General features: G+C 44.1%; 1 protein-coding gene across 3 annotated transcripts; it reads left to right on the forward strand.

Annotated features, from left to right (window-relative positions):
• Nucleotides 1-11485: 11485 nt before the first annotated feature.
• LOC129051045 (protein FAM27L-like) lies at nucleotides 11486-50817 on the forward strand. 3 transcript variants are annotated; one of them, XM_054535565.2, is made up of 4 exons: nucleotides 11486-11839; nucleotides 32535-32655; nucleotides 45116-45230; nucleotides 50353-50817. In XM_054535565.2, exons 3-4 carry the CDS (start codon nucleotides 45157-45159, stop codon nucleotides 50612-50614), a joined length of 336 nt encoding a protein of 111 aa, XP_054391540.1. In that variant the 5' UTR covers nucleotides 11486-11839; nucleotides 32535-32655; nucleotides 45116-45156; the 3' UTR covers nucleotides 50615-50817. The 3 variants fall into 3 exon arrangements, 2 of the variants coding, with proteins under 2 accessions (XP_054391540.1, XP_063574599.1); XR_008515006.2 differs by lacking the exon at nucleotides 50353-50817 and adding an exon at nucleotides 45752-46134 and having other exon boundaries at nucleotides 11598-11839; XM_063718529.1 differs by lacking the exons at nucleotides 11486-11839; nucleotides 32535-32655; nucleotides 50353-50817 and adding an exon at nucleotides 47325-48245 and having other exon boundaries at nucleotides 45022-45230.
• The last annotated feature ends 21272 nt before the right edge of the window (nucleotides 50818-72089 follow it).

The following is a 72089-nucleotide window of genomic DNA, read 5'->3' on the forward strand; positions in this document are numbered from 1 at the left end:
TGAATCAAAAACAAAAAAGGGCTTACCTCTGTGGAATAAGTCCAAACATTTCAAAGATAATTCACAGGCAGCTTGTTTCTAGACTTTATCATGGCATATTGGTTTTTCACTATAGGCCTCAACAGGCTCAGAAATATTTTTTGGTTGATTTTACAAAAAAAGTGTTTCCAACCTTTTGAATCAAAACAAAGTTTAAACTCTGTGAGATGAATTCACACATCTCAGTGTGTTTTCACAGATAGCTTGTTTGTAGTTTTTGTCAAGGGATATTCATTTATTTATTGTCGCACTCACTGGGCTCTGAAATATCACCTCATAGATTCTACAAGAAAAGCATTTACAAACTGCCGAATCAGAAGAAAAATTTAACTCTGTGAGATGAAATCACACATCATAAAGCATTTTCAGAGATAGCTTCTTTATAGTTTTTATCAAGATATATTCAGTTTTTCAGAATTGGCCTCAAGGGGCTCCAAAATGTCCTCTCATACAGTCCACAAAATTAGTGTTTCCTGACTATGGAATCAGAATGAGGGCTTAACTCGGTAAGAAAAATCCACACATTGCAAAGCATTTTCACAGATAGCTTGATTCTAGTTTTTATCAGGGAATATTTGGTTATTTACCATAGGACTCAATGGGCTTTGAAATGTCTCTTCTTAGATTCTACAAAAAAAGTGTTTCCAACCTTCTGAATTAAAAGTAAGGTTTAACTCTATGAGATGAATTTGCACATCACAAAGCATTTTCAAAGATAGCTTGTTTCTAGTTTTTATCATGGGATATCCAGTTTTTACTATAGGCCTCAATGGGCTTCAAAATGATCCTTCATAGATTCTACTAAAAGAGTGTTTCCAACCTGTTTAATAGAAACAAAGGTTTAATTATGTGAGATGATTCCACACATCATGAAGCATTTTACCACACAGCTTGTTTCTAGTTTTTATTGGTATTTTACTATAGGCCTTCATGGGCTCTGAAATGTCCCTTGGTGGATTCTACAAAAAAAGCATTTACCACCTGCTGAATCAAAACAAGGCTTTAACTCTGCGAGATGAATCCACACATGGCAAAGTGTTTTTACAGATAGTTTTTTTCAGTTTTTATTGGGAAATATTTGATTTTTCTTTACAGGCCTCAAAGGGCTCAGAAATGTCTTTTTTCTGATTCTACTAAAAGAGTGTTTCCAACCTCTGTATATAAACATAGGTTTAACTCTGTGAGATAAATCCACACATTGCAAAGCTAATTCACAGATAGCTTATTTCTAATTTTTATCACCAGATATTGGTTTTTCAATATAAGCCTTGAGATCAACTCACACCTTGCAAAGCATTTTCACAGATAGCTTTTTTAAGTTTTTATCAAGGGATATTCACTTTTTTATTGTATGACTCAATAGGCTCTGAAATGCCCTTTCATAGATTCTACAAAAAAAAGTGTTTCCAACCTGCTGAATCAAGAAAAGTTAAACTCTGTGAGATGAAATCACACATCAGAAAGCATTTTCAGAGATAGTTTTATTATAGTTTATACCACAAAGTATTTGGTTTTTCAGGATTGGCCTCAACAAAATTTTAACTCTTTGAGATGAATCCACACATCACAGAGCATTTTTCACAAATGGCTTGTTTCTGGTTTTTATCGTGGGATAACTGGTTTTTCAATATAAGCATCAATGGGCTTCGAAATGTTCCTTCTTAGATTTTACTAAGAGACTATTATCAACTTCCTGAATACAAACAATGGTTAAGTCAGTAAGATGAATCCACACATTACAAAGCATTTTCACAGATAAACTTTTTTTAGTTTTTCTCACGGAATATTACATTTTTCACTATAGGCCTCAATGGACTCTAAATTACCCTCTCTTACAATTTACAAAAACAGTGTTTCCAACCTACTATATATAAAGAAAGGTTTACCTGTCTGAGTAGAATCTGCACATGCGAAGCGTTTTCATAGATAACATGTTTTCAGTTTTCATTGCAAAATATTCAGTGTTTCACTATAGGTCTCAATGGGTTCCAAAATGTCCCTTCGTAGAGTCTACAAATAAAGTGTTTCCAACTTGCTGAAACAAAACTAAGGCTTAACACTGAGAGATGAATCCACACATTGCAAAGCATCTTCACAGATAGCTTATTTCTAGTTTTTATGATGGAATATTTGGTTTTACACTACAAGACTCAAAGGCCTCAGAAATTTATTCTTTTAGATTCAAGTAAAAGAGTTTTTCATACCTGCAGTATGAAAACAAAGGTATACTTCTGTGGGATAAACTCACACATCACCAAGCATATTCACAGATAGCTTGTTTCTAGTTTTTATCACAGGATGTTTAGTTTTTCACTAAGGCTCAATGGGCTTTGAAACATCCCTCTATAGATTGTACAGATTTGACCTGCTGAATCAAAACAACGTTTAAATTTTTGAGATGAATCCACACGTCTCAAAGCATTTTCACAGAGGCTTGTTTCTACTTTTTATGGCAGGATATTGGTTTTTCTCTACAGGTCAATATTGTCTTTGAATTGTCCCCTCATAGATTCTACAAACACCAAGCTTCCAAGCTAATGAAGCAAAAGAAAATTTAACTTTGTAAGATGAATCTACATTTGCAAAGCATTTTTAAAAGATAGCTTGTTTTTAGCTTTTATTGCTGGATATTCAGTTTATCACTGTAGGCCTCAATTTGCTCTGAAATGTTTTATTGAATATTCTACACAAAGAATGTTTCCAACCGCTGAATCAAAAGAAAGATTTAACTCTGTGAGATTAAATCACACATTGCAAAGCATTTTCAGGACAGCTTCATATAGATTTATCACAGGATATTTGGTTTTTCACTGTAAGCTCAATCAGCTTTAAAATGTCTCTTCATAGATTGCACAAAAAAAGAGTTTCCAACCTGCTGAATAAAAAAAAAGTTTTAATGTTGTGAGGTGAATCCACCTATTGCAAAGCATTTTCACAAATATCATTTTTTCTAGTTTTTATCATGGAATATTCAGTTTTTAAGTGTAAGCCTCAGTGGGCTCAGAAATGCCCCTCAAAGATTCTACAAAAAGAATTTTTCTAATCTGCTGAATCAAAGCAATAGTTCAACTCTTTGAGTTGAATCCACACATCACAAAGCAATTTCACAGATAGCTTGTTTCAAGTTTTTATCACGAGATATTCGTTTTTTTACCATAGGCCTCACTAGCTCAGAATTGTTCCCTCTTAGATTCTACTAAAACAGTGTTTCCAAAATGCCATATAAAAATAAAGTTTTAACTCTGTATGATGAACCTACACATTGCAAACCATTTTCAGACATAGATTATTTCTTGTTTTTATCATGACATATTCTGTTTTTCACTATAGGCCTCAAAGGTCTCCAAAATGTCCCTTTGTAGATTCCACAAAATGAGGGTTTTCAACCTGCTGAATACAAACAGAGGTTTAACTCTGTGAGGTAAATCCACACATCACAAAACATTTTCACTGATAGTTTTTTTTCTAGTTTTTATCGTGCAATATTTGATTATTCACTATAGGCCCAATGGGATCCAAAATTTCCCTTTGTAGGTTCTACAAAAATGTATTTCCAACCTGCTGAATCAAAACAAGGTTTTAACTGTATGAGATAGATCTACACATCATAAAGCACTTTCACAGATTGTTCTAGTTTTTATAGGGGGATATTTTGTTTTTTACTATAGGCCACAGAGAGCTCAGAAATGTCTTCTTTTAGATTCTGCAAAAAGAATGTTTTCCACCTGCTGTATATAAATATAGGCTTAACTCTGGGAGAAATATCTGCACATCACAAACATTTTCACAGATGGCTTGTTTCTAGTTTTTATCACGGGATATTTGGTTTTCCACTAGAGGCCTCAATAGGCCCCTAAGTGTTCCTTTGTAGATTCTAAAAAAAGTATCCAATTTGCTGTATAAAAACAAAGGTTTAACTCTGTGAGATGTGTGCACACATCATAAAGCATTTTCACAGAAGGATTATTTTTAGTTTTTTCATAGGATACTCTGTTTTTCATTTGAGGTCCCATTGAGATCTGAAAAATCCCTATGTAGATTCTACAAAAAGAGTGTTTCCAGCCTGCAGAATCAAACCAAAGGTTTAATTCTGAGAGATCATTCCAAACTTTGCAAGACACTTTTACAGATAGGTTGTTTCTAGGTTTAATTGTGGGATATTTGGTTTTTTAATACAGGCCTCAAAGGGCTCTGAAATATCCCTTCATAGATTCTATGAAAATAGTGTTTCCAACTGGCTGAATCAAAACAAATATATAACTCTGAGAGAGAAATCCACACATCACAAAGCATTTTCGCTGAGAGCTTGTTTCAAGTTTTTATTGCAGGATAATCAGTTTTTTACTATAGGCCTCAATGGGCTTTAAAATGTACCTTCATGGTTTCTACAAGAAGAGTGCTTCAAACCTGCTTACTCAAAGCAAAGGTTTAATTTTGTGAGATGAGTCCACACATCACAAAGCATTTTCACAGATAGCTTGTTTCTAGTTTTTATTGCAGGATATTTGTTCTTTCACTGTAGGCCCAAATGGGCTCCAAAATGGCCTTTAGTTGATTCTACAAAAAGAGTGTTTCCAACCTGCTGAATCAAAAAATATTTAACTCTGTGAGATGAATCCACACAATGCAAAGCATTTTCAGAGGTAGCTTGTTTTTAGTTTTTATTGCAGGATATTATATTCAGTGTTTCAGTATACTCATTTATAGGTTCTGAAATGTCCCTTCGTATATTCTGCAAAAAGTGTTTCCAACCTGCTGAATAAAAGCAACTGTTTAACTCTGAGAGATGATTCCACACATCACAATATCTTTTGATTGATAGCCTGTTTCTAGTTTCAGCAGGGGATATTCAGCTTTTCACCATAGGCCTAAATAAGCTTTGTAATGTCTTTTCATAGAATCTACAAGTAGAGTGTTTCCAGTCTGCTGAATCAAAACAAACATTTAACTCTTTGAGATGGATTCACAAATCCCAAAGCATTTTCATAGATAGCTTGTTCCTACTTTTTATCAAAGAATATTCACTTTTTCCATTTATTTCTCTATGGGCTCTGAAATGTCCCTTTATAGATTCTACAGAAAGAGTGTTTCCTATTGGCTAAATCAAAACAAAGTTTTACCTCTATGAGTTGAATCCACACATCACAAAGGATTTTCACAGATAAGTTGTTTCTCGTTTTTGATATGGGATATTCAGCTTTTACTATAGGCCTCAATGTGTACCAAAATGTCCTGTAGATTCTACAAACAGACTGTTTACAACTTGCTTAATCAAAACAAAGTTTTAATTCTGTGATATGAATCTATACATTGCAAAGCATTTTGACAGCTTATTTCTAGTTTTTATCTCCACATATTTTGTTTTTCATTACAGGCTTCAATACGTTTTTAAATATTTTTCATATATTATACAAAAAGAGTTTTTTTAACCTGCTGACTGAAAAACAGGTTTAACTCTGTGAGATGAATCCACACAATGCAAAGCATTTTCATAGATAGCTTGTTTCTAGTTTTCATGGCAGGGTATTCGGTCTTTCACTGTAGGCCTCAATGGGCTCTGACATGGCCCTTAGCACATTCTACAAAAAGAGTGTTTCCAACCTGCTGAATCAAAATGAGTGTTTAACTCTGTAAGATGAATCCACACAATAAAAAGCATTTTTACAGATAGCTTCTTTGTAGTTTTTATTGCAAGATATTCAATGTTTCAATATACTCATCCATGGGCTCCAAGATGTTTCTTGGTATATTCTACAAAAAGAATGTTTCCAACCTGCTGAATAAAAACAAAGATTTAACTATAAGAGATTATTCCACACATCATGAGACCTTTTGACAGATAGCTTGTTTCTAGTTTTCATCGTGGGATAGTCAACTTTTCACTATAGGTCTCAATTAGCTTTGGAATATCCTTTCATAGAATCTACAAAAAGAGTGTTTCAAGCCTGCTGAATCAAAACAAGGGTTTAACTCTGCGAGATGGATCCACACATCCCAAACCATTTTCACAAATAGCTTCTTTCTCCTTTTCATCAAAGGATATTTACTTTTTCCATGTACTTCTCCATGGGCTCCGAAATATCACTTCATAGATTCTACAAAAAGAGTTTCCAACCTGCTGGATCAAAACAAAGGTTTAACTCTGTAAAATGAATGCACACATTTCAAAGCGTTTTCACAGATAGCTTTTCTCTATTTTACGTTGGGGGATATTTGATTTTTTGCTATACTCGTCCACGGGCTCCGAAATGTCCTTTTGTAGATACTAGAAAAACAGTCTTTTTATTCTGCTCAATCAAAACAAATGTTTAACTCTGAGAGATGAATCCCTGCATGGCAAAGCATTTTTACAGATAGCTTGTTTCTAGTTTTTATTGTGGGATATTCAGTTTTTCACTGTAGGCCTCAATGGGTTCTGAAATGTACCTCTGTAGACAAAGGGACAAAAAGAGTGATTCCGTCCTGCTGAATCAAAACAAAGGTTTATCTTTTTGAGATGAATTCACACATCACAAAGCATTTTCACAGTTTCTTTCTAGTTTTTATCGTGGGATATTCAGTGTTTGACTCTTGGCCTTAATGGACTCTGACATGTCCCTTCATAGATTCTATAAAAAGAGTGTTTCCAACCTGCTAAATCAAAACAAATGTTTAACTCTGTGAGAAGTATTGACACATCGCAAAGCAATTTCAAAGATAGCTTGTTTCTAGTTTTTATTGCGGGATATTTGGTTTTTCACTATAGACCAAAATTGGCTCCAAAATGTACCCTTGCAGATTCTACAAGAAGAGTGTTTCCAACCTGCTGAATCAAGACAAAGGATTAACTCTGTGAGATAAATATACACATAGCAAAGAATTTTTACTGATAGGTTGTTTCTAGTTTCTTTAGTGGGATATTCGGTTTTTCACTGTAGGCCTCAATGGCCTCTGAAATGTCCCACGGAGATGGTACAAAAAGACTGTTTCCAATGTGCTGAATAAATACAAAGGTTTAACTCTATCAGATGAATCCAAACATCACAAAGCATTTTCACAGGTAGATTTTTTCTGGTTTTTAATTGTGGGATATTTGGTTTTTCAATATTGGCCCTAATGGGCTCTAAAATGTCTTTTCTTAGATTCTACAAAGAGATTGTTTCCAACCTGCTTAATTAAAACAAAGATTTAACTCTGTGAGATGAATCCACACATTGTAAAGCATTTTCAGAGATAGAATTTTTATTATTTTTATTGCAAAATATTCAGTTTTTTACTATAGGCATCAATGGGTATGAAACGTCCTTTGTATATTCTATTTTAAAAAGTATTTTTTAACCTGTTGAATAAATACAAAGGTTTAACTCTGTGAGATGAATCCACATATTGCAAAGCATTTTCAAAGATAGATTGTTTCTACTTTTTATTGCAGGATAATCAGTGTTTCACTATGGGCCTCAATGGGCTTCAAAACATCCCTTCATAGATTTTACAAAAAGATATTTTCCAATCTGCTGAATCAAGACAAAGGATTCAATCTATGAGATGAATCCACACATTGCAAAAAATTTTTACTTAGAGCCTGTTTCTAGTTTTTATCATGGGATAATGGGTTGTTCATCAACGTGCTGAATCACAAAAAGGTGTAACTCTGTGAGATGGAATCACACATGGCAAATAATTTTCAGACATAGTTATTTGTTATTGTTGTAGTGGGCCATTCAGCTTTTCTCTGTAGGCTTCAACAGGCTTCTAAAACTCTTTTCATAGATTGTACAAAAAGAGTGTATCCAAAGAGCTGAATCAAAACAAAGGTTTAATTCTGTGAGATAAATCCACACACCGCAAGGTATTTTCACAGATAGCTTGTTTTTAGTTTTTATTGTGTGATGTTTGGTTTGTCAATGGGCTCTGAAATGTTTCTTTCTTGAATCTACAAAAGGAAATTTTTCAATCTGCTGAATCAGAAAAAAGGTTTAACTCTGTGAGATGAATCCACACAATGTAAAACATTTTCACAGATGGCTTGTTTCTAGTTTTTACCACGGGATATTCAGTTTTTCACTACAGGTCTCAATGACCTCCAAAATGTCCCTTCTTAGATTCTCCAAAAAAAATTGTTTCCAACCTGCTGAATAATAACAAAGGTTTAACTCTGCGAGATGAATCCACACATGGCAAAGCATATTCAGAGATAGATTTTTTATTGTTTCTATCAAAAAATATTTGGTTTATTACTATAGGCATCAATGGGTGTGAAATGTCCCTTTGTATATTCTATAAAACAAGTGTTCACAATCAGCTTAATAAAAGAGAGGTTTAGCTCTGTGAGATGAAATCACACATTGCAAAGCATTTTCAGACATAGTTTCTTTTTAGTTTTTGTTGATGAATGTTTGTTTTTTCACTATACTTCTCAAGGGGTCTATGTACCTTCGTAGACTGTACAAAGAGTGTATCCAACTTGCAGAATCACAGCAAAGGTTTAACTCTATCAGATAAATCCAAATATCACAAAGTGTTCTCACAGATCACTTGCTTCTAGTTTTTATCATGAGACATTTTGTTTTTCACTATAGGCCTCAATGGGCTCCGAAACGTGTTTTCCTAGATTCTACAAAAAAAAGTGTTAACAATCTGCTGAATCAGAAGAAAGGTTTAACACTGTGAGATGAAACCACAGATTGCAAAGCATTTTCACAAAAAGCTTCCTTTTAGTTTTTTATTGCAAATATTCAGTTTTTCACTATAGGCCTCAATGGGCTTCCAAATAACTTTTCTGAAATTCTACGAAAAACGAGTTTCCAACCTGCTGAGTGAAAACAAAAGTTTAACTCTGTGAGATGAATCCACACATTGCAAAGCATTTTTACAAATAGGGTTTCTAGTTTTTATGGTGGGATAATCAATTTTTCACTATAGGCCTTAATGAGCTACAAAAAGGCTCTTCATAGTTTCCACAATTAAAGTGTTTGAAACCTGTTGAAACAAAACAAAGGTTTAACTCTGTGAGACAGATCCACACATTGCAAAACATTTTCACTGATAGCTTGTTTCTAGTTTCTATCACAGGATATACAGTTTTTCACTATACGCCTCAATGGGCTTTAAAATGTCCCTTTGCAGATTCTACAGAAAGAGTTTTTCCAACCTACTAAAAAAAAAAAAAAAAAGTTTAACTCTGTGAGATGAATTCACACACAGGAAAGTGGTTTCACTGATTGCTTGTTTCTACTTTATATCGTGAAATATTTGGTTTTTTAGTATAGGCTTCAATGGGCTCTGAAACTTTCCTTTGCAGATTCTACAAAATGAGTGTTTTTAACTTATTCAATCAAAAGGAAGTTTTACCTTTGTAAGATGAATCCAAACATCACAAAGCATATTCACAGATAGCAAGCTTTTAGTTTTCATTGCAGAATATTTTGTTTTTCACTATATGCCTCAATGGGTTCCACAAAGTTTATTCATAGATTCTACAAAAGGAGTGTTTCCAACCTGCTGAATCAAAACAAAGGTTTAACTCTTTGAGATGAGCCCACAAATCCTAAAGCATTTCCACAGATAGCTTGTTTCTAGTTTTTACCATGGGATATTTGTTATTTCACTATAGGACTGCATGGGCTCTGAAATGTCCCCTCGTAGATCCTACAAAAAGAGTGTTTCCAAACTACTGAATTAAAACAAATCTTTAAATGTGTGACATAATTTCACACATCACAAAGCATTTTCACAGATAGCTTGTTTGTAGTTTTTATCACGGGATTTTCGGTTTTTCACTATAGGCCTCAATGTGCTTTGAAATGTCTCTTCTTAGGTTCTGCAAAAAACGTGCTTCCAACCTGCTGAATCAAGACAAAGGTTAACTCTGTGAGATAAATGCACACATTCTAAAGCCTTTTGACAGATAGCTTGCATGAAGTTTTTATCAGGGGATATTGTTTTTCTCAATGGGTATCAAAGGGCGGCCAAATGTCCCTTCACAAATTCTACAAAAAAAGTCTTAAAAACTGCTGAATCAAAACAAAGATTTAGCTTCATAAGATGAATCCAGAAATCGCAAATCATTTCGCTGAAGGCTTATTTCTAGTTTTTATCACAAGATAATCAGTTTTTTACTATAGGCCTCAATTTGCTCAAAAATGTCCCCTCATAGATTCTAGAAAGAAAGTGTTTCTGACCTGCTGAATCTCAGGAAAGGTTTAACTCTGTGAGATGAGATCAGACATCAGAAAGCATTTTCATACATAGCTTCTTTGTAGTTTTTATCCCAGGATATTCAGTTTTTCACTATATGCCTCAAAAAATTTTGAAATGTTCCCTCATAGATAGTACAAAATTATGAGGGGACATTTCAAAAGATTGTACAAATCTATGAGGGGACATTCCAAATGAGGGGACATTTCAAAAGAGTGTATCCAACCTTCTGAATCAAAACAAAGGTTTAACTCTATATAATCAATCCACACATCACAAAGCATTTTCACCATATCCCCCAAAAAGGAAACTCTTGTTCTCCTTCTCCTATTGGAGGGCTGCATGATTCCTATAGGATGAAAAGCAGGCAGCCGTGGCTGGCTTTTGCCTGGTAATCTAGGCTCTGTTTCATTTCGTCTGCACGTCCTTTCTCATAGCGGAGAGGCTCTTTCATTGGGCTGTTGCTGGGTGGGACTGCCTCTCGCCACAGTTCTATTGGCTGCCGGGGATTTCAGGGAGCAAAAGGGACTTCGGGTAGGCAGGCTGTGCTCCAGGTTGTGTATTATGATCTCGTTGTGGTGCCTGAGGTTGTTTCCACTTTGCAGGAGACTTTTGGGTCCTCTGACAGGAATCCTTGAACGTTGCTTGGATTCCAGCACAGGTCAGCTCGTTCTCTCATTCGAACCTTGATTTTCCCTTGTTTTCCCTTGTTGAGGGGCAACAGTGCCCCTCAACAGCACTGCTGGACACCCTTTCCCTGCTTGCAATCGCCACAGACAGCCTCTGAGACAATGTCTCAACCTCCTCTGCACCCGTGAGAGGCCAGTTCAAGGTGTGAGAACACTGCTATACCTTGGACTTGCCTTTGCCATAGTTCCTGCCTTTCCCAGGGAGCCCCTGCGAGGCCCAGGATGAAGGGAGGCAATGAGGTCAAAGGCCCGGCCATCTTTCGCTGACACCCGCCTCTGGGGTCTCAGGTATGAGTTCATCACCCAAAGACCCCTCAACAGCTCACTAGACTATATTCCAATCCCCATGGGACCCAGTTCCTGAACGCAGCCTCTTTCGGGAAGGGAGTCAGAAGAGCAGTTTCCAGAGACCAACTCACACTCTCCAAATGCCTCCTTCTTCCATGGGACTCGACCACGGAGACGGCCCGAGGGGGCCTTACGGCCGAGACTTGTACGGTCCTGCAGTGGGTTATCATAGGCAGCCTTTTTCCTGATACCAGGCCAGCTCTGCCTGTACCATTTTCCTCCGCTTAAGCAGGCTGACAGCTCTGACATCTGGGCGCCGGAGACTGCCTCGCTAATGCGCATGCGCTAGTCTCAGGGCACCAGGCCTGAGCTGTAAATTCTGGCTAGCGTCACAATGAATGCCACCGTCACCTAGCGACAAATCCCTGCGGCTTGGCGGAGACAGAGACCTTTGTGGAGGTGCCTAGGCGGTGGACTCTCCCCTGTCTTCTCTGTGGGATCCACGGGATAGTCCCATGATCCTAGGAGAGGGCAGACGTGAGCCAGCCTGAAGAAACGTCAAGCAGAGCCCCAGGAATAAACCGTGAAATCCCTAAGGATCCAAAAGGATCTGCAGGATGCCTCAGGCCTGCCTAGTCATTGTAGGGGTGAGTCTTTTTGAAACTTGCCCCACTGTGATTTTTAGATACAGCCCACCTGTGTTCCTCAGGGTTGCTCTCTTAGGTGGGGCTTCCTTCATAAACATGCAGCCTCAGAAGCTGCCGGTCTGTGTGTTCTGTGGGAGTGTTACGAGTGTTGGAAGTCTGCATGTGTGTGTGGCTTTGTGTGTGTGTGTGTGTGTGTGCCTGTAAGTGTAGTCGACTTAAAGGAATGTGGCTAATGCAGTGCAGCGCTTCTTTTTTTTGAGTCTCCCAACCTTTTGTTGTCCTGTCTGTGTGGCTCCGCTTGGTCTGCGGGGCTCGGTGTTCTTTTTTTTTTTTTTTTTTATTATACTTTAGGTTTTATGGTACATGTGCACAATGTGCAGGTAAGTTACATATGTATACATGTGCCATGCTGGTGCACTGCACCCACTAACTCGTCATCTAGCATTAGGTATATCTCCCAATGCTAACCCTCCCCCCTCCCCCCACCCCACAACAGTCCCCGAAGTGTGATGTTCCCCTTCCTGTGTCCATGTGTTCTCATTGTTCAATTCCCACCTATGAGTGAGAATATGCGGTGTTCTTTATCTTTCTGTGGATCATGAATCCGCAGTGAATTGGGAGGCTGGCTGAGACCGACCTGGGTCAAAATAACCTCCACTGCAAAAAAAAAAGCCACGCTTCTAGAAAGAACAGGAACACACCACACCCAAGAAAGGACATATACCAGTGTTTTACTGTCTTGCTTCCAAGTCACGGAAAGACACTAGTAGTTCTGTCCGCGGGGCCCCTTGAATTTACATCGAATTTGGTTCCCAGCCGAGCAGGTACTTCCTGTCGTGACGGGGCACTCCTCCATCATCTTCGGATTTCATTCAGGGACAGAGAGTGTGAGCAGCAATAAGGTCAGATAGGGGAGAGGACACAATCTGTTGTGGGGTGGATGAGGTCCCACACCTTTACCTGCAAAAAAGGTGAAGACAGATGAAGGTGCTTCCAACTGCATCCCCTCAATACCTTAATTGCACAACCAGTACACCCATGGCCCAGTGTTCAGGTGGGAGTACTCCAAGGTGCAGGGAACATTTGGAGTGCAAACTGAGGCCATCCTGGCAAACTCCTGATTTGGGGGCTTTCATACCTAGAGCCAAATAGAAGTGTGATGGGTTGATGCTGGGTAGGATGTGGCCACCCCACTTGCCTCTTCTTTTGCTGACTTCCATATTCCTCGTCGGCCTAGGGTTTCCTGGGGCTGGCTCAACGTCTTACACACTAAATGTTTCCCAGTTCACAGAGGATGATCCTCATGGGAATCCATTACATGAGTGTTTTCTTCTAAACGCTGTCACGTTTTAATGACTGGCAGCTGTTATACTTTTAAAACCATAAATTCCCATTACATTTGCCAACAGGGAAACTCTCGTTCTCCCACTTCTATTGAAGGGCTGCATGATTACTATAGGATGAGTAGCAGGCAGCCATGGCTGGCTTTTGCCTGATAATCTAGGCTCTGTTTCATTTCATCGGCACGTCCTTTCTCATTGTGGAGAGGTTCTTTCATTGGGCTGTTGCTACGTGGGACTGCCTCTCACCATAAATCTTTTGGCTGCCAGGGATTTCAGGCAGCAAAAGGGACTTCAGGTAGGCAGGCTGACCTCCAGGTTGTGGGTCGTGGTCTCCTTTTGGGGCTGAGGTTGTTTGCACTTTGCAGGAGCGTTTTGGGTTTTCTGACAGGAATCTTTGAACATTGCTTGGACTCCAGCACAAGTCAGCTCGCTCTCTCAGGCAAGCCTTGATTTTTGTTGGCTTTCATGGAGGGTCAACAGTGCCCATCAACAGCACTGCTGGGCACCCTTTTCAGGCTTTCAATCACCACAGACAACTTCTGAGACAATGTCTCAACCTCATCTGCAGCCATGAGAGGCCAGTTCGAGGTGTGAGAACACTGCTCCACCTTGGACTTGCATTTGTCACGGTTTCTGCCTTTCCCAGAGATCCTCTGCGAGGCCCAGGATGAAGTAACGCAGTGAGGCCAAGGGCCCGTCCATCTTTTGCTGACACCTGCCTCTGGGGTCTCAGTTTGGATTCCATCACCCAAAGACCCCTCAACAACTCACCAGACTATATTCCAATCCCCATGGGACCTGATTCCTGCAAACAACCTCTTTCAGGAAGAGAGTCAGAAGAGCAGTTTCCAGCGACCAACTCGCACTCTTGAAACGCCTCCTCGTCCAGCGGGACCCGACAAAGGAGACGACCCGAGGGGTCCCTAAGGTCAAGACTTTTAGGGTCCCGCAGTGGGTTATGGCAGGCAGCCCTTTTCCCGATACCGGGCCGGCTCTGCCTGTACCATTTTCTTCTGCTTGGGCAGGCTGACAGCTCTGACAGTCCGGTGCTCCGGCCTGCCTCGCTAATGCGCATGCGCTAGTTTCAGGGCACCAGGCCTGAGCTGTGAGCTCTGGCTAGCATCACGATGAATGCCACTGTTGCCTAACGACAAATCTGTGCGGCTTAGCTGGGAAGGAGACCACCGTGGAGGTGCGAAGGCGGTGGACTCTCGCCTGTCTTCTCCGTGGGATCCACAGGATAGTCCGAGGATCCTAGGAGAGGGCAGATGTGAACGAGCCTGAAGAAACGCAAGGCAGAGCCCCAGGACTAAACCGTGAAATCCCTAAGGATCCTAAGGCATCTGCAGGATGCCTCAGGCCTGCCTAGTCGTTGTAAGGGTGAGTCTTTTTGAAACTTGCCCCACTTTGATTTCTAGGTATAGCCCCCTGTTTTCCGCGGAGTTGCTGTCTCCAGGTGGGGCATCCTTCAGAACCACCCAGCCTCAGAAGCTGCCAGGCTGTGTGTTTCTGAGGGAGTGTTGCAAGTGTTGGATGTCTGCGTGTGTGTGTGGCTTTGTGTATGTGTGTGCGTGTGTGTGTGCCTGTGTGTGTGCGCGCCTGTAAGTGGAGTCGGCTTAAAGGAATGTGGCTAACGCACTACAGATTTTTTTTCCCCCACCTTTTCGTGGCCTATCTGTGTGGCTTTGTTTGGGCTGTGGGACTCCATGTCCTTTGCGTTTCCGTGGTTCCTGAATCCGCGATGAATTGGGAGACTGGCTGAGACCCGCCGGGGTTTAAGTCACCTCCCCCTGCAAAGGAGCCACTCTTCTAGAAAGAAAAGGACCACACCACACCCAAGAACAGACAACTCCCAGTGCTTCATTATCCTGTGGCCAACCCAGAGCCAGACCCTAGCAGTCCTGTTCACAGAACTCCTTGAATTTACCTCGGATTGGGTTTCCAGCCAAGCAGGTGCTTCCCATCGTGAGGGGGACACTCCTCCCTTGTATTGGGATTACATTTAGGGATGGAGAGTGTGAGCAGCAATAAGGTCAGGTAGGGGAGAGGATACAATCTGGTGAGGTATGGATGGGGTCCTGCACCTTCACCTGCAAAAAAGATGCAGACAGATGACGCAGAAGGTGCTTCCAAGTCCATCCTCGCATTCCCTTCATTACAAAGGCAGTCCACACATAGCCCAGTGCCCAGTTGGGAGCACTCCAACGTGCAGGGAACAGCTGGAGTGCAAACTTGGGTCATTCTGGTCAGCTCCCGATTTGGGCTTTCATTCCACTTGAGATTGGGATGGATGGATGTTGGGTGGAATGTGGCCTCTGCACTGGCCTCCTATTTTCCTGGCTTTCACTTCCTTTCTCAGGGTCTTGGCTTGTTCTTTCGCCCAAAGGGAGTGGGGTGGACAGATTACCTCTGAACCTTGGGTGCCTTTGATTTCTTTCTTTGTAGTTGATGTCATTACAATGAACATTGATGCCTGCCATGTGCCAGGCCTGAGTCCTGGATGCCCAGAGGAAGGAGGCACCGTTCCCCTGAGCCTGCTAATAGGTCTTCCATCCACCCTTCTCATTATAATGCAGAGTTCAGGTTTTGAGACTAGGAAAACATGAATTTGACTCCACTGGGTCACCTGCCAGCTGCTGACAGCCACTTAATTCCTCCAGGCCCAACATCCCTATATGTAAGCACAATACACAATTAGGGTTGCTGTGAGCCTTATGCAAGGGGAGACTTGGAAGTGCTTGGCAGCAGCAGGTGGTCCACCCAGACTCTCTGGGTAGGCCTTGGTCTGCTTCCCTCCAGGTCTGTGCCACCTTCACTCAGGCTCCTGCAGAGGCAGCCTGTCACCTTGTGACCAGGCTGGAAAACAGCAACTGGCAGGAGGGCATAGGGACTAAGCGGGTCCCTGTCTGGAGCCCCTGCCAGTCGGCCAGGCAGCATCTCTGGGATGGGTGGCTGGATGCCAGTGCTCTTGTCCTGGCACCCCTCTGTTTCCTGCACTGGTTCGTGATGGCAGACTTCCAGGCCTCTCCACATTCTCTGTCCTGGTGATGGTGGGAGTGTCTGCCCCTCTGAAAGGTGTCCCTGGAGGTTGGGAAATGGCCGTGCCCTTTGAACCTCACTTCTGGCCCAGTATCTGGCTCAGATAGAGTGCACGGGGTGTGTGTTGAGGAGGGTGGAGGAGTGGCAGCCCTTTACCTATGAGCCAGTGCTCTGCAGGTCTGCCCAAGGGCCAACATCCCAGGGCCTGGGCCCTAAGATGAACGCGGCATCCCAGGTCCCAGCATCTTCTGAGAAGACATCATCCCAGTACCAGGGTCCCTGTTGGATAGTGCCTCTGCCCATCTTTCCTCTGTCTCCCAGCAGGTTCATGGTTGCAGTGGCCTGTGCGGGAGGGGTGCAGGTGATGGGGCCAGGGACTTTCGCAGGAAGGAACTAGGACATTGGCCAAAGAGGCTGCTCCCTGAGCCCAGTTGTGTCCCTAATTTACTGTGTGACCTCCACAAGTCATTCAGTATCTCTGGTCCTGTTTCCCCCACCCCCACCCATACTATGTGATGGGTACAATAATACCACAGTCCCTGTGACTGTGTTTTATTCAGGAGTCAGCTGTGGGCCTCCCTGACACTCTATCCCCAACAAAGTCCAGTGTCGGGAGTTAGTTGGACCTCCACCCCGATCTTATATTTTCCAGCAGCATTTTGGGAAGGAATATCCTGAAAGGTGAGCCTGCCTGTTATCTCCTCAGAGGGTTCAGGAAATGCCGGCCCTCTCTATCCCCTTTCCCCACCATGATCCTCCAGGTCCGTTCACCTAATCATTAGGCATGAACTAATTGAACACCTGCCAAGACCCAGGTGAGCTTTTACATCTAGAGAGAACTAAGACACAGCCATGGTCCTGGGGGTCTCACCCTCTTAGATGGGAGGCCAGCAGGAGAGGACATGTGGGTCAGGTTCAAGAGTGGAGTAGGGAGTTGCAAGTGGCTAGTGCCCACCTGGGCATGGTCTCATGGGCCCTTGCCAGGAATGTGCATGCCATCCTGTTTCCATTGTAAGGCTTTTAGCAGAGAAGGGAGTGGGATTGAGAAAAAAAAATTGCCATGGCCAGGGCTGCAAGAATGGCTAAGATCCTTGGTGGTACCATGGGCACGTGGCAATGACCGGAGGTTTTGAGAAGTAGAGTAGGCAGGGTCTGGTGGTCAAGGAGCATCTAAGGGAAATCAGACCAAGTTCTAGCTTCCCAGTTTGCAGTCATGGGCAGACAGTGGTGCTATTTACTGAGGGGAGATGACTTAAGGAAGAGTAGAATGGAGGAAACACTGGGCCTGCCTGAAGGTAGATGCCAGACAAAGGGAGGAAAAGAGAAGCCTGAGAGGAAGCAGCAGGCATAGATCAAGGAGGAGAAGCACAAGAGTGCTGGCCCAAAGGGCAAGAAGTGTCCAGAAGAAGGGGGCTACAGAAAGGTCAAGTTAGATAAAGGCCATAGTACACCTATCCAATGTGGCCACCAGAAGGCCAGCTGGTCAAGGGTTTTGCTGAAGGCAGAGGACAGTGGGTCAGGAGTGAAGGTGAGGATGCGGATTGAGAGTGTAGACAACAGGCAGAAGGGGAGGGAGATGGTGTGGATAGACGGGGTGTAGGGTCATAGATGGAAATATCCCCAAGTTTAGGTGGATGGGCAGGAGATCATTGCTGAGAAGGGATCTCATAAGAAAGGAGAGGTGGAGCAGAACAGAGGGGGCAACGATGTGAGGGTGGCAGTGACACAGGGTCATTGGGGAGTGTGTGGGGACACCTGTCTGTTGGGCATCAGCTCATGGCTGAGGCCAGGCTGCTGGGCAAGCCCACAGACCCCTAGAAGAGAGGAGCTCCTGCCATGTATGGCACAGTCTTGTCATTCACCATGCACTCTAATTTCACATATGGAGTACTTGGTATGTACTGGTCACTGTGTTGGACACAGGGGACAAAAAATATGATAAGACACAGTCCCAAAGGGGCTAAGAGTACTATGGCCTCTTACTCAAAGGCTTGAACCCAGGGTTAAGCTTCTAACAAGTTGGAAGGCAGACATAGGCACCTCCATTTGCCTTGAGTACAAACAGATGTTTAGAGAGGTTTAGTGACTGGCCGAAGGTCACGATGCCGGGAAATGGCTGTGTCCAGGACAGTTCCAGGTCTCCTGCCCATAAAACCCACCCAGGCCACCAGGTTCAGTTCCAGCCAGGTGGCCTTCAGGGTTGACCACGCTGTTCGACTCGGCAAGAAGAATGCAAGCCAAAGGCAAGCACGTGCTCATTCTTCTGAGCATCCTCTGTGTGCCCAGCCCTGTTGTGGGCATGGGAAGCAGGGCAGGAGACAGGAATTCCAAATCGTGACCTTGCCATCTGCAGCTGAGGGTGTAGTTGGCGAATTTGGTGTCCCAGGAGAGGGATGTCTCCTGTTCCCTGGCTGCCTAGGAGAGGGCAGAAAGCAAGCTCTCTTGAAGGAGAGAGAGGGTGGCAAGGGGAAGGTAAGCAGGGACAACTCTTCCCCTCCCTTGAAGGAGGCCACTCAGGAATCCCAGGGAAGCCAGGCAAAAGCCCGTGGAATAAAGGGGCCTCTGAGCCTCCTCCCCACTGCTGTGGTCCTGACTCGGGGATTTCAGGGTGCAGTCATCATTCCCACCTCAAAAGGAGAAAGCCCAGCCCGGCAGAGCCAGGCTGCTGCAACTTCTTGTACAAGCAGCTCCAGAGGCCCCACATCTGAGCTGGCAGCCCGGACTGGAAGGAGCTGGGAGCCCTTGTTCCTCCTCCTCTTGTGGGAACTGTGAGTGAGCCCTCACCCATGAAGGACCAGGAGAGGGCCGCAGCAGTTTCCTCACTCTCTCTCCTCCCTCCTGAACTTCCACCTGGACCTCCCCTTCCCCCATCCTATAACCCATCTGGTGACCCCTCCTCTCTGGATCCAGGCCCTGTACCCACTTCCTAGGTCAAACTCCAAGGGCAGCCCAAAGTCACTGTGATTGAGAGAAAGAAACTGGCTTCAGGACAGACCCATCTGTTCTACTCCAGGGCCAGCTGGGGGCCTTTGGAAAGGGAAGCTGGTATCAGCAGGAAGCTGAAGCCAAGTTGAGGGGACTCCAGCGAGTCCCCTTGCCTGTACTTCCTCCTACAGCAACTCCCCCACCCCTAAGCTGGAGAAGCCACCCTGGGGTTGTTCAGCTGGATTACGCCTGGCCCAACCTTTCCCTCCCCTGACTCACCTGCTGACCCAGGCTGACCCAGAAGCCCCGCTGCCTGTCTAGTGTCTGACCTCTGAGAGAGCAGGTTCTTGGGTCTCCCTCCATCTTCACTTCACATTCCTGTCCACCAAGAGCTCTCCCCATCCACCCCTCCCTTCCCTTCAGGCCCCATGGTCCTCTGGGGATCTCCCTGAACGCTACACCTGTTATTCATCTCTTAGTCCCTGGCTCCCTGCAGCCTGCAGGGGCCTGAGATGGACCAGGACAAGCTCATCTGCCCTGTCGCATCTTTCCCCAGCCACAGCAGTTGCCCTCATTCTAGATGGATATTCTCTGCCCTTCCTAGAGCTGACTGTGTCCAGTAGAGGGAGGGGTGGGCATTAGTATGGTATGCCAGCCTAGATGGATGGTCAGTGCCAGGCTCTGGGGCATAGGAAAGACCTTGGTCATGACCAGGGATAGGTGATCACCAGGAATGCAGTTGGGCCTCCATGCCCGAATGCTAGGGAGACTCATAGCTGGATCCTGGCCATGCAGTGAGGGGACAGTGGCTGTTGGTTTATATTGAGGGGAAGATGGGGCTGACAGGAATAAGGCCCTGGGGCTGAAGGGCATAGGAGCTCTTGCTAAAATTTAGGAGGCTCTGTTTGAAGGAATCTAGTGTTGATAGAATTTCCAGAGCTGCTGCCTGGGCCAGGTAAGACCCACAGGACCCTTCTCTCCAGCTTAGGCTCCCAATGGGTGCCCACCCTGTTTCATCACCTTCTCCTAGCTAGAGGTCCCCTATGAGGCATGAAGGTGGTGGGGCAGAGGCCCCTGTCAAGGCCTTCATGTCTGCCTGGGGGCTGGACCACCTGGCTGGAGAAAGGAAGCCGAGGTAGCAGAAGGGCCTGCCTGAAGATCCTCTGAGCCTTCCTCCTCCTTTTCTACTCCTTGGCCCAGGTGGTTGTATAAATTACTATTCACCCCTATAAAAATTGTTTAACTCCATCACAAATATTTGGATAATGGGGGAAATCTCAATCTAATTACTGTTAGCATTTTGGTTTCTTTTCATTTATTCTACTTCCTATGTGTGTGTCTTGGGGAGTTCCCATAGGGGCATCACAGAGTACTGATGATTGTGCATTCTGCTTTTTCACTTACCGTATTCACCTAGTCACCCAGTGTCAGCTGCTGTACCAGGCACTAGGAACCAATAAAAAAGTGTGATTCCTACACTCAAGTAGCTTATTGTCCAGGACAGAATGGCCATCAAATCCAGTTAGGGTGTGGTATGCAGATATGATATCATATGGTTATGATATGATATGGTACATCTTCAAGGAGCTGTGTCAGGGACATGATGGAGAAGCCACTCTCCTAGGATCTTGTCAGCAAGAGGGAAATCCAGGAGTGCTTCCCAGAGGAGGAAGATGTTGACAGAGGTGAATTCTAAAGGTTTCTACAGTTCCTTCTCATGAAACCCTCTGGACCTGGTGCTTTTTTCAGTGGCAGATTTTTTTCTCATCAGTGGTAATTAAGTTTCTACTCATTGTCTAGTTCATTAGGGGCACTTTATATTTTATTAGGAAAGCATTCATTTTCTCCGAATGTGTAAATTCTCCACTTTTAAAATTTATTATGAATTTCTTTGTGGCCAAACAAATGATTTTTCTCAGATTTTCATAGAGTTAGAAAAAATGTATATTTTCTATTTAAGGGATATAAGGTCCCATATATACCAAATCAAGTTTTTGGTTATTCAAACTTTCACTTCTTTTGTATCCTTTGAGGGAGGAGGCTTTTACTCTAGTTCTAACAGAGATTTAACCTTCCACTCAAATTTTCTCTATAAATCTCTTCTTTTACTAGTTTTTCCTTTTTATATTTACTGTGATGCTGTGGGGAGCATGCAGATTTTGAGTGTTCTCTGTAATTTTCTCTATAAATCTCACCTTTTACTAGATTTTGCTTTTTGTATTTACCGTGGTGCTGTTGGGAGCATGCAGATTTTGAGTGTTCTGTCATTACAAATTGTGCCTATCATTACACGGTGTCCCTCTTTATCCCATTTCAGTGCTTAACCTTAAATTCCACCCCTCTATTATTATTATGGCCACTCTTGATTTTACTTTAGCTTTTGTGCTTTCCTGGTATCTCTTGGCATTCTTTTATTTTCTACCATTATCATTCTTTTAAGTGTTTTTCTTGTATATATACATCACTGGGTTTTTTTGTTGGTGATGGTGTTGATTGAGACAATGTCTTGTTCTGTTGCCCTGGCTGGAGTGCAGTGGCACCATCACAGCTTACTTCAGCATTGGCCTTCTAGTTTGAGGTGATCCCCCCACCTCAGCCTCTACAGTAGCTGGGACTACAGGCATGCACTGTTACACCCAGCTAATTTTTTGTATTTTTTTTTCTTTTGGATAGATGGGGATCTCACCATATTGCCCAGTTATCACTGTATTTTTAAACCCAAGCTGACCTTTGTCTTTCAATGGGAATTCATCTGTTCACATTTCATTAAACAATCGATCTACTGTAGTTGATTTTATTTCTTTTGGCTTATTTTACATTTATTGGTTTACCTTGTGGGTTTTTTTCCTCTGGTTATTGATCACTCCAGTTATTAATTTCCTTTTTCTTCCCTTGTTACTCTTTCCATTTCATTATTGGCTTCTACCCCTTCTCTGGAGTTCCTAATCAAACACATATTCTTTAGCATGTGATTCCATGGGGATTTTTTTTCTCAGCACTGTCATCTGGAGCTCCAACCTGTTGGTCTATAGACTCAGGTCTTTCTTTCTGCTTCAGTAAATCTATGTGTTGTTTGATTTGATTGTCATTTTTGTTGTTGTTATTGTTGTTTATTTTCTCTCTTCCCGTTTCTCCTTTCTTCTCTCTCCCTTTTTCCTTTTTCTTTCCCTTCTCTTCTCTCTCTTCTCTTCATTTTCTTCTCTTCTCTCTTCTCTCTTCTCTCCCTCCCCTCTCCTCCCCTTTTCTCCCTTCTCTCATCTTCTTTTCTTTTCTTTCACAGGATCTCAGTCTGTCACCCACGCTGGAGTGCAGTAGTGCAATCATAGCTCATTGTAGCCTCAACCTCCCAGACTCAAGCATTTCTCCCAACTCAGCCTCCTCAGTAGCTGGGACTACAAGTGCATGCAACAACACTTGGCTAATTTTTGTATTTTGTGTAGAGACAGGGTCTCACTGTGTTACTCAGGTTGGTCTCAAACTCCTGGGGTCAAGCGATCCACCCACCTCAGCCTCCCAAAATGTTGGGATTACAGGCATGGGTCACCATGCCCAGCTCATTTAATCTTAGTTTTTGTGTTAATCATTTAACCTTCATCATTCCTCAAATCTCTCTTTTAAAATACCTTATAAAGATGTAAATCACTAAAACTCTTATGTCTCTTCAACTTTTTTATATAAAGTGACAACTCCAAATACATCTTTCCATTTAATGTTATTTAATAAAAACCATTCTATTTTTATGCTAATATCTCCATTTGGCCATAAAACAATATATCTAGAAACAAAGTGTGAGCTTCAAAGAAACAATGATCTACTGTTTCTATGAACTTTTTACTATCCATAATCCCTTTGCTTCCCATCTACCTCAAACAAATTGAAGTTAATTATCAACTTGAAATTTCTAGAGCTTATGCAACTTCAATTCATTTCTTTCCCTTGATGTATTCAACTCTACTGCCAAAATTACAACCTTGGTTAAATGCAACTGTCTGTGTCTAATCCTTGCCAGCACCCATGCAGCTGAACATGCCCAAAAGAACAATATAACAATGATTTTCAACATTTTATATCCAGGCCAGAACTCTCCCCTGAGTTTCAGATTTATATATTTAAATGCTTACTTAACATCTCCAATTAACTACTTAATGGAAATCCCAAAATTAATATATCCATAACTGTCAAATTCTTCACCTACATCATCTCTCATTTTACAAAAATTCCATTTTTTCCTAATGAATATTTACCGTGTTCATCATTTTGCTCAAATGTTTCCTCAAAGTGGTGCCTACCTTAATCGTATTACTAAAAGTTTTTCTAAGCACTTCATTTTTCTGCCCTGCTTTGTTTTCCTCCTTAGAACCACCTGATGCACTGTATATTTTACTAATACACAGTTTGTTTCTCTTACCTGGTAGAATGTAAATTATATAAGACCAGCGATTTTTTACATCATGTTTACTTTCCAATGCCGTACCAAGATCAGTACCTGACACTGAAACAAAGGTAGATTATTCAATTTTTTTAAATGTGTTCTGTGGATTACTAGAACTGCAAAACTCACTTCAATAAGTCTACGACAGTTAAAAAATACATTCATGACACCTTATCTTCTTGAGGAATTACAGTGATTACTAGTCTTTAAAAGTAAGAAGACATAAACTTCAGTTTGAAAACAGGACTCATCATCCCACAGTTAGAGTTGGACTTCTTTGTGTGTTCAGGGACTACAGAGAGGTCAGGGGTGTTGGCCTCAGCCTCTTGGACAAGGGAAGTGGACACCTTATGAGCTCAGGACCCCTGTCCCTAGCCTGGATGATGGCAGAGTCTGGCTCAGCCAGGTCCCTGGCCTGCACAAAGCCAGTGGCACCAGGTGAACATTCCCAGCTCAGTGACTGCATGGAGCAGGTGTGGGCAGCCAGACCCAGTGGATGTGGGCTTGGGAGCCTAGCCGCAGAGGATGAGCTGGACAGGGGCAGTCAGACAGCCCTTAGAAAGCCTCCGCCCCTGAGCTGCATGAAGAGATCCCCTCATCCAGCTCCTCCCCAGGGGCCCACTCTGGATCAACAGGAAAATGTAGCCCCTGATGTGGTTGTGCATAACTGGACAGATGGGAGACACGCAACTGAAGGCCATGTTGATAACCGCCTGCTGGTATCCCAGTTTGACATCCCAGTACCACATATTGCTGAAACGCCAGGTCACCACATCACCAACGGTCAAGTCGATGTGAACTGTTGATTGTTGACGAGTCCCAGGATCTTTTCTGCTCTTGAGCCTGACCATGAGGTAGTAGATGCCAAAGTCAGGCAAGGATTGCCAGGCCTGATGGAGGCACAGCTGGGCCTGGTCGGCAAGAGCTAGGCCACATTCTGGGGGCTTCCAGGATCCGTGGGATGAGCTGCTTGTCCTTGAACTTTTGTGGAAGTGCAGGGTTGGGGGTGTGGAGGGAGTACCAAGACCACAGAGGCTGAGGCCCCTGACAACGGCGCCACTGCCCTGGTGGTGGTTGCCGAACCCGGTGCCTGTCTGCTGGAAGGCCTGCATCTCGCTGGCGGCTGTTCTCTGCAAGGTGCAGCCCCTCCTGGGGAGCCAGTGGCAGCCGCTGCAGCATGCACCCGGCTGCTCCTGCCCCGCTGGTGGGGGTCGCTTGCCTCGGGTGAGTTGGATGCAGAACTTGAAGCCACAGACGCTAACACCAGAAATGCCCTCACAGCCCTTGAGGTTGAGCTGTGGAGGGTGTGGGGTGGGTGTCCACTGGGGCGTGGCCTGGCTCTCATGGCAGGATTGCATGTCTTGCTTGAACAGCTCCCAGTGCTGGCCTCAGCCCTTCGAGGTCAGCTTCTGGGGCTGGGAGATTTGGGGACACTCCTTGACTTCTGTGACAGTGGCCAGGCTTCCAGCCCGTCTATGGGTACCTAGCCCTCCAGCTTCTCCTCCAGGCTGCTGAGGGCTGCGTCCAGGCCATCCAGCCGGGTATCCACAGCTGGCTTGCCCATCTCCCCTCTCTGAGACAGCCTGTTTCCATAGGACTGCAGGGATGAGACACCATCAACCCCTCCTAGATGCAGCCCACCCCTCCAGCAGCAGATCTCACTGAGCAGCTCGCACAGCGGGATCCAAGCCGTAGAAATCTTGGGGCTGAAAGCACGGCCAGAGGCGCCTGGCCCTGGCGTCCCGTTAAATGAGGCACGGCAGGTACCAGAGCCCGCTGTGCAGCAGCGATTCGTCCAACGGGCGTTGGGCACTGGCGGGCGAGGGAGGGTCGGGCGGCGTCGGTCACCGGCTCGGCAGGTGGTCGCAGGCCTTGGTTGGCCACTGTCCCAGAAGTGAGCCAGCCTCCCCGGAAGAGCGCTGGAGCGAAGCTCCCCGCTATTACCACCTTGGTCAGGTTGCACACCTCCTCGTCCGGTTCCTTCTACTCTCAGGAGCTGGAGTGGGGCTGGAGGCAAGTGAGCCCCACCTGCGGGGCAGGAGCAGCTGAGTGCATGCTGCAGGGGTTGCCACTGGCTTCCCAGGAGGGGCTGAACAGTGCAGGGAACAGCCGTCAGCGAGATGCAGGCCACCCTTGGCCTTTCAGGAGACAGGCGCGGGACTCGGGCAACCACCCCCAGGGCCTTGGCGCCTCCGTCAGGGGCCTCAGCTTCTGTGGCCTTGGTGCTCAGGAGCTGGAGTGAGGCCAGCTCAGGGACGCCTGGCACTGTGGAGGCTGTAGGTGGCGGCTGCGGTCCAGAAGCACTGACGAAAGCGCCTTGACAGATCAAGTCAAAATGTTACTGAGGGCCGGGCGCGGTGGCTCATGCCTGTAATCCCAGCACTTTAGGAGGCCGAGGCGGGCGGATCACGAGGTCAGGAGATCGAGACCATCCTGGCTAACACGGTGAAACCCCGTCTCCACTAAAAATACCAAAAAAATTAGCTGGGCGCCATGGCGGGCGCCTGTAGTCCCAGCTACTCGGGAGGCTGAGTCAGGAGGATGGCGTGAACCCGGGAGGCAGAGCTTGCAGTGAGCCGAGATTATGCCACTGAAGTCCGGCCTGGGCGAAAGAGCAAGACTCCGTCTCAAAAAAAAAAAAGGTGTTATTGAGAAGGCCAGTTCATTCTCTAGGATGCCAGTGGCAAACAAACATGAGGACGACCAGGGAGACGAGGATTTTGAGTGCTTACTTTGTAAAGTGTCTATAATATCTGCAGCAGAAGAACTTAATGGCAAGTTGGTCAGAAGATAAGCCTGGAAATCTTAAATGTCCTATACTCATTTTTAGTTATATTGTATGTTACATACTCTTTGGGGCAAGAATGTTGGAGATTCTGTGAAGTGGAATAAGGGCTTTCCCTCTCTGTTTGCTTCTGACCACTTCTTTGTTACCATTATCACAATTGGTACAGTTAGCTGGGTGTTGTGCTAAACACATTAAAGACATGTTATTGAATACCCATTTTAACCATATGGGATAGGTTTTATTAACAGGGTGTGAATATGGTTCAAACAATTTACCCAGAGTATGTAATGGATTAGCCAATACTAGTCTGTTTTCCTCCCAAGCCCTCTTTATTATTATATATTCTTCCCATGAGAGACCAGAAGATGCCTAAAGAAAGGAATCGAGGGAGCAGAAGACGTTTTGTGAAGAGGAGATATTTGAATGGTACTTGAGTATAAGTTGCTACACGGTTGTGTGCTATGACATCTATCCACAAATAACCCAGTTTACCCCATAAAACCTTCAACCAACTTTCATATCTCAATTTTCCTTTGAAGTATTCCTCTGAGTGTTAAAGAGAAGTACGAAAATTTGCTTCACAGTAAACTGCAGAGATAAACAGAGATGGCTATAAAAATACTACAACTATTATTAAGGAAGATGGCTATTTGCCTTTTAGTATAAATTGAGTCAATGAGATGCATAAATATTATTTCCAATATCAGTGAATATTTGCCTAAGACATAATTTATTATTATTATTTCCATTTTTAATTTGTAGATACCATTGTACATATCATGTACAATATGATATTTTAAAGTATATATATTGTGGAATGATTAAATCTAGCTAATGAACATATGCATTGCCTTACATACCATTTTTGTGGTGAGAATACAACAATTTTAAATATTTGTCCAATTCACATTTGGAACATACAATTAAAATAAGTTTAAAATGCCTATAATTCACAGTGCAGTCATAAAAATTAAACCGATGAAACACACTAAAGTCATTTAAATGTATCCTTACTTATTGTTCTTGATCATATAGTAAAACATCATCAAAATATAGTCTCTATTGTTTTAGAATTTGATTTTTTAGATCTGGTCATAATTATGCTGTATAGATAAAACTCTGTGGTCTAAACGGATTTGAAGTCAGAAACTTGCACTGCCAAAACAACACTGTGTGTTATCAGCTCTGCCTCAATTTGCAAATCACATAAGCTTTCTGAACTCCATTTTATTCATTTGGGAAATGAGATCAATACACTAAATATTTCAGTTAATGCAAAGTAGAATACAAAAAGAACCACACTCTAGTTCCATTCCACATGAGCACTTCATCTATTTCCCTCCAGAAATCACCTGTACACCATAGGAAAGTAAATTCATACCCATCTAGTTAACAGTGTGAGAATGTAAGTTTAAAGCATGTTTGACTAAGGAAACTTAATCATAATAAAATGGTTTAATTTCCCTGAGCATGAAATATTCTCCACAAGAAATGGCATGCTATGTTTAATTGGTTCTGGGAATGATTATCCGATATTACTCACTTTCATATTGGTGTCCCCTAGAGTGGAAAATAAATAAGTCAGTGATTGCACTTCTGCATGTCCATCTTCTGCCAAGACATTTTGCTGATGTGCAGTGTCTGCAACTTCCCATTTCTTAGCTAAGTTCAAGCTTTGTTAGTTTAGTGCTTAGGAAAGCCTCATGTTCTTACAGAAATTCTTTTGCTCTCATTACTTTTTGTGATGTTGTGGACAATAATTTGCCTTGGGAGCATGACAATTGATTCCAACAGTTGCCAATGTGGGGGAGGAGAGTGTCAAAAGGTGGGCTTTTTCAATGTCAATTTTAACCGAGCAGCAATTTCTTCAGTTGCAAATAATTCTATTTTCTTTCTGGTCACTTAAGTTCTGTCAAATTAAATTGGTGTTCAAAACTCATAGCACAGTTTTGCTTTTCTATTACTACATCTGCAATTTGATTAGTGTGATATATTTTCATATATGAGTGAATATCAATTAAAGGTGATGAACATTTATAGGTAACTTTTTCAGCCATAGAGGTTAGTAATTTTAACGTGTAAACCATCTGAATTCATACTGCAACCATATTTTTGTAACATAAGAAAATGTAGATTAAATAAGTTTTACTAGTATTTTAAATGTAATAAAATTATTTTCGGCTGGCTGCAGTGGCTCACGCCTGTAATCCCAACACTTTGAGATGCCAAGGTGGGTGGATCACCTGAGGTCACTAATTCAAAACCAGCCTGGCCAACATGGCAAAATGCCGTCTCTACTAAAAATACAAAATTAGCCATGCATGGTGGCACATGCCTGTAATCCCAGCTACCCGGGAGGCTGAGGCAGGAGAATAGCTTGAACCCAGGAGGCAGAGGTTGCAGTGAGCTGAGATCGTGCCATTGCACTCCAGCCTGTTCAACAAGAATGAATCTCCTTTATGAAAGTATTTTCTTAAAATGTTAAAATATAATTTAATGTATCATTAACACCATATGCCCATTAAAATGTTGTGTTAAATAACTATAATATTACTGAGAATAACTTATGTTTCAGACATTTCACTTACATCATTTAAATCAGACTTCCTAATAACCCACGTATAAACCTTGGTATGAAGTAACTGATCCTGAGAGATGTAAATTATCTTCCCAAATTCATGCATTTATTAAGTTTATCATCTGAGTTTTCTGACACTATATGTAACATTTTTTTCTCCATACCACGTTGGTTCCTTGCATTCCAAAGCTCTTGAAGAACACTGAAAGAAGTCAACGGCCTTCATCTGCATTTCAACCAACAATGCTACAATCACCCTTGTTCACAGTCCTGTCTTCATACAAAAAGAAATGTTTCCATTAGTTTCCAGCATCATCTCACATAGTTATCATTTTGGTTTAGAACACTAATCCACTCTCAGAATTTCTTAAAAATACATTAAGTTGCTAACAATAGTCAGCACATTGCACAATAGATCTCTTGAATTTTACTCCTTCTCTCTGACTATAGTTGTGTATCCTTTGACCAACATCTACCAAACTCCATTCCCAACCACACTAGCTGCTGGCAAAAAAACATTTTACTCTCTACTTCTTAACTTTTTTAGATTCCGCATACAAATGAGACTATGTGATAATTGTCTTTCTGACCTAGGTCATAATATTCTCCAGGTTCATCCACGTTTTCACAAATGACAGAATTTCCTTCTTTTCTGTGGCTGAATGTATTTCATTGTATGTATATGCCACATTTTCTCTATCCATTCCCCCGTCAATGAACACAAATTGATTCCATATCATGACTACTGTGAATAATACTGCAATAAACATGGGAGTGCAGATATCTGTTCCATATACTGATTTTATATCCTTTGGATAGGTAGATACCCAGCAGTGGGATCACTGGATCATATAGTAGTTCAATTTTAAAATTTCTGGAGAACCATAATACTTACCGGCCTAAAACTTAATATTTAATACATAGTGGCTGTACTAATTTATTAGGTTAGTGCAAAAGTAATTGAAGTTTTTGCAATTGAATGTAATGGCAAAACTACAATTACTTTTACACAAAGTGAATATATTCCCACCAATAGTGTACAAGGGTTCCCTGGTCTCCACACCGTGATCAACACGTTTAATTCTTGTATTTTTGATAATAACCATTATAATAGGTGTGAGATGACAGCAGAGTGGAGCTGTAGTTTGCATTTCCATAATAATTGTGATGTTGAACATTTTTTGCATATGCCTACTTGGCCATTTGTATGTCTTCTTTTGAGAAATGTCTGCTCAGATCTTTTGCTTATATTTTAATCAGTTCATTTGCCTTCTTGCTATTGAGTTGTTTGAATTTCTTATATATTTTGGATGTTAATTACCACAAAATTCATAACCATATAAGGTAATACATATGCTAATTAGCTAGATTTAGTCACCTCACAACGTAAATATACCTCAAAATATCATGTTGTACAAAATAAATACATAAAATTTTATCCTTCAATTAAGAAATTAAAATAAAATGAAATTTTCAGCATGATAGACATTCAAATATATGAATCATGTCACTCCAACCTCTCTTTATCATTTTCAGTAGTTACGGGTGAAATCTGAGTCAGGGCTGATGTTCCTAGTTCCCTACTATTATATTCTTAATACACTGCAGTTTCTCAATCACCCTTATTAAAGCAGTTACCAAAATTTAAAAATTAATTTTGAATGTACTATGATCATCTCTGAAAATTATAATTTGAAGAAGTGCTTCTATGAATGGGATAAAATACTTCATTATTTTTTTCAGCATTCCACATTTTTGACTCATTGACTCAGCTAAACCACATAAATCTTCACTTTTTTCTATTTTATATATCATAATGCCTATCTTTCAGCTGTGAAAAATTGTCAACTATATTTGTTTATTAACTTTGGGAATATGAAATTTAGATTGTGATCTTCTATAAATAAAATTTAGAAGCTTTTTTTCTAACCAAAGCATTCAGACTTGAGCAAATGACAAATGCAGAATATTTTATGTGTTGACAAATATATACATATAATATCAATGTTTTTGTGTTTCAAGTTTTTAAGCAATATTTGCTAGCTGATAAACTTATCTTTTATTTACTAATAAGAAATAATTTGGAGTGCAGAAATCAAGATACTGTCCTTGCATGACATTAAGATTAATAGATAAATGTTATCACACATACAGGCACATACACCACCACCAGAACTTTACCTAAATGATTGTTTTCCAACTTATGCAATTGTGGCTATTCATAAACATCTTGTTTATTATTGATCTTGTCTATAAACTATCTTTACTAATTAGGAAACTTTTTTCTCTTTTCTTTTTTTTTTTTTCAGAGAAAAGGTCTGGCTCTGCCACCCAAGCTGGAGGACAGTGGCACCAGCTCCACTCACTGTAACCTTTGCCTCCCAAGTTCAAGTGATTCTTGTCCCTCAGCCTCCCAAGTAGCTGGGACTACAGGCATGCACCAGCACACGTGGCTAATTTTTGTATTTTTAGTAGAGATAGGGTTTTGTTATATTACTCAGGCTGGTCTTGAACTCCTGGGCTCAAGTGATCAACTATTCCTGGTCTCCCAAAGTGCTGGGATTACAGGCATGAGCCACTGTGCCTGGCCTCTGTTTTCTTTATTGCTTTATTTATCTGGTTTTGAGTTGGGAGATGATATTAAACAAGAGTTATAATTTTCCAAAAATTGAAATAAAAATAATTTTAGGCTAGAGGAAAATGCAAACAATGGCAACATTAGGATCTATTAGCTTATTTGAATTTTGTAATGAATAAAGATTTGATATAATGGGAAATTTCGTATGCTCAATATGTAAGTACATTCTCAATTCTTGAAGGAAATAATAAAACAGTATCAAATTAGAAAGATATAAAAAAAATGCTAAGTTGTCACACAAAAAAAAGAAATTCAGAAAAAAGGAAATTCCAAAGCAGAAGTCCTGGTATGTTACTATTCCAGACAAATCTCATATGAGAATGCACTCAAGATAATTGAAACGTTAATTTAATAATTAATTAATAAAAATAATACAGTCCTGGATGTCTTTCCTTTTTTGTGCTTTCTTTAATTTCTTTCCAGCTATATATAAATGTGTCTTGGTAGAAATTTAAGTGCCTGGGAATGAATAGTACTGTCCCCCAGGATAATAAGTTATTAGCAAATTAACACCTTGCTTCTGTTAGTTGTCAACATGTTGCAAGTAAACATTGTTGATAGGCACTGTGGATCTACAAAGGGTGAGATATCATCCTTTCATTAAAGGATAGCTATTAAACCTGACTGTAGGTAAAGTTAAATTGCAACTAAACATATGTAGACATATACCAAGATTTTTAAAATTACACAATATTTCTGACCAATAAAATATAAACTAGAGTCTAAACTGTTTGGCTAAGAATTTCATTGCTAGAGTACACTTACAAGTACTAAATGAATTTCCAAAAATCTAACATTTTGTTCTCAATAAAATAAAATGTGTTTAATAAATATGAAGCAAAAAATAAAATCCTAAACAAAAGCAAACACTGTTGATAAGTCAATTTAACATGGACTATTATTGCTATTATTTTTATTGACCAATAATTTATTTCCTGACTTTTCTTCCCAGATATGGACACTATTGATGGGAGCGGCTGGCCATCTGGAGTGGCAGTTGCCATCATGTCAGTAGCACTTGGGCCGCATGGGCAGTGTTGTCAGGAGCAGCAGCAGGAGCAGCAGTGGCGGTGGTAGGTCCCCGTTCCCTGTGTCCCAAGGCATCTGACTGAGCCGCCCCCTAATGGCTGGGCAGGACCCACTCCCAGGTGCAGACCCTCCATGGTGGCCTCAACTTCGCTTCCCACCACATCTGGGAGCCCATCAGCGCTGGCAGCCGGGTCTTGCAGGATTGGCCCCAGGAGCATCAGGTTCATTTGTGCGGCATTAGCCAGGGCCCCCATGCCACCTGCACCTCGCCCGTGCACTACTGCAGGGAAAACGCAGAGAGGAGTCACGGCCAGGGCTGCACACTCTATGGAGCCAGTGGGAGCTGGGGACAAGTGGGAGCCCAGCCCCTTCCAAATTGCCAGGGCAGTAACTCCCCAGGCGCAACTGCAGCTGCCCAAGGAGGGTCTCCGACCCAGGCAGTCCTGTGCTCTTGGGAGCCAGGAGAAGGCAGGAGCCCCACCCTCCCAGGTACAGCTGGAGCCTTTCAAGCCACGGCTGCAGACCCAGGCACTCTGCACTCTTGGTGCCTGGGAGGGCCCCCGTGACCCCACAGGCTCAGAAGTGCCTGCGCCCACTGTCTGGGTTCTCCTCGCTGTCAGCACCTGCTCCAATCTTTGAGCAAATTTGAGGTCTAGCACACTATATTGTGCCCAATATAAAATAGATATAAAAATACCTCTTACACTTAAATCCAGGCATTGTCATTTGAATGACTTAAGAATATGCAGCTAAGATGCTTTTGAAAATACAAGCTAGTGATTATACTGAATTTGTAAATCACGTAGGATAGTGAGTCATTTTAGAATATTAATTATTTCAGTCCATAAACCTGGATGTCTTTCCTTTTCTGTGTTTTCTTTAATTTCTTTCATTGATGTTTGTAATTTTTGTTGTAGAAATCTTTTACTTCCTCGGTTAAGTTTATTTCTACAATAGCTACATTTTTGTAGCTATTGTAAAAGAAATAGCTTCCTTAATTTTTTTTCAGCTAGTTTACTAGCAACATATAGAAATGCTACTGTTTTTTGTATGTTGATTTTATATCCTGCAACTTTATTAAATTTATTAAATTCATTTATCACTCTAAGAAGTTTTTGGTAGAGTCTTTAGTTTTTTCTGTGTATGAAATCACATTGTCTGCAAACAGGGACAATTTGACTGTCTCCTTTCCAATTCAGACACCCTTTATTTCTTTCTCTAACTGAATTGCCCTGGCTAAGACTTTCAGTATGTGAAATATGAGTGGTGAAAGTGGGCCTCCTTTTCTTGCTCCAGTTTTCATTTTTCACCTTTTCCATATTCAGTATGATCTTAGCTGTGGGTTTGTCTTTATGCCCTTTTGTGTTGAAGCATATGTTTTCTATACTAAATTGTTGAGAGGCTTTTGTCATGTAAGAATGTTTAATTTTGCCAAATGCTTTCATTGTGTTTATTGATTTAATCGTATGGTTTTCAATATATATCCAAAGGAAAGAAAATCAATATATCAAAGGGTTACCTGCACCCCCATGTTTATTACAGCACTATTCACAATAGCCAAGATATAGAATCAACATAAGTGTCCATCAACAGATGAATGAATAAAGAAAATGTAACATACCTATATAATGGAATACTATTGAGTTATAATAAAGAACAAAATCCTGTCATTTGTGGCAACATGAATGCAACTGGAGGGCATTAGCTTAGGTGAAATAAACCTGGCATAGAAAAATAAACACCACAGGCCAGGAGCGGGGACTCATGCCTGTAATCCCAGCACTTTGGGAGGCCAAGACAGGCGGATCACGAGGTCAGGAGATCGAGACCATCCTGGCTAACACAGTGAAACCCCGTCTCTACAACAAATACAAAAAAAAATTAGCCGGGCGAGGTGGCAGGCACCTGTAGTCCCAGCTACTCGGGAGGCTCAGGCAGGAGAATGGCTTGAACCCGGGAGGCGGAGCTTGCAGTGAGCCAAGATAGTGCCACTGCAGTCTGGCCTGGGAGAAAGAGCAAGACTCCGTCTCAAAAAAAAAAAAAAGAGAGAGAAATAAACAGCACATAACTACATGTTCTCACGTATGGAAGCTTAGATAGCAGAGTATTGGTTACCATATACAGGAAAGAGAAAGGGGAGTATAAGAAAAATTTGGTTAACACATACAAAATTACAGCTGGAGAGAAGGAATAAGTTATAGTTCTCTACCGCACTGCAGGGTGACTGTAGTTAAAGGGAATTTATTGTGTGTTTTCAAATAACTAGAAGAAAAGATTTTTAATATTCTCCTGCAAAGAAATAATAAATGATTTAGGTAATGGATATTCTAATGACTCTGAATTGATCATTACACATTGCATAAATATATCAAAATATCACTCTGTAACCCATAAACCTGTACAATTATTACATGCCAATTAAAAATAATTTTAAAAGAGAAAAAATGAAATAAAATTAAAAGTACAGAATTTAACTACTTTTTCTTCTATGAAACCCAAGTGTCAGCACCAAGAAGAGTGAATTTATTAGTTTTCTAAAATAAAAAAAATCAAAATGACCAAAAAAGAGCAATATCCAAGAAAAACAACTGTTAGTAAGAATACTTAGAAAACTTGGGCACTGTATCACCCTGTTCCTAGATACCAATTTATAGATGACCACTTAAATAGAAGTTTATTCCAGTTAATTCATTTATAATCCCAGAGTTCAAAATTACATTTTACCTACAATAAATGAGATAACACATTTAAATTGTATGGTACTCTGCCTAACACACGTTAATAACTCAACACATGTTAGCAATAAGCTTTTAGTATAGTAGTCATAGTACTAATTTCTCACATTGCAATTTCCTTCATTCAGAGACATGAATACAACTTTCCTCATGACTCCTTTTTCGTCAAGATAGCTCTTCAAATTATTCTATTTCTTTCATTCAGTATATTAGCTGTGTATACCGATACTACATTCTTTTTTTTTTTCTGAGATGGAATCTCATTCTGTCACCCAGGCTGGAGTGCAGTGGCATGATCTTGGTTCACTGCAACCTCCAACTCCCAGGTTCAAGCAATTCTCCTGCCTCAGCTCCCCAGGCAGCTAGGACTACAGGTGCACACCACCACGCCTCACTAATTTTTGTATTTTTAGTAGGGTCGGGGTTTCACCGTGTTGTCCAGGCTGGTCTCAAACTCCTGATCTCAGGTGATCGACCCACCTTGGCCTCCCAAAGTACTGGGATTACAGGCATAAGCCACTGCGCCCAGCCTGATATTGCATTCTTGGATTTTGAACACTGAATATCTTTTTGAAAGATTACACCTCTTTACCAATTTGTGCTTTGGAAATTATTTTCCCTCAAGTGTTCTAAGAGTGTAATGAAGAATGAGGGTCACGTTTTATCACTTTTTTCCTTAAAGATTTCAGACATGCTGAGGCCGAGCTTGGTGACTCACGCCTGTAATTCCAGCACTTTGGGAGGCCGAGGTGGGTAGATCACTAGATCAGGGGATCGAGACCATCCTAGCTAACACGGTGAAACCCCATCTCTACCAAAAACACAAAAAAAGTAGCCAGGTTTGGTGGCGGGCACCTGTAATCCAGCTATGTGGGAGGCTGAGGCAGGAGAATGTCTGAACCCAGGAGGCAGAACTTGCAGTGAGCTGAGTTCGCACCACTGCCCTCCAGCCTGGGTGACAGAGCATGACTCCGTCTCAAAAAAAAAAAAAAAAAAAGATTTCAGACATGCTGAAACTGAATGAAGTATTATTTGCTACCAGATAGATTAGTTCTTTCTAGTTGTAGGAGTGAATACATCTTTAATGGTATATTTTGGGTTATTGCCTTATTTTTGATGCAGTATTCTGTAAATAATTTTTTAAACCTGGCAAAATTCAGTGAGCATAGATTCATCAACTTTGGTGTTATATTGTGTTTGCTTTTAAAAACTGCTTTTGAGGCCTGGCATGGTGGCTCTTGCCTGTAATCCCAGCACTTTGGGAGGCCAAGGTGGGTGGATTACCTGAGGTCAGGAGTTCGAGACTAGCCTGGCCAACATGGCAAAACCCCATTTCTACTAAAAACAAAATTAGCCAGGCATGTTGGTGCATGCTTGTAGTCCTAGCTACTCAGGAGGCTGAGGCAAGAGAATCACCTGAATCAGGGAGGCAAAGGTTGCTGTGAGCCAAGATCACACCATTGCACTCCATCCTAGGTGATAAGAGCGAAACTCTGTCTCAAAAAAAAAAAAAAAAAAAAAAACTGCTTTTGAATAGAGTTGTAAATACATTTTTTAAGAAAAAAGAAATTATCAAGTGCATAAGTTTATAACACAAAATCAAATAAAATTCAAGGCACAAGTTAGTACTAAAAAAATTATGTTGAATATTCCCTAATACAACATGCTTTTTCCCTTCATGAACAGTTTGTGTTTTACTGAGAAGACACCTTATTTATGGCAGAAGTTAGACTACAGATGAATATGTACATTAAACACTCTCAGTAGCTTTCTTAATTTTACATATGCTGCTTTATGCTTCTGTTTACTTTCATTTTTCCCATGTCCATATTCTAGTAAATTTGAATATTTTAATTCAAGTTCATTGAATTTAATATTTAATATTGCTTGTATAATTTAGTATTTGTAAGACTCAAAAAGGTTTATGAAAAAAGAAAAAGATCAACATGTTGCTAATCATTTAAAGATTATTTTAAAATCTTTGACTTTTATGTGTTAATGAATAAAATGTTAGTAGTTATTAGTATAAAATAATTTATGTCTTTTGGACTTAGCATCCAGCATTTCTTTTTAAATAAATAAATAATTATTCTCCTGCAATATATTATGTTTATCTGGGTTTTGAAAAATGATGTTTCCTAATATGAGAAAGCCATTTACATATTTAAATCTACAAAGGCAAATGAAATGGTACTAAATTATTTACATAATAACATTTAGATTGTGGCCCTTATAACATTCTTTGTATACTTCATACAGAGTTGGGGATATGCAATCCTAGAATATTTCTGAGAGCAAACCCTTCAGCTTGATGAACAAAACAAGACTTTTAAGTCAAATTAAACTTTTAAATTACCCAGGTTATGGGGCCTTTTAATTCAATGGATATGGAGCATAATGAATTATTCCCTTTTCATTGGGTAATAAGATCTCATTCTTAACTTATAATACTCAAAATATCCTTTAATTTTTAATTTGTGATTAACCATATCATTATCCCTAGATATTTTAGCTTCTATCTTGAAGTCTATAATAATTTTGAAACAGGAGAAAGTATTTTTTATTACCATATGTGTTAAACATCATGGTTTTCAAATTTAACTGCAAATGTATGTTTTTCATTGCTTCCTGATGACGCCCTTCACCCTATCCATATTGTCACTACCAAGTGGTAATTACTTTTCAGGTTTGCATATTTGTTTTTTTGGAAAATCTTCTCTGTGCCTTATAAAGAATATGATTGTAGGCATTCAAATACCAGTGAAATACACATAATTAGCCTGTGGTCTAACTCATTTCTTTAAGAAACTACACTAATTTTACCCACATACTGATATTTTTATTGCCGCATTATTTCTGGAGAAAATAAATACTGCTAACATCATGTTGGTAAGAGAGTAAAAAAGTCTTTTCTCAAAAAGTGCTCATTGCAGTATTAACATATAGTGTCAATTTTTTTTATAAATTCCTCATACACATTTTATTCTTAGAGAAATAAAAATGCTAAAAGTGAAATGACTTTGTTTACTCTCCATATTATAAGCCACCCATCTTGGTAATGTAGGGTCTTTATAGTTAGGGTAAGTTGTGTCATACCGAGGTAACAAAACAAAAAGTATTTTGTCTCTTTTGGGCCTTTTCTTATTCAGTTATACTGTCCGTTTGGCTTTTTTTTGTAGATCAACTTATTGATCTCAGTACTCTGAAATAATATGTTTACTATCTTTTGATCAGCATTTAAAATATTAGATTTATTGTTACTCTTCTGCCTTTATTGGGCTGGAAGAATAATTGTTTCTCTCACTCCACAAAAGCCAAGTTGCAGAGAAAAACACATAGACATTCAATTGCAAAGCAAAGAAACTTGACTATTTTCTGCAATTTTAAAGTGTACATTGAATGAATTAAACCATCTTTTTATTTTCTTTTTTGCTCACTTGCAAATATTAACATCAAGCGTATTATTGTAATGTTATCTAGGTAAAAATCTCAACAAGTTTTCATAATTACCATTTTTAAATATATAAATAGGGGACCTAACTTTAATTTTTAATGTTCGAGGCCATGTCTGTTATTTCACTCTTTAAACACAGTTCGTAATGCAGACACTTAGTAAATACTCAAAAATTATGTGCTGAATAAAAAAGGTTAAATATGTAATATGTACAAAATCTACTGGAAAAAATGCACCAACAATTTTATTTGGTATAACAGTTTATTGTAGAAAATTTATTGCCTTTAAATAATAATATACTTTTCCAGTGTCTACAATGACTTGTAATATTTGTACACATATAAAATAATATTTCCAAAAATGTAATCCAGCAAGGAAATATACTTTCTAAATTCTAGATTTATAATTTAGGGGTTAAATTATAAAATCATTAAATAAAATACAAATGACATATAGTCAAAGATCCCCTTGGAAAAAAATTAAGTGGCCTCTAAAGTGATGTATTCATATATATAATTTTACAATCACCCTCAGTTTGCTGTTCCTCTGGCATTAGAACAGATTGTTGTTGTTTATTTGCTTTAACATCAAAGGTAAATGTTTTTGTTCCTTTAAGGACATATGTAAAAATAAATGCATATAGTTTACAATAGAATCATATTTAGTGATAAGCACATAGGACATGAGACCATCCGAAATAAACGCAGAACCAAATCTCTCATGCATATGCTCTCAACCACATATGTTTATTGATAAAATGCTAAGTGGAAAAACCTGAATTATGTAAATTTATCTCTCTCCTTTGCCTTTTTAAATATACACACAATCAATCAAACTCTTTGTGATTTAGTAATGAATAAGTAATACTCCATTGCATATGTAATGAAATGTGTGGCATAAAATCAATATTAGGTATAAAAAATCTATGGCAATAAGGTTAGAAGGAATGTGCCATAGCAGCAATTATCTCATAGCCAAGAATATAGGTATTTTTAGTCTCTGATTCTTTTCATTGTCTACATTTTCTATGAATAACACAGATAACTTTTGTAACATTTTATTCTAAATCTTTTAACATGAAAGTTACATTTAAAAATACTCATTCCATATACACGCTGATTTTTAAAGTATTTATTATGATTTCTCATGGAGTTTAGGAATATTCAAAATCTACTAAAAGTTATCATGTTTTATGATAGCTCTCACTTGCTTTAAAAAAAAAACAGTCTTGACAATTTACAAGTATGCAATGGGCATCCACCTGGGGCCTAGATATCCTCTTGGGGACTGATGTCCACCTGGAGCCTGATGTCCACCTGGGACTGGCTATCCACCTGCTGCCAGATATCCACCTATGGCTGAATTTCCATTTGGGACCTGAAGTGTACCTCTGGCCAGGGTGTCCATCTGGGGCATGATGTCCACCGGACACCTAGGTATCAACTTGGGGCTTGATGTCTACCTGTCCTCAGACTGTGGCCCCTGGGGGTAGGGACCACGTGGACATTTTCAGTACCGTATGCTGGGCCCACCAGGGCACCTGGCACACAGGACTAATGCTAAGGGCGGAGTTGCTGAGTGAATAAATGGGAGGATGTCAAATGCCTCTTCTTGCTTCTGGCCACCTCATAATGTGGAGATCATTTATAAGAACAGGAACTGCGTGACCTCAGCATGACTCTCCCCTGGCTCCAGATGCATGAGAACAGCTCAGTGGGCACCAGGAACACAGAACACTGTCCTCCCACCCACCCCGTAGCGAGCGTCAGCACTGCAGCCTCAGGCAGGAGCATCACAGAACAAAACAGGGACCTGCATTTAGGATTCCTCAAGTCAGTGGCTCTCTAGGGTCCCAGGAGGCAAAGGAGCAGGATCTGCAGGCTCCAAGGGCAGTAAGAAGGACCTCAGCAGTCTCTTTTGTCCCTTCTTTGCCTCCAGTTCCTGGGATGTGCAGTTCACTCTCGAGGCGTCCTCACCACAGCCAGGGCAGCAATTTCCCCCAACTTCCAAATGAGGTTTGATCGTGTTCCGGGACTTTTGACACAGGGTCCAGTGCCTGGGCACATTCTGTCCTATCCCAAATCCTCATCCACCCGAACCACCAAGCCTCTCTCTGCTCTGAAGGACCCCCAGAGTGAATAGCTTTTTTCAAGTGTCTCAGCAAACACGGGGTCATTCATAAAAAACCAAGGTCAACAAGCACTATCAGAGCATGTGGAACCCTACGGTTTCATGCTCTAAGCACCTCACATTATATACAGGAGAAAACGGAGGCTTCATCTCCTGTAGCCCCTGTCTACACTAGGGCAGGTGGGATGGTCGTAATTCCAGGTGCCCACAGAGGTGGACTGCAGGACCCCAGTTCTGTCCTTTCAAGGCTGTGCTGGGCATGGCCCTGGCCCAGGCAGAACCCTGGGAAGCTTGCAGATTCTCCTGCCCATGCTCTAGGCCCTTGTCTGAGCCTTTCTCTAAACTCAGCACATTGAATAGGGCTTGCTGGCTACACGTAGGTCAAGAGTGTAACCCCCATATCTCTAATTCCTCACAGAGTTCTCACTATATTCTCCTACCCACCCTGTTCTCAGACCTCCAGACTCAGAGAATAGATAGGCTACTGCCTGGTAACTCTATCTGGATGTCTAAGAGCAAACCCTACATAGCAAATTGTGCCAACACTATATATCCACCACCCACAAACCCATGCCGATCATAATGCCCATATGGAAACTAAATACTTGGATTAGTCCCATATGCAGAAAAAGGCAAATTATAAACAAAAGATTGTTATTAGGTTGGCGTGAAAATTATTGCTGTTTTTGACATTACTTTTAATGGCAAAAACTGCAATAACTTTTACACCAACCTAATAGGAGTGTGTGAAATGAACAGGTCTAGTTTGTCGTGCTTTTCTATTTTCCATTTGTTCATATTTGTTGCTTTCTGTGTATCTTTGAGAGTTTGGAGGAATTTGTGAAAGGAACCAGGATAACCATTTTTTCTTGCTATTTGAAGGCCACATTTTTTATCTATGTTACATCTCTTGTAATAGCTTTTTCAAAATTCTGTTTCATCTGCATACCTTATGTTCTTAATTGGTATTGCTACTAATATCAAAAATTATTTTCTTATTTTAATATTTTGTCTTCTGTTATTTCTTAGTTTATGTTACTTAAATTTGTTATGATTTTTGTTTACTTGTATGCTTTTTCTAGGTTTTCAGATGGATGATTTAGTTGTTTTATTAGATTTTCAGTTTTTTCTAAAAAATGTACTTAAAGTTAGAAATATGCCTCCAATTTCTGTTTAAATGAATTCTCAAAAACTTACATATCTAAAGGTATTTATCATTATACTACATTGTTTTCATAATTCACCTATTGTTTTCTCTCTAAATTCAAGATTGCTTAATAATGGTCTTAGTGATTTCCAAATATCTGAAAATTTTAATTATTGCTGGCTTTGAGGAATACAATATGATATTGACGATTTAGAATACATTGATTACTCATTTGTTGTCTAATTCATGACCTACATTTGAAAACATGATGAAATACAAATGTACATTTGTATACTTTTAGATAAAGATATTGACCGTGTTATTTACATCCTTTTCAGCTTTTTTACTTTTGATTTTCAATATTATTGTGCTGGCTTACCAAAGAGCTAGTTAAAATTAATTTTCTACCTATTTCCCTATCCCACTTGTTTAAATTAAAATTTCAAAATTATACTTTTAATTATACTTATGTTACAGATTTTCATATTTTTTAATCAATGTTTCTTTACCACTGTTCCTTATAAAGTCGTCTTTGGTATCCTGTGATTGGCCCTTTAAGTGGTGATGAATAGAAATAATAAAGCAACTGAAGCAAGGTGATAAGAAAAAATGAGAAGACAGAAACAAATCAATGTGTCCATTTATGTAAATTTAACTGTGTAAGAGCAATAACAAAAAAAAAACCCAGAAAGTTATTTTTCAAAACTATTCATAGAAAGTGAGATTACACACAGAGAGAGAGAGAGACAGGCCCGAGGTAAAGACCAGGCTCCTCATAGAACTCTGGCCCCAGGTGGACACTGAACTCCAGGTGTACATTAGGCCCCCAGTTAATGCTCAGGCCCCAGGAAGGTAACCAGGCTTATGAAGGGTATATGGCTCCAGGTGGATACCCAGGATCCAGGTAGAAATCAGGGACAAGTGGGCACCAGGCCTCAGAGGGATACCTACGACCTTAGTGACCTCAGGCCCCAGTTGGACAGTAGGGCCACAGGTGAACTCCAGTCTTCAGGTGGACATCAGGTCCCAGGGGAAATACAGGTCTTAGGTCTACTCCTAAGACACAGGTGGACACAGGTCTTAGGTTTACCCCTAGGACCCAGGTGGACAACAGGCCCTGGGTGGCCACTGGCCCCAAGTATCCAGTTTCCTAAGAGCTAGGGTGGGCAGCCCCACTGGGCACTGTGGCCAGGCCTGCCATGTCTTCTTGTTCAGCTGCCACATTCTGGTGGGGTGGGCGGGAGGTGTCAAGCGACCACAATCTAAGTTCTTATTACCTGATTTTATTTCACCTCCACTGAGTGCTCACTCTCCTCTCACCTAACAGATTTACTCTCATTTGCAGGTGGTTTAAACGCAAAGGTTTACTGAAGATTTAAAGAGTGTTATCCGGTTGGGATGATTTAAACTAACAGTACACGTTGCATTTTAAGAAAATAATCAATCCCCAGAGGAGGTGTGGGTTATGGAGCCATGACAAATTTTCAACATTGCTTCCCTTACTTGTTGTTTCCAAATAAAAGATTTTTGATTCCCCACTGATGTTGGATGAGAACGCTGAGTGTGCAAGCAAAATATCATTTTTTAACTAAGGGCCCAATAGTGTCTTAAATATGCAGAGCTGAGTCTGCAGGTGGAGAGTGACAGGTTTGTTCAAAACGTGGTATAGAGCGGCCTTGGGTCTCACCTGCCGGCCCTTCCATCCTGTGCCCTCCCAGCGAGGCACCCAAGCCCCGCCTTAGGGCACACCCCTTCACAGGGCCACATAGGCCCCACTCCTCACCTATGCGGTCATCTCCAAATGGCACAGCAAGACCTTCTGTCCAGGCCCAGGCCAGGGTCCCAGTATCTCCAGGGGGGGCCTGGCATCCAGGCATCTGTTGAGAACTGGCCCAGCGTTGGGGTCTGAGCTAGCCTATGGGACCTGGACGTGTGGGGCAGCTGCACAAGGACTCATGCCTGGCTTTATGTATAGCACCAGGAAAGGCACTTTAATCGTATTCATTTGTTGCTCACAAAACCTCTGAGGTGGGTGCCTTCCTCATGTCACAGATGGGAATGACAAGAAATAATAAGGTTAAAGAGCATGCTGATGGTTGAAACCTGGTCAGGAACTGAGAACTGGAGTCTGTAGACCCCTACCTGTGACCTCTGTGGCCAGAGGACCCTCTCTCACCGGGTTTGTGTTTGCAGCATGTCCTGTCCTTCCCTAAGGGCCTCAGGTTCTGAGGCATGGTGAGGGCTGCTGGAGCCCATCACTGAGCTGTAGAAGGAAATACTAATGCTGGCCATGCCACCCTCCAGGCAGACACAGCTGGGGTTGAAAATCGAGGTGGGGCAGTGTTGCCAGGAACAGAGGGAGGCAGGTGGAGAATAACTCACCAGTGAGGGGTTTCCCTGCTACAGCTTTCCAGGGCCATTTCCACTTTCTGGGTGGCATTTTGGGGCAGCTCACACAGTACACTCACATAGCCAGTCCCCAGGGTCACAATCCCCAGATGTTGGTCATCTTGGTGACAGGCCCTGTGCTTCTCCAGGAGCCTTTGTGTATGGGCCCTTCCCAGGTAAGCGTGATATGTCCTGGTTGTCCTCAGTCCAGGGCACTGCCAGCATTTTCCTTTCTGGTCAGGGTCAAAGCTTTGTTGACCATCTCCAGGATACGATGGCCAGCTGGCCCTTGGAGAGCCAGTCACTCCAGGTGACACGGTTTGGTACTGGACGTCCGCGGTCCCCTCTCCCACGCCGCCCCATACTGGGCCCCGTATCCAGCCGCCACCGCTGCTACAGAAAGAACAGCCCCACTGCCTCCGCGCAGCTGCCATTGTTTAAAGGGACCTCAGCCTGACTTCCAGGAGCTATGCGACTCGGCCCAGTAAATGCGCATGCGTGAGGAGCGAGCTGCTTCTCCCCGTCACAGCGATTCCCAGGGTTGTGGTTGAAACCACTCCCTGAGGCTTGGCAAAGCAGGAGCCCTCCGTGGCAGGGCTTCGGTGTCGGGGCTCCGAGGCTCCGGCCTGACTTCTCCACGGGGTCCACAGGAACGTCTCCGGATGCCAGGACTTGAAATGGGCCAACCAGGATGGCGAAACCACAGGCAGAGTCCGGGGAAGCAGAGCGGCATCCCATCCTCAGGCCTGACCGGATGGTGTTCGGGTGAGTCTCCCCAAAAGTCATTCCCCCGTAATCTGGATGACAGGTCTGCCTGTGTGTCCGTGGGCTGCTCTCTCACCCGAGGGTCATTTGCGTGGAGAGCAGAACCCCGCAGCCTCAGGGGTTGCCTGAGGGCTGAGGTGGGGGTGTTTCCGTGACACCGCTGTATGACTGTGTGCGTGTGTGGGTGTGTGTGTCCCATTCTCTCCTCTCTCGCTGTCACTCTCTGTCTATTTCTTTCCGTCTCTCTGTCAGTTTGTGTGTGTGTGTATGTGTGTGTGTGTGCCATTGTGCGTGTGTGTGTTTGGACGAATGTGCCCTGTGCGCCAGAAAGCGATTTCTTGCATGTCGGCTGGTCTTTGGTGAGCCTCTTTCTGCATCTCTGCCTGGGTCATGTGGCCGGTTGTCAATCATTTTCCTGGCGGTTCCACTTTGGGTTTGTGAAGGCCTCTACAACGTGAGGAGATGCGTGGGTCCTGGAGCAATTGAAATCTCATCCCCATCCTGAGTGGCCTCTTTTCTAGGATCAAGATGACCACACTCCAGCCAAGGATAAAAGCCCCACAGGAGCTCACTCTCCTGCAGGAGAGGAGCAGACCCACGTCCAAGAAGATGGCTGTATCTTTTCACCGCTCTTCTCTGAGAAATGAAGCCACACCATGATACAGTCTTGAAGAGGAAGCCGGGAATGGGAGATGGCAACTATCTCTGTCATGGTGGCCTCTCTGGACAAGTTACCCGTTTGGCACCCCTCCCCTTATGCCCGTGGCAGTGGCACAGTGCTGTATCCTGCCTGGGCTCTGGACCCTGCTCTGTCCTCCCTCTTACTCTGTCTCCCTTGTTTCTGAGAGGCCTAGAAGCTTCTAGGTCTGGCTGAATGTCTTCAACAAAGATCACTTCCCAGTCCATCATGGAGTCAGTTGGTGGACATCCATTTCATGATTGTGTCTCTCTCCAAACCTGTTTCTGCTTGATTGGGCAGGTTTGATGACCCTGGAGCTCTTAGCTTCCATATGTGTCTCAGACAGGGAAGCTACCTTGGTCTCCATGTTTCACCTCATGGGTGTGTGGATTGCCTAGAAGCAACGGTAAATGACCATGGCTGGCCTTGTCTTCTGTGACAGCTGCGGTGTCGCATTTCCTCTGCATCTCCTATCTCATTCTTGAGGGACGTCCTCTCCTCTGCTCCTGGGTAGACTGACTCCCTGAATCTTTTGGCCCCCTGCTGGATCCCAGGTGTTCTTTGATTTTGCTTGGCATTGATGGAAAGTTCACTTGTACCCCCCTTCACCTGGGTACATGCCTGGACACCATTGGTTGTTTCGCCATCGCCCCATATGCCCTCAGTGACACACATCCACACCATCTGCTCTGGGATACGCCACTGCCATGCGTGGTCGCCTTGGTTCCACCTTGGAATAGCCCCGTCCCCATTTGCCTGTGTCCTGGAAAGTGGTATCAGCTTGCAGGAGCCCCTGGGCTTTTAGAAGCGGGGCAGGCCACTGCTCTTTCAAAGGAGGAGGGAGGCAGAGGGCTCATGGGTCAGTGAATTTTCAGCTGACACTACAGTCTTGAGGCCCATGGGAACATTCTGTGCTGCAGCGAGGCCCTGCCTGGTCAGCGGATGTGGTGAGCCCATCCTTTCTCACCCAGAGGGGTCCAAGATCCGATCCAAAGAGGAGTCCTGAGACTCCAGCAGGAGCCCTAGAGCTCTCTCTTCACTAGTGGAAGTTGGCTCAAGGAAGTCCTGAAGACAGGACTCCTGAGGGTTTGGCCCTAGGTCACCCGCGGACCCCTCTCCCACGATGCCCCCTAATGGATCCCGGATCCAGCCGCGGCGGAGGTTACACCAGGAGCGCGCCTGCCGCCGCGCAGCCTCCATTGTTTCAAGGGGGCGCAGCCTGACTGCCAGGAGTCCAGCGCGAGTTGGCCCCGCCAATGTGCATGCGCGAGGCACCTGCAGCTTCTGCCTTCAGTGATTCCCACGGTTGTCTTAGAAACCAGTCCCCCAGGCTTGGCAAAGCCGGAGCCCTCCGTGGCAGTGCTTGGGTGTCGGGGCTCCGAGGCTGCAGCCTGACCTCTCCACGCGGTCGACAGGAACATCTCCGGATGCCAGGAGTCGCAAAGGGCCGACCATGATGACGAAACCACAGGCAGAGACCTGGGGAACCAGCGCGGCATCCCAGCCTCAGGCCTGCCAGGACGGTGTTCGGGTGAGTCTCCCCAAAAGTCCTGTCCCCGTGATCTCGAGGACAGGTCGGCCTGCGTGTCGCTAGGCTGCTTTCTCATCCAAGGGTCGTTCTCGCAGAGAGCAGAACCCCGCAGCCTCAGGAGTTGCGTGGGGGTGTATGCTTCTGTGCCACTGCTGTATGACTGTGTGTGTGTGTGTACTTGTGTGTGTGTGTGTGTGTGCGTGTCTCCCATCCTCTCTTCTCTCTGTCTCTCACTCTCTGTGGGCTTCTTTCTCTCTCTCTGTCATTGTGTGTGTGTGTGTTCCCGTCTGCGAGTGACTTCGGAAGAATGTGCCCTGTGCGCCAAAAAGCGACTTCTTGATTTTTGGCCTGTCTTTCATGAGCCTCTTTTTAGGTCTCTGCCTGGGTCATGTGGCTGGTTGTCAATCGTTTTCGCCGCGGTTCCACTTTGGGTCTGTGAAGGCCTTGACCACGTGAGGAGATGCGTTGGTCCCGGAGCAATTGAAATCTCATCCCCATCCTGAGCGGCCTCTTTTCTAGGATCAAGATGACCACACTGCAGCCAAGGACAAAATCCCCACAGGAGCTCATCGTCCTGTGGGAGAGGAGCCGACCCACGTCAGAGAAGATGGTTGTATCTTTTCACAGCTCTTCTCTGAGAAATGAAGCCACATCACGATAGAGTCTGGAAGAGGAAGCCGTTAAAGGGAGATGGCAACAATCCCTGTCACTGGAACGCTGGCCTCTCTGGACAAGCCACCCTAGTGGCACCCCTCCCCTTATGCCCGTGGCGGTGGCACGGTGCTGTATCCTCCTGGGCTCTGGCCTCTGCTCTGACCTCCCTCTTGCTCTGTCTCCCCTGTTTCTCAGGGGCCTGGATGCCTCTCACTCTGGCTGAATGTCTTCAACAAAGATGACTTCCCAGTCCGTCAGGGAGACACTTCCTGGAGACCTGTGTTGTGATTGTTTCTCTCTGCAAGCCTGTTTCTGCTTGACTGGGCAGGTCTGATGACCCTGGAGCTCTTGGCTTCCATATGTGTCTCAGACAAGGAAGCTTCCTTGCTCTGCATGTTTCCCCTCATGGGTGGGTGGATTGCCTAGAATGAGCGCTAGGCGACCATGACTGGCCTTGCCTTCTAGGACAGGTGGTGTCGCATTTCCTCTGCACTTCCTGTCTCATACTTGAGGGACATTCTCTCCTCTGCTCCTGGGTGGAAGGACTCCCTGGATCTTTTGGCCGTATCGAACGTCACGGAGCCAAAACGACTGGGCTGGGGCTGGGGCTGGGGCTGGGGCTGGGGCTGGGGGCAGGGGAGGTCGCATCAGGGCTACCTGGACGGTGGAGGGTTGGGGGTGGGGTGAATGTTGCAGAAACCTCTTTGCTCCTCTGGCAGATGTTTCAAAATGTGGCTTGGACTCAGGCACAGGCCACCTCCTGGTTCCCAGGTGTTCTTTGATTTTCCTTGGCATTGGTGGAAGGGTCACTTTTTCACCCCTTCCATTGGGCACATGCCTGGACACCACTGTTTGTTTCACCATCGCCCCAGATGACTCCGGTGACACACATTCACACCACCTGCACTGAGATACGCCAGTGCCACGCGTGGTCGCATTGTCTCAACCTCGGATTCCCCCCTGTCCGTGCTTGCACGGCTTCTGTAAAACGGTGTCGGCTTGCAGAAGCTCCAGGACTTTTAGATGCGGGGCAGGCCACTGCTCTTTCAAAGGAGAAGGGAGCCAGAGGGCTCACGGATCAGTGAATTTTCAGCTGACACCACGCCTTGAGGCCCATGGGGTCATTCTGTGCTGCAGCGAGGCCCTGCCTGCCTCACCAGATGTGGTGAGCCCATCCTTTCTCACCCGGAGGGGTCCATAATCGGATCTGAAGGATCCCCAGCAGGCGCCCTGAAGCTCCCCCTCCTTTCTCACCGGGTAGGTCCGAGATCAGACCTGAAGAGGAGTCCTGAGACCCCAGTAGGAGCCCTTGAGCTCCCTCTCCACTGGTGGAAGTCGGCTGAAGGAAGTCCTGAAGACAGGACTCCTGAGGGTTTGGCGCTATTCACTTGCGGCCTCCTCTCTCACGCCGCCCCCTACTGGATCCCGGATCCAGAGGTGGCTGAGGCTGCAGCAGGAGCGCCCCTGCAGTCGCACAGCTGCCATTGTTTCAAGGGGACGCAGCCTGATCCCCAGGAGCGGAGCCTCAGTCGGCCCCGCCAATGCGCATGTGTGAAGCACCAGCTGCTTCTGCTATCACAGTGATTCCCACGGTTGTCAGAAACCAGTCCCGAGGCTTGGCAAAGCAGGAGACCTCCATGGCAGTGTTTGGGTGTTGGGGCTCCGAGGCTCCAGCCTGACCTCTCCACGGGGTCGACAGGAATGTCTCCGGATGCCAGGACTCGCAAAGGGCCGACCAGGATGAAGAAACCCTCGGCGGAGTCCAGGGGAAACACCGCGACAGACTAGCCTCAGGCCTGCCCGGACGGTGTTCGGGTGAGTCTCCCCAAAAGTTGTGCCCCCATGATCTCTAGGACAAGTCGGACTGCGTGCTCTTGGGCTACTCTCTCACCCAACAGTCGTTCTCGTTGAGAGCAGAACCCCGCAGCCTCAGGGGCTGCCTGTGGGCTGAGGAGAAGGTGTTTCCGTGCCACTGCTCTGACTGTGTATGTGTCTGTGTGTGCGTGTGGGGGGGGGGGTGACTCCCATTCTCTCCTCTCTCGCTGTCTGTCACTCTGTCAGTTTCTTTCCCTCTCTCTGTCGGTTTGTATGTGTGTGTGTGTGTGTGCCCTTGTGCGTGTGTGTCTTTGGACAAATGTGCCCTGTGTGCCAGAAAGCGATTTCTTCCATGTTGGCCGGTCTTTGGTGAACCTCTTTCTGCGTCTCTGCCTGGTTCATGTGACCGGTTGTCAATCATTTTCCTGGCCCTTCCACTTTAGGTTTGTGAAGGCCTGGACACATGAGGAGATGCGTTTGTCCCGGAGCAATTGGACTATCATCCCCATCCTTAGCAGCTTCTTTTCCAGGATCAAGATGATGACACTCCAGCCTAGGACAAAGGCCCCACAGGAGCTCATTGTCCTGCAGGAGAGGAGCAGACCCACGTCAGAGAAGATGGCTGTATCTTTTCACGGCTCTTCTCTGAGAAATGAAGCCATACCACGATACAGTCTTGAAGAGGAAGCCGGGAATGGGAGATGACAGCAATCCCTGTCCCTGTGACGCTGGCCTCTCTGGACAAGTCACCCATTTGGCACCTCTCCCCTTATGTCCATGGCAGTGGCACGGTGCTGTATCCTCCCTGGGCTCTGACCTCTGCTCTGGCCACCCTTTTACTCTGTCTCCCCTGTTTCTGAGAGGCCTAGATGCCTCTTGATCTGGCTGAATGTCTTCAACAAAGCTCACTTCCCTGTCCATCAGGGAGACAGTTGGTGGACATCCATGTCATGATTGTTTCTCTCTCCCAACCTGTTTCTGCTGGATTGGGCTGGTTGGATGACCCTGGAGAGCTTGACTTCCATAGGTGTCTCAGACAGGCAAGCTACCTTGGTCTCCGTGTTTCACCTCATCAGTGGGTGGATTGCCTAGAATGAGCAGTAGGCCACTGTGACAGGCCTAGTCTTCTGGGACAGGTGGTGTTGCATTTCCTCTGCACTTCCAGTCTCATTCTCGAGAAACATTCTCTCCTCTGCTCCTGGGTGGACTGACTCCCTGAATGTTTTGGCCCCCTCCTGGATCCAGGTGTTCTTTGATTTTCCTTGGCATTGATGGAAAGGTCACTTGTGCCCCCCTTCCACCTGGCACATGCCTGAACACCATCTTGTGTTTCGCCATTGCCCCATATGACTTCAGTGACACATATTCACACTGTCTATTCTGGGATACAGCAGTCCCACATGTGTTGGCATTGGCTCCACTTTGGAGTTGCCCTTGTCTCTGTTTGCATGTGTTCTGGAAAGAGGTATCAGCTTGCAAGGGCCCCAGAGCTTTTACAAGTGGGGCAGGCGACTGCTCTTTCAAAGGAGGAGGGAGGAAGAGGGTTCATGGATCAGTGATTTTTCCACTGACACCACGCCTTGAGGCCCATGCGATCATTCTGTCCTGCAACGAGGCCCTTCCTTTGTCAGCAGATGTGGTGAGCCTAACCTTCTTCACCCGGAGGGGTCCAAAATGGGATCTGAAGAGGGGTCTTGAGACGCCAGCAGGTGCCCTGAAGCTCTCTCTCCACCGGTGGAAGTCAGCTCAAGGAAGTCTTTAAGACAGGACTCCTCAGGGTTTGGCCCTGGGACCCCCGCGGCCCTCTCTCCCCTGCAGCCCCCTACTGGAACCTGCATCCCACCATCGCCGCAGCTGCAGCAGGATTCCCCCTGCCACCGCCAGTCACCATTGTTTAAAGGGGCCACAGCCTGACTTCCAGGAGTGGAGCGCGAATCGGCCCAGCAAATGCGTATCCACGAGGCTCTAGCTGATTTTCCCGTCACATTGATTTCCATGGTTGACTTAGAATCCAGTCCCTGAGGCTTGGCAAAGCAGGAGTTCTCCGTGGCCCTGCTTCATTGTCGGGGCTCTGAGCCTCCAGCCTGACTCGCAAGGGTTTCAATACCCTTCTCATCCTCAGCTGCCTCTTTGCTAGGATCAAGACGACCACACCCCAGCCAAGGACAAAGGCCTCACAGTTGCTCATTGTCCACCCGCAGGAGGGTGCCCACAGACCTTCAAGACGATGGTTTCCACTCCTCTCGCACTTTGCCCTCGTTGAGAAATCTAGCCACAGCTAGACACAGGGACAGAGAAGGAAGCCGGCAATGGGATGCGGCAAGCATTTCTGTCACCCAAACGCTAGCCTTCCTGGCCAAGTCACCCGTTTGGCACTTGTTCCCGGATGCCCGTGATGGTGGCATTGTGCCGTATCCTGCCTGGGCGCTGGCCTCTGCTCTCTGCTCCTTATTTCTCTGTCTGCCCAGTTTCTTGGAATCCTAGAGGCTTCTTAGTCTGGCTCAACGTCTTCAACAAAGAACACGTCCCAGTCTATCAGGGAGAAATTTCTTTGGGGTCCGTTTCATGATTGCTTCCCTCTCCAAACCTATTTCTGGATGATTGGGCAGGTGTGATGATCCTGGAACTCTGGGCTGCCATACCTGTCTTGGACAGGAAGCTCCCTTGGTCTCCATGTCGGAATTGAGGGCTGCGTGGTCAGTCCAGGAAGAGCGGGAGGCGACCCCAACGTGGCGGACCTTTGCCTTCTAGGAAAGGCAGTGTTGCCTCCCACCTGTGCTTCCTCTCTCATTCCTAAGGGCCATCCGGTTGCTCTGCTCCTGGGGAAAGTGCCTTCAAGCAGTGAATCTTTTGGCTGCCACTGATGTGAGGGAGCCAAAGGGACTGGGTTTTGCTGGGTTTAGGGGAGGTGGCGTCAGGGGTTCCTACCCGGTGGCGGGGTGTCAGTGTGGTGTCGTTTGTCGAAACCTCTGGGGCCCTCTGGCAGGCATCCCTGAATGTGGCTTGGACTGGGGCACAGGCCCTGCCTCGCATGTTTTCAGGTGTGCTTGGCTTTTCCTCAGCTTTGTGTGGAAGGTCCCAGTGGCACACGGAGGCACGCCTGGACGTCACTATCTGTCTCGGCATCGCCCCATACGGCCTCAGAGACACACGCTCACTCCATCTGCTCTTGGGGGACGTCAGTACCACGTGTGGTCACATTGGCTCCATCTCGGACTCACCTCTGTCTCTCTTTGCACATGTGGCAGAAAGCAGTTTCGGGATGCCAGAGCCCCGGGCCTTGGAGATAAAGGCAGGCCACTGCTCCACCCAGGAATAAGGGAGGCAGTGGGCTTATGGGTCCGTGCATTTTCAGCCTACAGTATGCCTTGCGGCCCTTGGGATCTTTCTGTGTCCCACCGAGACCCTTCCCGCCTCACTACATTGTAACCCCATTCCTGATCACCCGTTCGGATCCATAATCAGATCCGAAGAGGAGTCTGGAATGCCCAGCCGGCACCCTGAAGCTCCTCCACCACTAGGAACTGAAACAGAAGACCGATCAAGAAGGTCCTGATGACAGGACTCCTATGGGTCCAACCATGGGTCTCCTGCAGGCCCTCTCCTAGTACTCTTCCCACCTGCCATCTCTGACTTCGCCGCCGCCCCAGTCCCCGCAGCCCGTCGTGTCGCCGCCATTTTTTAAAGGGTCCGCAGCCTGACTGTAGGGAGCAAGGAGGGAGTCGGCCTTGCCAGTGCGCATGAGGGAGGCCCGAGCCACGGCTTTGGTAGCAGTGACCGCCACTGTTGCCCAGAAGTGGGTCCCTGAGACTTGGCGATGTAGGAGCCCTGCGTGATAGTGCGTCAGAGTGGGGGCTGAGATCAGTCCTGGCCAGGGTGTTAACAGGATGGTCGCCGGAGACCGGTATTCTCGGAGGGTCAAAAACCAGGAAGAAACCTCAGGAGCAAGAAACCTCAGGCAGATCACAGGGGAGGCAGCGCGAGATCCCAGCCTCAGGCCAGGATTTGCCGAGGGTCGATGAGGCCCCTCTCCCAATCTTCACCTCACCAGCCACCGCCCCAGTCCCCGCAGCCGCCTCTCCACCATCATTTATTTTATTATTATTTTTTTAACAGTCCGAGTCTCGCTCTGTCACCCAGTCTGGAGTGCAGTGGCGGGATCTCAGCTCACTGCAAACTCTGCCACTTGGGTACAAATGATTCTCTTGCCTCCACCTCCCGAGTACCTGGGATTAGAGGATTAATCAGAATCGGGGCTAAGACCAGTCCCGGCCAGGGCATCAGCAGGATGGTCTCTGGAGGCCGGGATTCACGGAGGGTCGTCCAAGAGGAAGAAACCGCGGGCAGAGGGCCGAAGAAGCAGCACGGGATCCCAGCCTCACGCCTGCACAGACGGTGTGCCAGTGAGTCTCTTCAAAAAAGGAGAGGCTTGCTTGTGTGCCCGTGGGCTGCTCTCTCACCGGTGGGTCATAGTTGCGGAGAGCAGAACCCGGAAAATTCAGGGACTGCCTGGGGGTGGGTGTTACCGTGCCACTGCCCTACGTCTTTGTGCGTTTGTGTGTGTGCGTAAGTCTCTCTCTTATTTCTCTCTCTCTCCTTTCTCGCTCTTTCGCTCTGTGTCTGTCTGTGTGCGCATGTGTGTGTGTTGGGACACATGTGCCCTGTGTGCCAGAGGGCAGTATCTTGTACTTCGGCCTTTCTTCTGGTCAGCCTGTCTCTGCGTCTCTGCCTGGGTCCTGTGGCCGGTTGTCAGTCATTTTTCTGGTGGTTCCAGTTTGGGTTTGTGAAGGTCTGGTGAGGTGGGGAGCTGCGTCTATCTCATAAGGATTTAAATTACCTCCCCACCCTGAGAGCCCTCTTTTCTAGGATTAAGGCCTCCACCCACCAGCCAAGGATAAAAGCCTCACCGGAGAGGTCATTGTCTACCTGCAGGAGCTGTGTAGAGCGACCTGAAAAAAGATGGTTCTCATTCCTCTCTCTCTTTCTTCTCGTTGAGAAATCTAGCCACAGGGTAACACAGGTTTTGAGAGGATGGGAATGGGACATGGCAAGGATCTGTGAGTGTGCAGGCTGTGTTTCACATATCATTAAACATAGTCTAGTGAGGGTACTGCAGATAGCTGGCGTTTAAGTTTGTTTTATTGAATCAAGTAAAAGAAAAAATGCTGAGAAAAAATGACACATCATGACTGCCAGCCCATCTGATTGTTACAAATTTAATAGTACTTTTAATTTATCTTCTCATGTAAAGTTCCTTGGCAGTGATACCTAATTTCCTAAGATAGCCTTGCTTTATTTCCTATGATTAAGATGTCATGCTTATCAGAGTATCTGGAAATTCTTCCCAATGCCCTTGACATATGTGATTAATCACATTCCCAAAATAACATACCAAAACAAACAACAGAAAATTATTTGTTACTTGGTTCCTTCAAATTTGTTTATCTAATTTGTGGTTCCTTCATACACAAAACATTTCTTGTGTGTCTGGCACTCTTCTGGTCACAAATTTCATCTTAAATAACCTAAGTATTGAAATGCTTGTGCCCTTTGATTAATTTTTACTAAATAAATACTTTGATAAAAAGCTACATTGAGGCTGAGTGCAGTGGCTCACACCTCTAATCCCAGCTCTTTGGGTGGCTGAGGCCAGCAGATCACGAGATCAGGAGATCAAGACCATTCTGGCCAAGATGGTGAAACCCCGTCTCTTCAGAAATACAAAGAATTAGCCAGGAGAGACCAGGCACTGGCTCATGCCTGTAACCCCACACTTTGGGAGGCTGAGGTGGGCGGATCACCTAAGGTCAGGGGTTCAAGACCAGTCTGCCCAGCATGGCGAATCTCTGTTTCTACTAAAAATACAAAAAATTAGCCAGGTGTGGTGGCAGGTGCCTGTAATTCCCAGCTACCCAGCAAGCTGAGGCAGGAGAATCACTTGAACCCAGGATGCGAAGGTTGCACTGACCTGAGATCACGCCACTGCACTCCAGCCTGGGTGACAAGAGTGAAACTCTGTCTCAACAAAACAGAAAGAAAGAAAAGAAAAGAAAGAAAGAAAGAAAGAAAGAAGGAAAGAAGGAAGGAAGGAAGGAAGGAACGAAAGAAAGAAAGAAAAGAAAGAAAGAAAGAAAGAAAGAAAGAAAGAAAGAAAGAAGAAAGAAAGAAAGAAAGAAAGAAAGAAAGAAAGAAAGAAAGAAAGAAAGGAAGAAAGAAAGAAAGAAAGAAAGAAGAAAGAAAGAAAGAAAGAAAGAAAGAAAGAAAGAAAGAAAGAAAGAAAGAAAGGAAACCTTGTCTAAAAATACAAAAATTAGACCCTGAAGGTCACATCTGAATGAGAAAGACATTGTTTGGCTCAAATTGTCTGACACTAAGGAATAGTGCAGACTGGACAAGTGAGGTGACTCACACCTATAATCCCAGCACTTTGGGAGGCCAAGACAGGTGGATTACCTGAGGTCAGGAGGTCGAGACCAGCCTAGCCAAGATGGCAAAACTCTGTCTCTACTAAGAAGACAAAAATTAGCCAGGCGTGGTGGTGCACATCTGTAATCCCAGCTACTTGGGAGGCTGAGGTGGCAGAATCACTTGAACCTGGAAGGCAGAGGTTGTAGTGAGCTGAGATCATGCCACTGTACTCCAGCCTGGGCGACAGAGCGAGACTCCATCTCAGAAAAAAAAAAAAAAGAAAAGGTCACTAATGTATCAAATAAAACAGTCATTCATGTATTGCAAATAAATACTCAACCAAGACAAAAAGGCATGTCACATCTTATGGGAAAAGATTGAAATGATGGTGAGAAGAAAACTGTGACCCTTGAATGTAAGACAGAAAAAAATCAGGGCACGATGTTAAGGAATTGGAAATAATTCTCCATATTAAAGGAATACAAGAGACAGAGAGGGGAGAGGGACACGGTAGTCACAGACTGCAGGGGTGTGGGGTAGACGGGAATCAAGGAGGCAGAGAGAGCAGTGGGAATGTACATAAAATCACCCTCCAGAGCTGTGTTGTCTGATAAGGTTGCTGAACAGTTGAAAGATGGCTATTTCAATCTGAGAAATGCTGTAAGTGGAAAACACATTTAAAAAAAATTCTGAATACCCAGTATAAAAGAAAGAATGGGGTGGTGTGGGGGCTCACATTTGTAATCCCAGCATTTTGGAAGGCCCAGGTGGGAGGATTGCTTGAGCCGGGAGTTTGAGACCAGTCTGGGCAACACAGCAAGACCTCATCTCTTCAGAAAAAAAAAAAATTAGGCCAAGTGCAATGGCTCACACCTGTAATCCCAGCACTTTGGGAGGCCAAGGTAGGTGGATCACTTGAGCTCTGGAGTTCGAGACCAGCCTGGACAACATGCCAAAGCCCTGTCTTAACAGGGTTTTTGTATTTTAAAAATACAAAAGTTAGTCAGGCGTGGTGGCACATGTTTGTGGTCACAGCTACCTGGGCGGCTGAGGTGGGAGGATCATTTGAGCCCTGGAGGTTGAAGCTGCAGTGAGCTGACATTGTGCCACTGCACTCCAGCCTGAGTGACAGAGTGAGACCGTGTCTTTAAAAAAACATTAGCTGGGCATGGTGGTGGTCAGGACCAGCCTGACCAACATGGAAGAGCCCCGTTTCTACTAAAAATAGAAGTAGCCAGGTGTGGTGGGCCATGCCTATAATCCCAGCTACTCAGGAGGCTGAGGCAGGATAATCCTTTGAACCCGGGAGGTGGAGGTTGGAGAGAGCTGAGATTGCACCACTGCACTCCAGCCTGGCAACACAGTGAGACTCTGTCTCAAAAAAAAAATATATATATATATATACACACACACACACACACACACACACACACAATTTTGAAGCAAAGTTTCAAAATCAATCAGTAAGCACCCCCCGAGGTTTATCCTTACATAAGGTGCCCCCTCTGCACATGCAGGATTAAATGAACCTTGAAAATATGCTAAGTGGAAGAAGCTAGTCACGAAATATCACATGTAATTCCATTTAAATAAAATGTCCAAAATACATGAATGCATAGGACAGAAAGTAGATTAGTGGTGGCCCAGGGTTAGGGGAGTTGGGGAAATGGAGGGATATGGGGTTTACTTTGGGGTAATGAAAATGATCTAAAATTTATTGTGGTGATGTTTGCACAATTGTGCAAATATACTGAAATCATTGAATTTTACACTTTAAATGGGTGGCTTCTGTGATATGTTAATATTTCTCAATAAAACTTCAAGGAAAAGAGTACTTGTGTGCCTCCAGAGTCCACATTTTTACACTTGATGAAGAAATCAAGATATTGTTTCTTCTTCTTCTTTATTTTTATTTTATTTATTTTATTTTTTGAGACAGAGTCTCCCTCTCTTTCCCAGGCTGGAGTGCAGTAGCACGATTTCAGCTCACTGCAAACTCCCAGCTAATTTTTGTATTTCTAGTAGAGACAGTGTTTCACTGTGTTGGCTAGGCTGGTCTCGAACTTCTGACCTCAAATGAGTCCACCACTTTGGCCTCCCAAAGTGCTGGGATTGCAGGCATGAGCCACTGCACCTGGCTCAAGATTTAGTTTCCATTGTTTTGGATGCCTTAGGACCATTTTATTCAACTTTAATTTCTGATGCATCACCTCAGTGGAAATTTTACATTAGTTCCCAAAGTATTTTACTCTGTTTAAGATTTTATCAGCTGGGTACACTGGCTCACACCTCTAACTGCAACACTTTGGGAGGCCAAGGTGGGAGGATCAGTTGAGCCCAGGAATTCAAGACCAGTCTCTGCAACATAGTGAGACGCCTATCTCTACAAAAAAAAAAAAAAAAGTTGTTTAATTAGGTGGGTGTATTGTTGCATGCCTGTGGTCTCAGCCAGTAGGTAGGCTGAGGTGGGAGGATCACTTGAGCCCAGGAGGTCGAGGCTGCAGGGGCCGTGATTATACCACTGCATTCCAGAAAAAATATTTTTAATTATATTTTTTTAAGAAAACAAAATATACGCTTAGTGACTTGATACAAATGAATGACTTTTGTAATCTACAGAAACCAAAAAATAACAATAATATAAACCCACAGCCATTCTTCTTATGTGAGTCTCTGGTGTCTCTGAGTTGCAAGAATTGTGAATTATGATTAATAACAAATATGCATGACGAGGACTCAATAAGGGATAGGCATTGATAAATTGCAAACCACACTTACTGAACTAAGCTCTTTAACGTTGTACAAGAAAAAGAAAAGGCATTGAAAAACTGCATTGGCTACCAAAATGCTAAAGTTCACCTAAGTCCATTAATCAGCACACACACACACACACACACACACACAATGGATGTGTAAAATGGTCAACACAGTCTCCCGTGAATGTATCCTCTTATTAATAGGTCTGTGAGGATAAGAGATGAGGTTCTATAGATCCTGGAATCAGGGATGGGGAAATTGTGGGGTCCCTGGGGTGAGAGATGAGGGTCTGTAGATTAGTGATGGGTGGTCTTTTGGATAGTGATGAGGTCCATGGAATCAATTCTTGTGGATATATAGGGTCAGTGATGAGGGAATCTGGTGTCAGTGATGGGATGTGTGTGGAATCAATCTGTGAAGGCCAGATTTGTAGTGTCATCTCTCAGGCTGATGCATCCTGATCTGTGTGTCAGTGGTGGAAATTCTATGGGGTCAGAGTGTGACAGTCAGGTCCCTGCCACTGGGTGTTCTGGGTCCAGTCAAGTGCACCGATTCCCTTACCTGATCCTGGCTGGAGAGGTCCTTCTCACGCACTCCTCATGTGAAAGGTGGGTTGTCGGCGGTTTTTGTTTTTGTTTTGTTTTGTTTTGTGATAGGGCTGGGTGGGTTGGCTTTTTCTTTAGGGTTTGGTTTTGCCTCTTAGAGACCACAGACACATGCAGCTTTTAGGAAGACATTTTTGTCTGGGCGATCTCTAGGTCCTTTGGGCCAAGCCATCTAATGGGAACGAAGCTGACCATTTCCTCAGAGCAGTTCAGATCTAGACGGTCGCTTAAAGGTGTCCACAAGGGGGCCTGCAAGTGGATTGTGGCTTTGAGTGGCAAGTGAGGGGAAAGAAACAACTAAGAAAGACACACTAGCTGTCCTCAGGCTGCATCTGGCGTAGCTGGAAAAACAGCCTCCCTAACCCATCAGGCGCCAATAGGATGTGCCTCTGGGCTGTGTGAGGCTGCGGAGGCGGGACTTCCAGACCCAGAAAGTCTGGGCACAGAAGCCTATTACTGCCAGACACTGAGGCGTTGCCGTGGGAACCAAGGGCCTTTTGAGTCAGATCAGAGCCTTTCTCAGACAATTCTTTGGGTAACTGGAGAGCTACTGTCCAGCGCACGCCCCTGTGAATGCTTAGTGTGCCCTCTCGGGCAGAGTCTTCTTTGGTCTGAGAGCCACTTGTTTCTTAAATCCCTGCGCTGATCTTGCCGTCTGCTCCTACGTAGCCCAGGCATTTGCTGCATGCTGATCCTTTCTTTCCTGACAGGCGGGCCGCCTCTCCAGCTTCTGGGAGGACAGTTCAAATTATGGAGGAGGGAGAGGTGCAGGGCAGCAGTGCGGAGGGGAGTACGGAGGAGTTGGGGGAGCAGGGGCTCATTATTCTTTGTAGCTCAGATTCCCAAGCCTGTGACTTTGAGAATCTCTGTCTTCCTTGCAACGTTTCAATCTGAGGCTCTTGGGGAGAGGGCAGAGTTGGAGCCGCGTGGAAGAATGGTGGGGAGAGGAGTGGGTGGAGGGAATGTGGAGAATGTGTCAGGGGGTGTCTTTATTCCTGGCACCTTACTTTGCCTACTAGAGTTTCCCAGTCTGTTCCAGACGCAGTCTCTAGACCCTGAGGGGGCCTGAGGAGGCCTGAGGAGGCTTGTTAGTTGCCAGTGTGTGCTCCCCTGGACTCGATTGGAATTGGTCCCACAAACTTTTTTTTGAGGGAGTCTCACACTGTCACCCAGGCTGGAGTGCAATGGGGTGATCTCGGCTCACTGCAACATCTGCCTCCTGGGTTCAAGCGATTCTCCTGCCTCAGCCTCCCTAGTAGCTGGGACTTCAGGTGTCCGCCACAACACCTGACTAATTTTTTTCTACTTTTAGCAGGGACAGGGTTTCACAATGTTGGTCAGGCTGGTCTCAAACTCCTGACTTCAGGTGATCCACTGGCCTTGGCCTCACAAAGTGCTGGGATTACAGGTGGGAACCATCATGCCCCACCAATCCCACAAATTTAGACATTATGAGACATTGGAGCCATCACGCCCCACCAATTACACATATTTAGGCATTATGATATATTGCTACTTTTAGATCACTTGGTTTTTATATTGTGTTTTTTCCCCTCCATTTGTTTGTTTGTTTGTTTACTTATTTATTGAGACAGAGTCTCACTGTGCCAGCCAGCCTGGAGTGCAGTGCGCGATCTAGGCTCACTGCAACCTCCACCTCACAGGTTCAAGTAATTCTCCTGCCTCAGACTTCCGAGTAGCTGGGATTACAGGTGCATGCCATCACCCCCGGCTAATTTTTGTATTTACAGTAGAGACAGGGTTTCACCATGTTGGCCAAGGTGGTCTCAAACTTCTGACCGCAAGTGATCCGCCTGCCTCGGCCTCCCAAAGTGCTGGGATTATAGGCATAAGCCACCGTGCACCGGCATCCCCTCTTTTTCATTCAGGGATTTTAAATGTTTTATTTGCTCCGTCGGTTATGTATGATTGCCTTGACGATTTCAGCTTGAATTAAAATTACATATTTTTGCCTGTGTTTATTAATATTTAAACATATTAAAATAATACATGTTCATAATGAAAATGAAACATTACAAATAAATGCACAGGAAAGGCAGTATTCTCCCTCCAGTTCCACTCTTGAAATAACCAGATAACAAGATGATGAACATCTTTCCATGATGTTCTCCAAGATTCATATAATGATTTGCGATCATCCAATGGCATATATGGGCCAGGTGCGGTGGCTCACACATGTAATCCCAGCACTTTGGGAGACTGAGCCGGGTGGATCATTTGAGGTCAGGAGTTCAAGACTAGGCTGTCCAACATGGTGAAAACCCATCGCTAAAAAAAACACAAAAATTATTTGGGCGTGGTGGCGGGCGCCTGTATTCCCAGCTACTTGGGAGGCAGAGGCACGAGAATCACTTGAACCTGGGAGATGAAGGTTACAGGGAGCCAATATCGCATTACTTAACTGCCACCTTGGTGAGAGAGTGAGATTCCATCTCAATAAATAAATAAATAAAGATAAAGAAAGAAAGATGAAAGAAACAAAGAAAAAAGAAAGAAAGAGAGAGAGAAAGATTCAGAGAAGGAAGCAAGGAAGCAAGCAAGCAAGCAAGCAAGAAAGAAAGAAAAAGAAAAATAGAAAGAAAGAGAAGTTGTGTGCTCAGGTTGCTAAGATCGATGGTAAGAACAAATCCTTTAATGGTGAAAGTGTAAGAAGGAAAAAGAAATTTCTGTTAGTCTTGTTTGTTGCACCCCAAGCTCTAAAAAGTACAGCCATGTGTGTGATAAGTGCTTAGTTAAGATGAAAAAGGCATTAAATTTGTGCGTGGAAATCGTAAACAGAAATGCGCTCTGATTGACGGCAATTGGGTCCATGTGATCCAAGGTTCAGGCATCCACTGCGGGTCTTAGAACGTGTCTCCTGCAGATAAGGGAGGGCTACTATGTAACATTTCTTTCTTTTTTTCTTTAATTATAAAGCATTCTCCTTTTTTATATAACAATTTGCCATTGATATCACTTTAGGTATAAAGGTATTAGGATGTCTTTATAGTAGATAAAAAGCTAACTCATTATTTGTAAGAGTTAAAGTATCTTCAGCTTGACTCAGTTTTATGAATCCTTCTAATCAATCACTGAAGTTTTGGGACCCCAGAACACAACGTTGTTTCTTCTTTAATTGAATTTTCCATGTTATGTAAGAAACCTATGTGCATAACTGAAAATCCCACACTAAGAAAGAGCTTTCCATGCAGTCTACTCCCCCACCGTTTCTCCAATGCTCCCAAGTCTACTTTCTGAATAATCAAATGTTTAAATTTTCTAAACTATTTATAATCTATATATCTGAGTGCTTATCTCTGTTATATAATAGGTAGATCCTCTTCCTTCTGTTTTTTATTTTTATTTTTTCTGAGACAGAGTCTTGCTATGTCACCCAGGCTGGAGTGCAGTGGCGTGATCTCAGCTCACTGCAAGATCCGCCTCCCAGGTTGACTCCCTTCTGCTGCCTCAGCCTCCCCAGCAGCTGGGACTACAGGTGCCTGCCGCCACACCTGGCTAATTTTTTCTATTTTTAGTAGAGACGGGGTTTCACTGTTTTAGCCAGGATGGTCTCGATCTCCTGACCTCGTGATCTGCCTGCCTCAGCCTCCCAAAGTGCTGGGATTACAGGTGTGAGCCACCATGCCTGGCCCCTCCTTCTTAATATATCAACTTGATATATTACCTGATGGCTTCCTGTTCTGATAGCTGATGACTTGGCTGACACTCACCCCTTACCACAGTGCCTGAACCACTTTTCTTATGTGGTGCTCTCACTATTTTCTTTTTTCTTTTTTTTCTTTTTTTTTTTTTTTGAGACAGAGTCTTGCTCTGTCACCCAGGCTAGAGTGCAGTGGTGCAATCTTGGCTCACTGCAACCTCTGCCTCCCAGGTTCAAGTGATTCTCCTGCCTCAGCCTCATGAGTAGCTGGGATTACAGGCATGAGCCACCCAGCCTGGCTAATTTTTGTATTTTTAGTAGAAGCGGAGTTTCACCATCTTGGCCAGTCTGGTCTCGAACTCCTGATCTCGTGATCCACCCACTTCAGCCTCCCAAAGTGTTGGGATTACAGGCGTGAGCCACCGACCCGGCCACTCTCACTATTTTCAATGGCTCTGTTGGTTACCATTCACAACATTCAACAAATAGACATACCTCATTTATTTATTTATTTTTAATTTTTCTATTTTTATGTTTAAGGGGTACATGTGCAGGCTTGTTACATGGGTAAATTGCATGTCACTGGTGTTTGGTGTACAAATGAGATCATCACCCAGGTAGTGACCACAGTACCCAATAGTTTTTTGACCCATAGCCTCATGCCACCCTCCCCACTCAAGCAGGCCCCAGTGTCTGTTGATCCCATCTCTGTGTCCATGTGTACTCATTGTTTAGCTCCCACTTATAAGTGAGACCATGGGGTATTTGGTTACCTGATGCTGCATTAATTCGTTTAGGATAATGGTCTCCAGCTGCATCCATGTTGCTTCAAAGGACATGGTTTCTTTTTCTATGGCTATGTTGTGTTCCATGGTATATAATTACCACATTTTCGTTATCCAGTCCACTGCTAATGGGAATCCTATATGCAACTTCAAACTATACTACTAGGCTACAGTAACCAAAATAGCATACTAGTGGTACAAAAACAGACACATAGACCAATGGAATAGGTTAGAGAACCCAGAAATAAAGTCACACACCTACAACCATCTGATCTTTGACAAAGTCAACAAAAGTGAGCAATGGGGAAATGACTCCCTATTCAATAAATGATTCCGGGATAACTGGCTACCCACATGCAGAAGACTGAGTCTGGGCCCCCTAACCAGACACCATATACAAAAATTAACTCCAAATGGATTAAAGATTTAAATATAAGACCTCAAACTATAAAAATCCTGGAAGACAATAGTCTAGGAAATAGTCTTCTCAACATCAGCCTTGGCAAGGAATTTTTGGCTAAGATTCCAAAAAAGCAATCACAGCAAAAACAAAAATAGACAAGTGGTACTTAATTAAACCAAAAGCTGGAGGCCAGGTGGGGCAGATCACAAAGTCAGGAGTCTGAGACCAGCCTGACCAACATGGTGAAATGCTGTCTCTAATAAAAATACAAAAATTAGGTGGTGGTGGTGCACACCTGTAATCCCAGCTATTCAGGAGGCTGAGGCAAGAGAATCCATTGAACCCATAAGGCAGAGGTTGCAGTGAGCTGAGATCACACCGCTGCACTCCAGCCTGGGTGACAGAGAGAGACTCTGCCTCAAAAAAAAAAAAAAAAAATTAAAGTAAAATAAAAGCGTAAACACAACAAGACAAACTATCAACAGAGCAAAACTACAGAATGGGAGAAGATACTCTCAAACGATGTATCCAACAAAGGCCTAATAATATTCAGAATCTATAAACAACTTAAACAAATGGAACTTAAACAGAACCCTTACTCTGTAGCAAGTTCTGTATGCATAAGCCTCTCTTTGTTCTTATTTTGGTGGCCTCTGTTTATTTACACAAAGAGAAAGGACTGCTATTCCCATAAATCATGGCTTTGAAAATGGTCACAGTTCACTGGGCATCCTTGCTCATGCCTGTAATCCCAGCATTTTGGGAGGCTGAGGCGGGTGGATCATGAGGTCAGGAGATCGAGGCCATCCTGGCCAACACGGTGAAACCCCATCTCTACCAAAAATACAAAAAAATTAGCCGGGATTGGTGGCATGCACCTATAATCGCAGCTACTCGGGAGGCTGAGGCAGAAGAATCACCTGAATCTGGGAGGCAGAGGATGCAGTGAGCCGAGATCATGAGACTGCACTCCAGCCTGGAAGACAGAGTAAGACTCTGTCTCCAAAAACCCAAACTGGTCAGGCTCGGTGGCTCACACCTGTAATCCCAGCACTTTGGCAGGCTGAGGCAGGTGGATCATGAGGTCAAGAATTCAACACCAGCCTGGCCAAGTTGGCGAATCCCCAACTCTACTAAAAAATACAAAAATTAGCCAGGCACGGTGGCAGGCACCTGTGATCCTAGCTACTTGGGAGGCTGAGGCAGGAGAATCGCTTGAACCTAGGAGGCAGAGTTTGCAGTGAGCTGAAATCTCACCACCGCACTCCAGCCTGGGCAATAGAGTGAGAATATGTCTCAAAAAAATAAATAAATAAACATGGAGAAACTCCATCTCCACTAAAAATACAAAATTAGCCAGACATGGTGGCACATGCCTGTAATCCCAGCTACTTGGAAGGTTGAGGCAAGAGAATCACTTGAACCTGGGAGGCAGAGGTTTCAGGGAGGTGGAGGTTGAGGTGAGCCAAGATCGTGGCATTGCACTACAGCCTGGGCAACAAGAGTAAAACTCTCTCTAAAAAAACAAACAAACAAACAAAACAAAACAAAGAAAAATACACACAACTTATTTCCTGGTTTGTGATAATCTGTGAAATATATTTTGAAATGAATTGGAATTTAATACAGTACTATTCACACCCCAAATACTCCTAGTATTTCCTTTCCCAGATGATGACCTGGCACTCTTCCTAGGGCTTGGCTTCTCCCTACAGGTCCCCAGTACAAGTATTTGTGATTCTGAGTCAATTCATTGTCTACATGTGTGACAATGCAATGCTCTTGTTGTAGAGTACCAAGACGAGTCAGATCCAAACTGCACATTTGTAGAGAACATAGTATATGTGCAATTGAACTTGTATGTGGTTGTGATACTGAAAACAATACGAACATAGGCCAGGAGCAATGGCTGATGCCTGTAATCATAGCACTTTGGGAGGCCGAGGCATGGAGATCACCTGAGGTCAGGAGTTTGAGACCAGCCTGGCCAACCTGCTGAAACCCCATCTCTACTAAAAGTACAAAAAATTAGCTAGGCGTGGTGGCAGGCACCTGTAATTCTACCTACTTGGGAGGCTGAGGCAGGAGAATCGCTTGAACCCGGGAGGTGGAGGTTGCAGTGAGCCAAGATCACACCACTGCATTCCAGCCTGGGTGACAAGAGTGAAACTGCGTCAAGAAAAAAAAAAAAAACATTGGCCTTGGGTATTTCTTTAGGTTGGCTCCTGTGTTCTATTTATAGCATGCCTTTATCAGGGGGTTGGGGTGTGGGACTAAATCTCAACTTTCTGGCACCATAAAGTGTTTTGATTCATCTGTTATTTTCCCTGACCCAGATGTGGAATAAACCATTTATTAAAAATCCTTGGTTTCTTTTATTGAAAAGTATTATTTACAAAGCACCAAAATCTTGGGCTGGGCGAGGTGGCTCAGGTCTGTAATCTCAACACTTTTGGAGGCTGAGGCAGGAGGATCCCTTGAGGCCAAGGGTTTGAGACAAGATTGGGCAACACAGTGAGACCCCCATCTCTATTTTTAAAAACTAAACAAAAACAAAATCACCAAGATCAGGGTGACACGTGTGCTCATTGCTATGGGTGTGTCATTGCTTCTAGGCCCTCTTAGTGGGCAGAACTAGGAAATATATTGTACGTATACTAACACACATGCCACATGCCTAATTTGTATATTTATTTAGCCTTACTGGAAGCATTCATGTTTTTTTTTTTTTTTTTTTTGAGACAGGTTCTCACTCTGTCACCTAGGCTGGAGAGCAGTGGCATAATCTCAGCTCAATGCAACCTCCACCTCCCAGGTTCAAGTGATTCTCCTGCCTCAACCTCCTGAGTAGTTGGGACTACAGGTGCATGCCACCATGCCTGGCTAATTTTTGAATTTTTAGTTGAGACAGGATTTCACCATGTTGGCCAGGCGGGTCTGGATCTCCTGACCTCAGCGGATCTGCCCCCCATGGACTCTCAAAGTGCTGGAATTACAGGCATGGGCCTCTGTGCCTGACCAAGCATTCTTAATGGGAGTGATATTGCCCCTAAGAGGGTGAACATTGGTTATTGAAGGTAAAATGAATTATAGTTGTTACAATGGTTTGTGGCCTTCCACAGTTTTTTTTTTCGGAGATGGAGGCTCACTCTGTCACCCAGGCTGGAGTGCGGTGTTGCAATCTCTGCTCACTGCAACCTCTGCCTCCTGGGTTCAAGCGATTCTCCTGCCTCAGTCTCCCAAGTAGCTGGAATTACTGGCATACACCACCACGCTCAGCTAATTTTTGTGTTTTTTGTAGAGATGGAGTTTCACCATGTTGGCCAGGCTGGTCTAGAACTACTGATCTCAAGTGATCTGCCTGCCTCGGCCTCCCAAAGTGCTGGGATTACAGGTATGAGCCACCGTGCCTGGCCTATTGCACAAAATTTTACTCCTTGGTATTTAATTTCTCTCAAATATTAATAATTAATATTTTATGGAAGCATTAATCATTTTATGGAAGATAAAAAATCCATGCAAGATCAGGCCATGCACAGTGGTTCACACCTGTAATCCCAGCACTTTGGGAGGCCAAGGAAGGTGGATCACTGAAACTCAGGAGTTCAAGACCAGCCTGGCCAACATAGTAAAACCCTGTGTCAACTAAAAATACAAAACAAATTACCTGGAAGTGGTGGCACCTGCCTGTAATCCCAGCTACATGGGAGGCTGAAGCAGGAAAATCGCTGGAACCCAGGAGGCAGAGGTTGCAGTGAGTGGATCGTGCCACTGCCCTTCATCCTGGGTGACAGAGTGAGCCTCCACCTCAAAAAATAATCATTGCAAGATCAGTGCTACAAAATGATGGCAAATTGATGGCTATACCTGGAAGACTTTTTCTTAATTGAATGCTCTATCCCAAAGTTATATGAGAGGTGGTCTGTGTGTGTCTGTTGGCTGCCTTGTGGATAGTATTTATGATTGATCTTCAGTGCTTTGGGAATTATGTAAAATAGTTTATATTTTATATTGAAAGCATATATTATGAAATATATACTTTATTTCATATTATGAAATAATTTGAAATATTATTTTATTATGAAAGTAATTCAACCTAGCATTAATTGTGTTAAGTGTTGAAAATGAAAAGAGTTGACTACATCTGAATGAGTGAATATCTGGCCAGCTGGTTTTGTTTTTTGTTTGTTTGTTTTTGTTTTTAGAGATGGAGTCTCACTCTGTTGCCCAGGCTGGAATGCAGTGGCATGATCTTGGCTCACTGTAACCTCCACCTCCTGGGTTCTAGCAAGTCTCCTGTCTCAGCTTCCTGTGTAGCAGGGACTATAGGTACATGCCACCACAACCAGCTAATTTTTTGTATTTTAATAAAGACGGGGTTTCACTCTGTTGCCCAGGCTGGTCTTGAAATCCTGAGTTCAGGCAATCCACCCACCTCAGCCTCCCAAAGGGCTAGGATTACAGGCATGAGCCATGGCGCCTAGCCTAGCTTATGGTTGTATTGAAAACCCCATTTAACTCAAAACAGCTTGTTTCTTATGAATAATAGCTTTTATTTGTTTGTTTTTTGTTTGTTTTTACAAACAGGGCTATGAAATCATCAAGATTTGTGGATCATCAAAAAAAGAAACATCCTGATAAAGTCGAGAAACAGAATATTTAAAAAGTTTAAAATAGAATTTTGAACTGTAACACTGTTACTTCTTATTTAAGAAGGACAAGCCGCGGGGTGTGGTGGCTCACACCTGTAATCCCAACACTTTCGGAGGCCAAAGTGGGTGTATCACGTGAGTCCAGGTGTTGGAGACCAGCCTGGGTAATATGGTGAAACCCTGTCTCTACTAGAAACACAAAAACTAGCCAGGCATGGTGTGTGCACCTGTAATTCCAGGTAATCGGGAGGCTGAGGCAGGAGACTCGCTTCAACCTGAGAGGCGGAGGATGCAGTGAGCCGAGATTGCAGCACCATGCTCCAGCCTGGACTATACAGCAACACTCGATCTCAAAAAAAAAAAAAAAAAAAAGGATAAGCAAACAAATTATGATGAAATAATTGCCTTATAAAATTGCAGAAATAGGCCAGGCGCGGTGACTCACACCTGTAATCCCAGCAATTTGGGAGGCTGAGGCAGGCGCATCACCTGAGGTTGGGAGTTTGAGACCAGTCTGGCCAACATGGTGAAACCCTGTCTCTACTAAAAATACAAAGTTAGCCGGGAGTGGTGGCACACGCCTGTAATCCCAGCTACTCGGGAGGCTGAGGCAGGAGAATCACTTGAGCCCCGGAGACGGAGCTTGCAGTGAGCTGAGATCATGCCACTGCACTCCAGCCTGGCTAACAGAGCGAGACTCTGTCTCAAAAAAAAGAGAAAAGATTACAGAAATCATTGTAAAACTCCATAGTGCTTTATACTTGCTGAAACTGTCATAAGACTCACATTAGAGACGGTAACTTCAATAGTGATGTAACACATTGCCACTATTTCACAATCACTCCTATTGAGCAATAATTCAATTCAAAGATGCATTAATGAGATGTCAGGTAATACCAAAGAGTAGCTGATTAATTAAGTAAGTTTCCTATTCAGATCAATGAAATCAGTTACTGAGAGTAAGGCCTGACAATAGGATTATGTTTGTTATTTCAATAATGACTGCAAACTAGAAGAAGAGATATTGTTTGTAAAATCTTTAGACGCTGACCCTACCAGAACATCTATTCTTGCTGCTATAAAAACTTGGTTTGGGGCTGAGTGCAGTGGCTCACGCCTGTAATCTCAGCACTATCATTTTCTCATATGAATTGGAAAATGCCGACCTCTGCATCCTAAATCTAAACTAATTTCCCACTCACTTGCTAATCTTCAGTCACACCAGGCTGCTTTCTGTTTCCGGAACGCTCCAAGTGCTCTCTGATTTTTCAGGGTCTTCAGTGTAACTGTGCCTCTGCTTGGAATAACCTTCCACACTGCTGGCTCCTCACCACCAAAGCTCGAGGGTTCTCTCTCAGACACCCGTCCTATCAATGCTACGGGAAGTATCCCTCAAGTTACTGCTTATACCACCTATTGATTTATTTCATAGTATTTATCACAATATAAAATTACTTCATTTTCCCCTTTTAATTTAAAATCTTTTTTTTTTCTCCAGACTAGAATGTAAACCTCATGTGGGCAGCAGACATGTCTGCTTACTTTTTTTTTTGAGTCTCGCTCTGTCACCCAGGCTGGAGTGCAACGGCGCGATCTTGGCTCACTGCAACCTCCACCTCCCAGGTTCAAGCGATTCTCCTGCCCCAGCCTTCCAAGAAGCTGAGATTACAGGCGCCCAGCACCAGGCCCGGCTAATTTTTGTATTTTTTGTAGGGGAGCAGTCGGGCTCTGGACATTTCCCGGATGATCCCGCAGGCCAACAGCAAGTCTCGCGAGATTTCGGCTTCCTCTTAGCCAAGTGGCAGAATCTTTCGCTGCGCGCAATTAGCTGCTGCCGCGCCTTGGAGTCCGGAGTAACTTGGCCAGGCTGGCCCCGAGCGGAACTAGAGAAAGCTGAGGATGAGGAATCCCGCTCCGGTCCTTTTGTGTGTGGAGGGCTGAGGAGAGGAGTTTGCGTGTGTGATTGCGATGGTTGTCGTGGGTCTTCGTGGTCTGTGACTGTGGCTGTGTGGTGCTGACTCTGGGTGATCAGGTGGGCGCTTGTGACTGTGCGCGCTCGGAGTGGATGTGTGTGTCCTGGACGAGCCGCGTTGTGTATGCGGATTGGGACAACCGGTGACTGTATGGTTGGGGCTGCGTGTCCCAGGGTGGGTGTGTAACTTTGCGTGTGTGCAGTACTGTGTGTGCGTGAGTTGCAGGTCTGTGGCTGTGCAGGTGCAACTTGTGTGGCCCCGTGGTCTGTGTGAGAGAGGAGAGTGTGATTGGCTGTGAGGCAGAGGGTAAGTGGATGTGGGGAGGCATGTGTGCGATTGGAACTTTGTGTGTCCCCTTGAGAGAAAAAACCCTTTAGGGAGTTAGGGTGGGTCCTTGGTAAAACTCCTTTAAACAGAGAAACAGCCTGAAAAATCAGGCTGCAGGCACAGAGAAGGAAAACTAGCAAAGGGGGTTGTCCTAAAGACATTCTTCAGCTGCATTGATAAGGGACCGAGGCCCACCATAGAAATGCCTTTGTCCTTTGTGTGACCAGCGGGCTTCCAGGAAATAGTAGCTTTTTTGTGGGCATGTATACGGTGAGCTCTGTTAGATTTTGAAGGGAAGGTGAAGGTTAAAGAAAGAGAGAGTTGGCGGCTCTATGGAGGGGACCAACTAAATGCCAGAGCCCACTGCCGCTTACAGGCTGGAGTAATTATAGGCCTGGGCAGGAGGGGTCTGGGCAGTATGGCTTGTTGCCTGGGAGAATGTTGATAAGGATGTTTCTTGGGCCTTTTCCCAGCAGGATGTGATAAGGAAGTCAGGCGGTTGGGGAGGATGTTTCTCGCAACCCAAACCCCAGTGGAATGTTTCCCTCTGACCAGGGTCTGTGAAATGGTGGGGGCTTACAAAACGGTGCAGCTTGGAGTAACAGGTTC

Source organism: Pongo abelii, chromosome 19 (genome assembly GCF_028885655.2).
Source record: "Pongo abelii isolate AG06213 chromosome 19, NHGRI_mPonAbe1-v2.0_pri, whole genome shotgun sequence".
NCBI classification, from domain to species: Eukaryota; Metazoa; Chordata; class Mammalia; order Primates; family Hominidae; genus Pongo; species Pongo abelii.

Bases quoted from the DNA above. Each gene is read 5' to 3' on its own strand.
- LOC129051045 (XM_063718529.1), top strand. From the start codon at position 45,157: ATGGCGAAACCACAGGCAGAGTCCGGGGAAGCAGAGCGGCATCCCATC. The intron at 45,231-47,324 runs GTGAGTCTCCCC...CGCGGTCGACAG, and splicing joins CCTGACCGGATGGTGTTCGG to GAACATCTCCGGATGCCAGG.